At 38.9% G+C, this 72,089-nt stretch overlaps 2 protein-coding genes and 2 pseudogenes across 3 annotated transcripts in view; 2 read left to right on the top strand and 2 right to left on the bottom strand.

Moving 5' to 3' along the window:
* The first annotated feature begins 4,603 nt into the window (after positions 1-4,603).
* On the top strand, positions 4,604-13,796 carry LOC149840740 (uncharacterized protein At3g49055-like). Its single transcript, XM_090003296.1, has 5 exons — positions 4,604-6,211; positions 7,395-7,471; positions 7,755-7,866; positions 8,014-8,130; positions 13,169-13,796. The coding sequence occupies exons 1-5, from the start codon at positions 4,745-4,747 to the stop codon at positions 13,511-13,513; spliced, it is 2,118 nt and encodes a 705-aa protein (XP_089859422.1). The 5' UTR covers positions 4,604-4,744; the 3' UTR covers positions 13,514-13,796.
* A 2,572-nt stretch (positions 13,797-16,368) lies between these two features.
* On the bottom strand, positions 16,369-17,665 carry LOC149840739 (cytochrome P450 71B37-like). The gene is made up of 3 exons (XM_090005128.1): positions 17,570-17,665; positions 17,156-17,471; positions 16,369-16,547 (listed from the first exon to the last, which is right to left on the bottom strand). Exons 1-3 carry the CDS (start codon positions 17,663-17,665, stop codon positions 16,369-16,371), a joined length of 591 nt encoding a protein of 196 aa, XP_089861254.1.
* Positions 17,666-43,624: 25,959 nt separating this feature from the next.
* On the bottom strand, positions 43,625-46,478 carry LOC149840738 (cytochrome P450 71A1 pseudogene; annotated as a pseudogene).
* A 25,466-nt stretch (positions 46,479-71,944) lies between these two features.
* The window catches only part of LOC149840737 (leucine-rich repeat receptor-like serine/threonine/tyrosine-protein kinase SOBIR1 pseudogene), a 2,245-nt pseudogene continuing 2,100 nt past the window's right edge, over positions 71,945-72,089 (top strand). Inside the window, exon 1 of the transcript XR_016431596.1 lies at positions 71,945-72,089. This exon is cut by the window's right edge and continues 2,100 nt beyond it. The product of XR_016431596.1 is annotated as a leucine-rich repeat receptor-like serine/threonine/tyrosine-protein kinase SOBIR1 pseudogene (transcript).

The raw sequence follows: 72,089 nt of genomic DNA, 5'->3' as shown, positions 1-72,089 counted from the left end.
CTGAACATGAGCGATTTTTGCTCATGCGGACATCATGGCCATCCGATTTGCATTTTAAAAAGCTCAAAAGTCAACAAAACCATGTGGCATTCATCCAAAATGCAAACGGAGGGCCACGATGTCCGCATGAGCAAAAACGCTCATGTTCAGCATGACCTGATCTGTGCCCGCTAAAGACAAGTTCGCACAAAGCATACCATCGAAATTGAGTGCGAAAGCCAAGTTCGCACAAAGCATGAGAGACTCGAAGGCCACCTGGATCACACTCGCTTATTCTCAGGATAAATTTTGCCAAGATTTTTAATCAATGAATTTGTATTTTTATTTTTGAAATAATATAGTTTTTTTATTTATTTAGGATTAGTTCCGACGACCATCAGGGAGCTGGCCATGTGCTGCGGAGTTGTGGTCGAGATTTGGCCAGCGAAAGTGTTTGCGGGAGCTAAGAAACCCGACTTCTCATATATATTATTGCGTTCCATTCCTCTATTTTTTGATCTCTCTACAAGTTTCTGGTTATTCCTCTGTAAGATGCAAAATTGATTAATGAATGTTCATGAAAGTAAAGAACTCTGGGTTTTTTTTTTCTGTTGAGTTGGATTTTTTTCTTGCGTATTTGAAATCCAGTGAAGACGTCAATTCTGTTTGATTGATGTTCTTTTCTATAACTCACATCATGCAACTGAGTTATTTGTTGAGTTTTAAATCTGCTGAGGAATTGCGTGAATCTGATGTGAAAATCCACCTGTGATCAGTCCTCTTGTGATTTCCTGTTACCGATATCGTTTATCTGTTGTGGATCACGATTACCAAATTTTGTTCGTCTCTGCTACCTGCTGAATTCGTCAATTATTGAACTGATTTTATAAATTGTTTGGGTCTGAAATAACTATTGATAACTTTGGGAACAAACTTGTTTGAGTTAACTGTTCTGATTTGGAATCTTGATTATGCATTGCCGTTTTCTGTTAAAATTAATTCGACTGGCCATTGAAACTAAACCTAATTAAAATTAAAAGTAAAAGTAAAAATTACAATTTTCTTAAAAATAAATCTAACTTATTCAAAATTTCAAGTTCCGGGCTCTACGCTTGGCATGAGATGGGTTCGGTTGACCGGACTCGGGCTGTGTTCACATTGATAGCATATCTGCAAGAAGTAATCAGTGATGCACCAATTCTTCCAAAAGGCAAAGTTTGAGGCTTTGAGATTCACCTGATGGCCACCACCGCCGGGGTTGGCCGGGTGGCCTGTAAGGTGGTTGTGAGGGTGCTGAGATGACAGATCAAAGCTCACTGGTGCATGGGTGTGGTGTGTCTGTAGCATAAGGCAGGGTGGTCGTGGAGCCCCACTTAGGTTTTCCTGGCTTCCACGAGGGTTTCCCATCATAAAAAAAGAGATTCACCAGATACCCACCACCAAAAGCACAATCTTTCACGTTTGTAAAGCAATGTGTCATACATGATACCTCTAGGGCTATCAATGGATCGGGTTTGAACCAGAATACCCCTTTGGGGTATATATATATATATATATATATAGGTCAGGTTAGGGTTTCATTTAATTGAGTTGACATAATCTGGGTTGGACACTGAAACCTGATTGATTGAAATTTGGGTAAGCCCTGGTTCGACGCACACCTGACTGCGTGAAGCCCCTAATGACATCTGGTATCAGTAAGAAAGAACTCCCGATGAGCTCAATTAAATAGATTTAAATAATTCAGTCAATAAGAGGAAAGAAGTTACAAAACAAAGGTGCATAACTGCATATTATTCAAGCCATCCCTATGTTGGAACAAGTAAAAACGATCTTCACTAGATTGAGATTAATTTAGACCTGGTAAGCCGTACGCAACGCAAAGTGCCAAGCTTCTATTTTGCATCACCCCCTCTGTCCTAAAGTTTGCAGATGATCTTCCCAGTGAAAAAGTAGAAAAAATAGCAGCATTTACATGGAATGAATATACATTGGTTTTAAAATTTTCATGTTTTTCTTTATAAAATTAAAAAATCTCATGTTTTGCTTTTCATTTGGAAAATCTCATAACAATAAAACATTAAATATTGTAAAAGGTATAGAAAAAAGGAATAACAACAAAAACTAAAAAAAAAAAAATCGAGTGAACTATTATTTATAAAATCAAATATATCACAATAGATTTCTGATATATTCATTTAAACGATAAATCACAATATAATGAATTTATCATGATTTTCTTGGTGTTTCTAACTTATATAAAATCTCACATTTTTTCATGAAAACTTTATTGAAATCTAATACACTCAAAAGTATACAAAATCTAAAGACACATCTCAATGCACTAGTAGGTCCTGTTTTTGGCACGAAGTTTTCATCAATTTTGTCCAGTGCTTTATATAATAAAAAAAAGTACAATAAGATTAGGGCTGGTAAACCAGCTGAGCTTGGGATGTTTGGGATTGGCTCATTACTGGTACACCCTTGCTCGGGTTCAGCTTGTGAGCTGAGCTCAAGCTCATTATGAGCTGAGCCGATCATGCGTTCACTAATTCTTCCAAAAAATTGTTTTTTAAAAGCTTGATAATATATATAATACATGTATAAAACATATACAATATGCATATTGCGTACATAATATATCTATAATATAAAAAATGTGCCTATATGAGCTGAGTAGAGACGAGTTTACAATGTTCATGCTCAGCTCATTTACCTAAATGAGCTGGCTACTAGCTCGGCTTGCCGAGCTCAATTTCTGAGCCGAACCAAGACTAACGGTACTTGCTTGTCTCGTTTCCTAACCCTAAAAAAGATGGCATTTTTTGGCTAAGGAAGATAGGGGTGGCAATCGGGTCGGGTTGGCGGGTTGGTGTGTCAGCATACCTCAACCCGAACCCGACCCGTTTATTAAACGGGTCGGCTGTGGCAAACATGAACCCGACCCGTTTAATAAACGGGTAACCCGACACGACCCGCCAACCCATTTAATAAATGGGTTGGGTCGGGTAAACGGGTTTTTGGGTTGGCAGGTAGGCGGGTTGGCGGGTCGGGTTGACGGATCGGGTTGGCGGGTCGGGTTGACAGGTTGACGGGTCGGGCAGACGGGTTGGCGGGTCGGGTTGGCGGGTTGACGGGTTGACCCACCCGCCTAACCCGTTTATTAAACGGGTCAGCCGGGTTGGCGGGTTGGCATACCCCCAACCCAAACCCAACCTGTTTAATAAACGTGTTACACGGGTCGACCCGTTTATTAAACGGGTTGGCTTAAGCCCAACCCGAACCCGCCTAAGAGGCGGGTTGGCGGGTCGTGTCAGAAATTGCCACCCCTAAAGGAAGATATCTAAGTCAAGCCTGTAGGCGTCACAAAGCCCTGAAAAAATCAGGAAGACAAAGCTTGTGGGGTTTTGCAAAATGGTCCTCGTGTCACTACAAGCATATGGGGTTTTAGAATTTCTGGATATTTGAGTAACCACAAGTTCACCAACCCAATATCACTAAAGGCTTGAGTGATGGGATTGCATCCACAATAAGTCATTTCACAAGGTTGCAAGGGCCTCGAGCACACAGAGACACGTACTCGGACTCGGACTCGGACTCTTGGCTAATATATGATTCCCTTGGTCAAGTTTAGATCGGCCCAATCAACCGAGTGGCCGTTTGGTTGAGTCTTCCATGGAATCAACTGGGCTTGCCACGATAAGTCAGCCGACTCCAACCTTAGAAAGCAAGTTATCACATATACCATTAAAACATGGCCTATTTGAGAAAAAGGTCATTTACATATAGGCACTTAACTTATCACAAATTTACGCTTAGGTACTTCAGTTTTCCAAGAGAACCACATGTTTTTTGGAAATCATTCGAACGACTTCTAGAGTTATTTTTCCATATCGCTTAACTCTTCAAAATAACACTTAATCTCTTTTTATCTTTAAATAGTCTAATGTCACCTTACAGATGCTGCATTTTATAGCTATATTTATGAGCAAATAATCAATTTCAATGGGCACAAGTAGCTTGAACCGCTATTAGAGTTAATCCTTAAAAATAGTGGGAATATCTTAAATATTTAAAAATTGAGCCAGCTAAATACAAATTTCACATAAATTAGGCGCTTATATGATATTTGGAGAGAGAGAGAGAGAGAGGTCCCGTAGTTGGATTTACGGCGTTTACCCAAACACCACCACCGTCTCCTAATCTGGTGAAGCCCACCATCTCAATGGATCCCTAATAAAATATACAAAGTCTTAATTTCTAAACATTGATTGCTTTTATGTTGATATCGTTCTGTCGATCAAGATACCAATACATCACAGTTCACAATTTAGAATGTTTATTTTCGTCTTTTGAGGCACCCTCATCACAAAATTAAAGCTTTTCAACATACGTATATCATAGGCACCTCTCTCTCTCTCTCTCTGTCTGTTCTTTTTCCTTAGATACTGATTTTGATTAATTTCCCATCAGAGAATACTGGGTTCAATTGCGAAATTCCGATTCCAGTGGTGTCTTTATGAATCGATGCTGGTGTGTTTGAATTCTCTGATTTTTGGGTATTGCCGTCGAAGGGATTTTCCGAGCTGAAAACGGTAATCGTTTGTTGATCAAAGTGCGATTGGGGTTCTCCTTCTGGCTGATTCGGAATTCCTTGGTTTTGGAAGGAAAGGGTTCTTGGTATTCTGGTTTTCTTTGGGGGCGAATTTTGTTCGATTGGTTTGGTTTTCGCATGGGTGGTTAACCGGGAGTCGATTCGGTGGGAATGGAAACATCTGGCGATGACGACGCCGTCCTCAGCGACGTCGAGGGCGACGATCCGGCGCCGGCGGCGTTGTTGGGCGATCTGTCGCCGGAAGCGAGCGCCGAGAAGCTCCGGCAGACTCTGCTGGAGCTCGAGCGGGAGCGGCAGGTGAGGGAGGCTGTCGAGAAATCGAAGGCCGAGATCCAGCATTCGTTCCATCGGTTGAAAGCTCTCGCCCACGAGGCGATAAAGAGGCGGGACGAGATCGGGAAGCAGAGGGACGAGGCTCTGCGGGAGAAGGAAGAGGCGGTGAAGGCGAGAGAAGGGGCCACTCTCGAACTGGCCGAGGCGTTCAGGGCCAAGGAGGAGGCCCTGAAGCAGAGGGAGGAGATGGCGCGGATGGCGGAGGAGACAGCGAGGGCGGCGGAGGAGACGGCGAGGGCGAAAGACTCTTCGAGGGCCGAGATCGAGACGGCAGCGCAGTTGCTGGTGAGTGGGTCGGAAAGGATCGCCATCAAAGTCAGTAGCTTCAAGAATTTCTCCGGCGCTCTCCCCAGGTCTTCCAAATACACCGGCCTACCGGCCGTCGCCTATGATGTGATCAAGAGAGTGAATGAGATCGTGGAAGAGCTCCTTAGACAGGTCGATAGTGCTGCGAAGGGCCGCGATGGCATTCACGCACAGATGGAACAGAGGAATTATGAGATCGCCATTGAAGTCTCTCAGCTGGAATCGACAATCAGCGGATTGAAGGAAGAGCTTGCCAAGAAGACTTCTGAATTGGAAAGTTTGGAAAGGTCGGCCGCTGCGAAAGATGCCCGGATCTCCGAGATGGAGAAACAAGTGCTGGAAAAGCTGAGTTTGACAGACCAGGAATGTCATGATCTAAGGCAGAACCTTGAGGAGCAAACTCTGAAGTCGATGACTCTCGAATCGAAGATAGAAGCACAGAGGCCTTTGATATTCGAGCAGTTGAATTATATATCTAAAGCCCATGAACAACTCTATCACATAATCAGGATGGTTGATGTCAATGCAGGTGTTCAGGCTGAATCATGGGAAGCTTCGCTTCTACTTCAAGAATTGGACATGAATGAGAACTTACGAACTTCTTTAAGCGGGATGGTATCCGTGTTTGAGCTTGCAAAGGTTGCATCCGAAAAAGTGAGTTTGGCGGTGCAGGACAGAAGCTGTGAAAAGAAGGAATTGCAGGAAAAAATTTCTCACTTGGTCATGGAGAAGAAGCACATTGGTACATTATTAAGGAGCGCATTGTCAAAAAGGATTACTGATGAATTTGTAACAAGTGATGGCAGCTCCACAGAGATGCTGTCTAGAACCAATGCGGTTCTCAAAGTTGCTGAAAATGGGCTTCGGAATTCGGGTTTTGACATCCTACTTGATTCACTTCTTGAAGATGCTGAAAGCGTGCCTGCTGTTGATAAATCAAGCACTGGAAATAAAGAGGCCGATGAAGTCTTTGGTCTGGTGAGAATCTCTCATGTGCCAGTCGTTGCCATTTTCTTTTTCTTTGAAATAGATTTCTAAAAGATTACTTGCCTTTCATTTGTATATGCACATACTAATTTCATTCTTTCCCTTACTGATTAATTTTATGAAAGTTATTAACTTAATTGAAGAGAAACCTATGAATTACAGCAATTACAATTAAGTTATTAACAATTGGATTGTTTCAGATTCATCAAAATAAAAACGAATAGATGGCCAAAGAGAAGATATATAATGTGAAAATGAATTTATGTTTACTGAAATAACCAACTCCCATTTTAGTAAGGCTTGCATAAAAATATGCCACTGACATGGGTATAGCTAAAGCAAGAGTAATAATTATATCATTTGTAGGTGCAGCTATTTCCCTGTGAGGCAACTGTATGATTCTCCAAGGTAAAAAAACATTTGACCAGTTAGAAACAAAATTAAATAAGACTGAAGTTCCTATAAAAGGAAGCCAAGAACCATATTCTTCTTCTCCAATTTGAGTGTCTCACAACCAGAATTTCTCCTTATTAGGTCAGATTATTTTGGTGCAAGATCGTTTCTCATGAGGATGAGTTTTAATGGAGTGTCTTAGAGTTCTTGCAAATTGGAATTGTTCAGTACCAGACATGAGATAGATCTTCGAAAGTAGAAGGGGTCTTTTGAATAAGCCAATTCACTTGGGACCCTGCAGATCAATTCTTTTTCTTATTCAAAGTTCAACCCTTTCAGTTTTCATGGCGAGGATGTTTTGCAGATGAAGAGATGTTAAAGGGACTTATTGCTTCCCAAACATTTCCCCCTATATATATAAATGCTGGTTGACCAAGAATATGCAAGAAAAGCATTTCAAATTATCGGTTCATCGCAGGAGGTGGCTTAGTATAAATACTAATAGTTCATTGGTGGTGATGTTGATCTGGAAAATACTGAAAAGTTCAACAGATCAGCGATTTAAGAATATCTACCGAAAATACTAATCGAATCCATAATGAAATACCAGAAAATGGTCGATGAAACCTCCGAGAAAAAACTCATTTTGATGTTTCTCTCTCTTTTATTTTTTATACTGATGCATTGGATTTCTCATAAAAATTTCCAAGATTATAGAATCTTATGAACCTAACAATAATTTGTTATTATCTTTAAGAGGATTTCTCTGAATTTAATGCAGGCTGCTGCACTAGAGAACATTGTGAGGGCATCTCAGCTTGAGATCATGGAATTGCGGAGAACTGTGGAGGCACTCAGGTATCTTCCAGGACCATAGTTTTATTCCTAAAATCTAAACAGCAGTTTGTCTTATCCATTTTGTTGCTAATCCATTTTCATTTATTGAACTCATGAAGCTACTGATGTATTTATCTCTTTTATGGGATGACATTATTTTTCCTTTTCGTGGTCTTGAGAGTGAGTTTGTATTATGTTTTTTTGATCAAAGAATCAAAACTACATGCTGTAGCTCTGTTAACTTTTTTTTTTGTTTCTTCAATTTGTGCTGAGTAGTTTCTTTTATCTAATTTCCTCCATTAAGGGCAGAGTCCAGTCAACTTAAAGTATATTTGGACAGTCAGGCAAAGGAGATTGCCCAAAAAAAAGTTCAAATAAGTGACCTCGAAGAGAAGGAGCGAGCAGCCAATGAAAATGTGAGATTTTCTACATTTTTACCAAATAACCTCTATCAGCTTTTTGTGAAGTGATTCATACTTCTACGATCATGCACCTTATGGTATTTTTGTAACAAAATACTTTCACTATTGTTGTATATAACACTTCTAGAAAATTTTTTAAAGATTGAAGGGCTGATGATGGACATATCAGCGGCTGAAGAGGAAATCACAAGATGGAAGGTTGCAGCAGAGCAGGAAGCAGCTGCTGGAAAAGCTGTTGAAGAAGAGAATCGAGCAAAGGTATGATCAGTATTTAGCATTATATATTCAGGATTTTCCTTTAAGGTTTACATGTTCTTCAGCTCTCTCGAAAGGGAGACTGGGGGTGGATCTGGGCAGTAACCACAAAAGTTCATTTTATTAATTGGTTGAATTATCCAAGTGCCACTCAATTAATGTCGTTCTGTTGTTCAACAATGATTATTTTACTCTATACCGAATCATCTAAAAGTACTCATGTTTATGTCAAATAAGCAATTGTGTCAGAAATCATTATTGTTGAAGTTTTGTTACTCAAGTGGGGGATGGCCCCTGTGAGATTCAATATGAGGCCCTTAAATATGATGCAATGACTTCATTGTTCAATAATAATATTGAATTCTGTCAAATTTAATAGTTTATGGGGCATTTTTAAACAAAGGCACAGTCTGTGAGTGAGCAACTATAATAATTTGTGTTCTTGTCTGAAAACTTCCGCATTTATTTAGTGGTGAAATTATAAGCCACAATGCCCTCAGTACAAGAAACAACTTAAGATCATATCCTTTTTGAAGATTGCCTTCAGCCTCAAGCACCATGTGATAGGCCCTCACTAGGATCTTCCAAGACTTGCTCAATGTGACCCTCAATAGAGTGCACAACTCGATTAGACTCCAAGTAGGTAGCCCAGTGTTATTAAAAATGTGCCTCAAGGCTCAAAAAGCGCGCCTCGCCTCAAGGCGAGTGACTTTGTGCCTTGAGACACAGCATAAAAGCGCAAATGCCCTGAGGCGTACGCCTCATACGCTTTGAGGCATACGCCTCGAGGCGAGGCGCGCCTCAAGGTGAGGCGTACACACCTCAAATTTTTAGTCAAATGGGGGTCAAAGCCCCCATTTGACCAAAAATTATGATTAAATATTAGGGCCCCTGAACCTAATTAGGGTTGGGGGGGCTCATTATGTCAGCCTCGTCTCTCACTCACTCTCTCCCACCTCTCGCTCGTCTTGGTCTCTCACTCACTCTCTCCAACTTCTCGCTCGTCTCCCACATCTCTACTTATCTCTCACTTAGTCGTTTGTTTCTCACTCACTCGCTCATCTCTCACGCACTTGCTCGCCTAGGCCTCTCCCACCTCAGCCTAAAGAGGAGAAGAAAGGTAAATTTATACAAGGCAAGGGAGACAATCCTAAACCTAAACAAGTCGGGTCTGGTCCATGAGAAATCGGGTCTCAAACTTAAGCCCAGAAAAAAAAAATCTTTCGGGGGGCACTGCCCCCCTACGACCCTCCGCCAGGGGCGGCCCCCTATGGACCCCTGCTCCCAGAATGTGCAGCGGGACCCGCGCCGAGGGGAGCCCCCGGACCCCCCTTACTGCAAGGGCAAAAACTCTGAATCAGGCTCCACAACTCATCAGGTACTGGTACTTCAATGGGCATGGGTCAGACTAGTTTTGGATTTGACCAATCAAACTCAATCCATTACCTTTTTTTATCCATTTTAAGGTGCATAAAGGGTTGTTTTTATTCATTATTGTATAGTGCTTGATACACACAAACACACATGCATGTATACCTATTTTTTCTCAAACAAAAAAATACACACATGCGCACATACACACATAGTTGTGTCGTACCCCTATACCCCATACTTTTGTAAATTATGATGTTGTACCCTATGTGCCCACACCTGCATCCATACCCATAGTTGTACCTATGTGACAGTTTATAGATTCAACGAGATTTTATTTCTTGTTGGTTGTTGCTTCATCAATAAAGTATTATTTATTTATTTATAATTTTAGATATTTTTTATAGTTTTTTTTAAGTTTTAAAACAAAAATTGAGGCTTACGCTTTACGCCTCGCCTCAGATTTTGGTGAAGCGCCTTGCTACGCCTCAATGCTTTTCACAACACTGAGGTAGCCTCAAGACCGAATTATCTCACACGATTTTTCCTTGGAGTTTGGCCCTTGTAGTTCTTCAAAATCCTCAACTCAGCTCCACACAAACTCATACAAACTATTTACATCTCATTTGAGCTGCATCCAACTCATTACAACCTGAATTGGCCTAAAAATACAAAGATCAAACACTTGGCGCACTCTACAAATGTTTTGTCAACATATTACAAACTTTGTTTTTGGAGCTACAAAACTGCAAAATCTAAAGTACGAGTCTGGACCTCAAAATTTATAGATATAGATATAAGTCCATTTGGATCCATCTTAATTATTTATGTTTTTCTTTAATTATTGTAGCCGGATATTGGTTTGTGGATCTTATTCAGATTGTGGTCGAGTTTCGGATCAATGTTAGATTCGTAGTAGGATTAAGGTTTCTAGGGTTTTCCTCTTTTCTTTATAAATATTTATTATAGAGAGACAAAAAATAGAGATGAATGAATTATAATATATTTTTAATGATTTTCCTTCAATATTTTGTTAATTTTTTATTTTTCGTAGTTTTCTAGTTTCGTAGCTACGCTAGGGTGTCAATTCTTGCGGGGTTCAGGAGCGATCCTCCTGTTCACTTCATCAATTTGGTATTAGAGTTTCGGTTGTTCTTCTCGATCATCATTAATGTGAAGTTCGAGTGAAGATCCTGTTAGAAAAAGAACGATTCTCTTTGATTCGTTTGATCAAACGATTGAGAGAACAATCTTGCCATATTCAATATTCATCAAGGGCACGTTTGAAAGTGAGAAAGATGTAGGAAAAGTGATATAATTATATATAGTTAAATATATATGTATATAGGTTTTATTTTGTATTTTTTCTTTCCTTCTTTTTGGGGTTTGACCATGGGTTGACCAACCGTTAGACTAGCCCCAACGGCTGGCCAGCGCCCCTCTTAGTGTGTAAATAAGGGATGAATCCCCTTGTACATTTAAGCTTTTTTGCAAAGCTTTCTTCTTCAATGAAAACATTTTTTTATGCCTTTGTGCACTTGTGATTATTTGTGAGTGTTATTTTGTGCCTTTGTGCACATACTTTCCATTGTGATCATCGTGTATTTATTTTTTTGGACTTGATCTTTTCAAGATATTTTTACAATAATATAGTGTGGAACAAATGATTAAAGTATTTGATTTGCAAGTAATATGTTTAGAGAGAAAATCTTATTCCAGCTCTGAAAGGATGCATATTTTTTTCTGTAATCCTATCATTTCTAGCTCTTAAAAGACGTAGTTTTCTGTAAAGAAGCTAGCTCGAGCTCGGGTTATTCACAGTGTTGTGAAAAGCGTCGAGGCATAACGAGGCACTCCACCAAAATCTGAGGTGAGGCGTAAGCTTCGAGACGTAAAGCGTAAGCCTCAATTTTTTTTTAACTTAAAAAAACTATAAAAAAATATTTAAAATTATAAATAAATAAATAATTCTTTATTGATGAAGCAACAACCAACAAAAAATAAAAAATCTCAAATAAATACTGAAAAATATGAGATTAACATGTAAAAATAACATTAATGCAACAACTTGATCTATGTAAGTATCTAAGAAATAAAACATGAGCATTCATTAAATAAAAAATTAACATTAACAACAAAATGCATATTAGCATTAACAATATCATGTCATAATTAGAAAATGCATTTTAGCATTAACAACCAAATGTTAATATATATATATATATACATATATATATATATATATACATATATATATATTAGAAACTGCATGTAATTGCATAACTTGATTTTGCCACTAAAAGGGTTTAACGTTACATTCTCGAAGAGATTATTGCTCCTACGAAATTGAATACATTGAACAAGTTGACAGAGTGATATTAATTTTCTGTGAAACGAAGCAACTAATCTCAATGACTTCATTAACGTGGTTGCTTTGAGTGTCTATTAGACTACAAATTGGTGAACCTGCTACTAAGGGTGTCAATGGATTGGGTATGACCCAATCCTGACACATATTAGATCTTATAGGGCCAGGGTTTGGTTGCAAAGAAGGGATTTTGATTAATTATTCAGGTTGGACCCATGAGGTCCGATTATTATATGGGTTGGGTATGGTTTATAAAATTTTATACCAAACCAGGTCTGACCGGAGTTTCGGTTAAGATTCTCAAATTAAAAATATTATTTTGCTAGGTATGGGCTGGGTCTAGTTTATGTAATTTTTATCGGATCTGGGTATAGTTTTTCTTATAAAAATCCAGTTAAACCTGAATCTTGATCTGATACCTACATTACTTAGTCGGATTCAGGTTTGGACCTACTCATTTTAACATAGGTCCAACGGATGAGTTGTGGAGCCTGATTCAGAGTTAATAATTTTTTTTCCTCTAGGCGACCGTGGTTTTTTTATATTTACACATAGAAACCACCCCTAGGATCAGAGACCTAACCATGTTGGCTTTGCCGAACGTACTTACGGTCAACGGGCTTGAACAGGGTAATAAATGCCCTTTTTACTAGCAGCTTAGTTAAAACTGTGTAAAAAAAAAACTATTTTTTGGTCAAATGAGGGCTTTGACCCTCATTTGACTAAAAAATTCAAGGCGTGTGCCTCAAGGTGTATGAGGCGCACGCCTCGGGGCTGTTGCGCTTTGTACATGCACCTCAAGGCATAAAGCCCCTCGCCTTGAGGTGAGGCGTGCTTTTTGCGCCTTGAGGCACATTTTTAATAACACTGGTTATTTAGCTTGGGCTCATTATGAGCTTCAACTTCGCGTAGCTCGCCACAAGAATGAGCCAAGCTTGGCTCACTTGGCTTGTTTACCAGCTATACCTTTAGAGATTACAAGGTTATATTGATTTTTTTTTATGATGAGGAATCCTCACCGAAGCAAGGAAAACCCCGGGTGGGACCCCATGACCACCTTGCCTTACGTGGCCCACCTCTGAAAGCTACGATCACACCCGTGCGCCAGTGGGGTTTGATCTGATTATAAATTTTGAATTAGAGCAATCACCATTAGCTTATCCTTTCAGATTATTCAGATGAACACTACCAATTCATAACCTATGGAGTTTCATTGTTACTGTTAGGTTCATTTTTGTTGATAACGGTTGTAGTCATGCGTCTGATTCAGTTTTGCATCTACTGTTTTATTGTTACCTGCAGGTGGAAGCCCTGAAGCAGGAACTGGAGGAGGCCAAGCAAAGGATGAAGGAGTCAGAGAACAAGCTCAAATTCAAAGAGGAGACAGCAGCAGCAGCAATGGCTGCCCGCGATGCTGCTGAGCAGTCCTTGCGTTTGGCTGATGCAAGTGCATCAAGGCTAAGGGAGAGGTTGGAGGAGTTGACACGGCAACTTGAGGAATTGGACAGTCGGGGAGAATCAAATTCCAGACATAGGCCAAGATACATATGTTGGCCTTGGCAATGGCTGGGATTGCAGTCTGTTGGATACCATGGTGATGCTCTGCACAGTTCCAATGAGATGGAACTCTCGGAGCCGCTTTTGTAGTTTGGTGTTCTTGTAATTTCAAAGAGAAAAGGGAAAAAAAATGAAGAGCAGGTAATCAAGGTTGCATTTACATATTTTCTGATGCCAAGTCTTGAGCAAATGCCCACCTTTTTGTTTTCGATTTTTTCTTGCCCCCGACATAAACGGAGCATAATGCATCCCACTTTAAACATCATTTACCAGGAAAAGGGGCCATATTCTTCACAGATGTATTAGCAGTTCACTTGTTGCTGATATGCTATTTCCATATAGAAATTGATTTGAACGGACTTGCTTGAACTCATTTTCTATGTCCATTCCATTCTTTGAGTTGAACAAGTGATGAGGCATCATCAGACGTTTCTTAAAGCTATGAGACTGCCATATGATCTCCGAATCCCAATCACTTCAGAGAACAGTAATTCCAACGATGTGCGGTCTGAATTTTCAATTTCAACACTACCATCTAACATCCATGGAAGCATGACGATCACCATTAGCCTTCTGGATAACTGCTGTTTGGAATTGATTTCACACCCATAAGAAATGCCTAGTGTAGACCATTAGTGTGGCCACTGGTGTTGATTTCATAAATGCAGTGTAAGCTTATTGTGAAACCAATATTGTACGTGCGGCCTTTTGCTATGGGGATCCACTGAACAATGCCAACAAGCACGTGAAAATTGCTGCTCATAACCATTTTCAGGTGTTCCATGATGTTTTGGGGCTAAGATCTATGGTCACCAGCTTTCGTTACTGCTTAGGAACATGTGTGTCAATTTCATATTGTAAGGAAATAGTTATGATGCCACAAAACAAGATTGGTCATACAACATTATTGACATAGCTTTAGTCTCTTTGATCAGAATTTCGGTAATAAGAAAACAATGTGTACAGAGCATCCAGTTTCACTAAGACTGTTTGGAAGCCTTGAATTGCAGTCTCTTTGTAATTCCCCAATGCCCTCTACTGCTTGGGAGTAGTAGGTCGCAGTTTTCCCCAACACCCTGGTATTGACAATACACTTAGGGGTGGCAATCGGGTCGGGTTGGTGGGTCAGCATACCTCAACCCGAACCCGACCCGTTTATTAAACGGGTCGGCTGTGGCAAACACGAACCCGACCCGTTTAATAAACGGGTAACCCGACACGACCCGCCAACCCATTTAATAAATGGGTTGGGTTGGGTAAACGGGTTTTCAGGTTCGCGGGTCGGGTTGGCAGGTTGACGGATCGGGTTGGCAGGTAGTCAGGTTGGCGGGGCGGGTTGACCCACCCGCCTAACCCGTTTATTAAACGGGTCAGCCGGGTTGGCGGGTTGACCCACCCGCCTAACCCGTTTATTAAACGGGTCAGCCGGGTTGGCGGGTTGGCATACCCCCAACCCGAACCCGACCTGTTTAATAAATGGGTTACGCGGGTCGACCCGTTTATTAAACGGGTTGGCTTAAGCCCAACCCGAACCCGCCTAAGAGGCGGGTTGGCGGGGCGGGTTGGCGGGTCGTGTCAGAAATTGCCACCCCTAAATACACTGCTTCACTGATGGTGTTGGCAACTCCCAGTGCTACATCTCAACACCATTGACAACGCATTTCAGCAATTCCATGTTTTTACCAGATCACACTTTGGCGAATTTATATCTTGACAAGACATGGAAACAGTGTTCCTATCCCAAACATTGGGTCTATAACTTCTATTTCAACCCTCTACAAATAAAGGACAGCCATCCCCTTGGGAGATCTAGATACCATATCTTTAGTGTTATATACTGAAGGAAGGACGAGAATAGCCATAAAGACCATTCTACCTTATTTTGTCTCTCATCTGCTTTCTATTTTATATTGGAACCTTCCATGGGTAAAAGCTATTTTCTGAACCAACGGGGCTCCGCTTGTTTGGTAGGATCTGTTAGTGCACGTCACCATGTGTTGGGACGTTGCAAGTTCAAAACCCAGTGGTATGTTGTGTAACTGGCGGGGGTCTGCCTAACCCCAGCTTTCCTATAAAAAAAAACTATTTTCTGAACCCTTCGTGATTTTACAACATTCTTATGTTAGAACCCAATCTCGAGTTTGGATTTAACGAGAGAGAGAGAGAGAGAGAGAGAGAGAGATGGGGATGCTTTGATTCGAGAAGTGACCACCAACACCCAAGAGGGTGAATTTTCATTAACTTCTAAAGTGTCATTTTAAAAGAGGCTATTTATACCTAATCACTCTATGGTTAAGATCTTGCTACACCAAATCTGATTATTAACCAATTCTCAAAACCCTTTTACATCTGCATTATCCCATAAACTGCTCCATATTGCGAGGGTTCTAACAATGTAATCCCCTTAATGCCCACTTTGTCCTCAAGGTGTGATATCAATCTATTTCTTTCATAACTCTTGCCATATGGGTAATTGTGATCCGGATGATGTAGGTTGATGATTGAAAGTAAGTCGGCAGCCTTTTGGTGTCAGATGGTGGTGTTGCAGGCCTAGGCAATCGTCATCGACTGTCATGTTGTACGCAGTGCAATAGTAATACCATCAAAAGAAATTGGTGGGGTGCATAATACGCTAGCGAGCAGCATTTTGAAGTGCCAATGTGACGCAGGAGTGGAGCAGCAGCATTTTGAAGTGCCAATGAGATTTGGATATTTTTATCATGCAATGGATCCATCTAAGATCCAAATAAGATTAAGATTTCTCCTATTTCCTATAAATACTTATTATAGGGATTGTTAAAAGAGGCTTGATATTAAGATTCGAATTATTTATTTAGTTTTATGAATTATTTTATTATTGAATTTTCATTACTCTCGTCTTCCCGCAGTTTAATCTGCATTAAAGTAGGGTAACAGAGATTTTTTCTAAGTCCTAGGATTCGAGGTTACATCAATGCAACTTGTGGCTGTGGCAGGAACAGTTCATGCTGCTGCTGGAACAATGTGGTACAGGGAATCGATGCATTATTGATATCATCTGCATCAACTGCAGCTGGGGGTGCATGTGTTGCATCTGAACAGTTTTGTGCAGATGGAATTGAGTCCGATCCTTGAAGAATTGAGTCTATACAAATTTTTCTCATGGTGATGATTAAAGGGAAGAGGTGTGCTTCCCAGTTGCTTGAATGCCAAACTTTATTAGGCTCACTGGTGGTATGTTCGTCAGCCCGGTCATGCCGTATCGATGCCAAATAGTGTCTACTGGAATAAAAAGCACGTGTAGGATTAGGTCAGATTTTAAGCTAGCTGGGTCCAAAATCCAATTTTAACAGATCCAATATGACTCTAATCCAAATCCAAATCTGGTTAGGTCAGATGCGATTAGGTGGGACTTGGTAATGCTTCGATCCAACCCAGGTCAGACACCATTTACATTGTTAAAGGGTGGATATCATTTCACTTAGTCTGCAATTTCATAGGTTAGTTTGGATCCACTGTTCAATTGAGTCCTGTTTACATCTGTTTCTGTTTTCTCTATCTTTGCTCAACGGTGGCACCTCATCAATACCATACTCTTTTAATTTCCTGTCTTTATAATCCAACTTTATTTCATTCAAAAGAAATATTGCAATACATGGGAGCAGCATTAACTGATATGGCAACATGAATTGAAATTCAGTTGGGTGGCAAGTAAGGATGGGCAATGAGATTCAATTGTTTCTTCTTCTGTACAGTTAGTAGATTCACTCATGTCGATGTCGTCTATGCGGGCCCCACAAGTCAGCTCCCAATTGAAACAATAGAGCAGACTAGCAAGTGCGAGTTCAACACTGGTCATTCCAAAATGGATGCCCGGGCAGATCCTTCTACCTGATCCAAATGGTATGAACTCAAAGTCACGGCCATTGTAGTCGATAGGACTGTTGATGAATCTCTCTGGTTCGAACTCTTCTGGGTTTTCCCATGAATTGGGGTCCCTCATTATTGCCCACACATTGATAATGACTGTTGCTTTGGCCGGGATAGTGTAGCCACCAATGCTGCATTCCTGGGAAGATAATCGAAGAGTCAACAAGGGAACTGGTGGATGCAGCCTTAGGGTCTCCTTTATCATCAATTTAAGATATTCGAGTTGGTGAAGGTCACTCTCTTCCACCTATCTTTCATTGTGATTTTAAGCCTCAACTCATCTTGCGCTTTCTTCATCACTCTCACTCTAAGGTTTCTCATCAGCTCACTCATTGCCCACACCATAGTAGTTGCGTTGGGTCTTGGCATGGATTCAGCGTGGCCAAATGGGTTTAACTTGGAATCCAATGACCCACTTGAGTAATGAATCATTGAGATATGCACCACTAGAATAATGAATGAAGTCCATTAGAGATTGAATTCCCAACATGTTTGAGAATCCAATGAGATAGTTAAAGCTAGATAATGGTTTCTTAGGAGAGGTTAAATTCTTCAGTCTTTGTCTCTGCAGAAGACACCAAGAGGTCTCGATATTCAGATCGAGGAACCCTCCTGAAGCAAGCCGTTAATCACTTCTCACTCATCTTCTCCTCAAGCCTTCTCGGCTCACACTCAATCCTAAATCCATCAGCGGTATCTGAGCTATGATTTTGATGTGTACAAAAAATCATCATTGATCACCGTGAATACAGTCATCGCCGAAAAAACCCAAGAACGGTCGGTTGTGCTTGATGATGCTACCTACGGGAACCGATTGCAGTGTAGCAGTCGAAGAGAAACTACTTCTGAGGTGAGCCCAACGTTGTAAGGGCTTTCTGTCAGTTGATCATACTCGATGATTCAATAAAAAGAAAAGAGGGGCAAAATAGAACCCTCTTTCCATCATGGTCGCTGCCAACATCCAGAGTCGAGGTGACCCCTGCGACATCTTCACTATTGGAGTCAAATCACTGAAGGGCTCCATGAGCTTTTGGATGTCCTCGGCATTGTCGTTCTCCTCCTACTCCTCCCTTACATATCGCGGGGGGAGGGTGGTGTGTGTTCTCCCCGAAACACAAATTGCTTGTTCCTATGTGTATGGAGGAATATCTTGGGACATGCGATAATTCATATGCCAATGTTGCCCACGATGACTTTATAATAAAATAAAATATAAAAGAGGTAGATATGCTTTTGACAGAAATGTTCTCCGGTAAGATAGATATATGTTGGATGAAAATGTCCTCCCACTCCCCGTAAATAGATTTGCACATTTTACCTTTGTTTTTAGCTTGTGTTACAACACATGGCCGCCTTCTCGTTTCTGCCTGATGAGTTGTGGAGCTTGATTCATAGTTTTTTCTCTTATAGAAAGGGGGGTCTGAGGGCGCCCCCCGGAAGAAAATTTTTTTGGGCTTATGTTTGAGACTCGATTTCTTATGGATCAAACCAAACTTGTTTAGGTTTAGAGTTGTCGCCCTTGCCTTGTATAAATTCTTTTTTTTCTTTCTCTCTTATAACTATTGAAAAGAGCAATAAGATTTATCTCTTAGCAGCTATGGTTTTTTTTATTCTCTCTCTATTGAAAAGAATGATTTACAGTAGAAATCAGATAAGAAAATAGCAATTTACAGTAAAAATCAAATCAAAGAGTAGAGATTTACAGTAAAAATCAGATAAGAGAGTAGCGATTTATAGTAGAAATCAAATAAGAGAGTAACGATTTAAAGTAAAAATCAGATCAGAGAGTAGCGATTTAAAGTAGAAATTAGATCAGAGAGTAGCAATTTATAATAGAAATGAGATCAGAGAGTAGTGGTTTACAGTAGAAATCAGATTAGAGAATAGCGATTTACACTAGAAATCTGATTTGTACTGTAAATCGTTATTCTCTGATTTGATTTCTATTGTAAATCGCTACTCTCTTATTTGATTTTTATTGTAAATCGCTACTCTCTGATCTGATTTCTGTTATAAATCGCTACTCTCTTATCTGATTTCTATTATAAATCGCTACTCTTTGATTTGATTTCTACTATAAATCGTTACTCTCTAATTTGATTTCTACTGTAAATCGTTATTCTCTAATCTGATTTTTACTGTAAACCGCTACTCTCTGATCTCATTTCTATTATAAATCGCTACTCTCTGATCTGATTTTTACTTTAAATCGCTACTCTCTGATCTGATTTTTACTTTAAATCGCTACTCTCTTATCTGATTTGTATTGTAAATCGTTATTCTCTGATTTGATTTTTACTGTAAATCGCTACTCTCTTATCTGATTTCTACTATAAATCGTTATTCTCTGATTTGATTTCTACTGTAAATTGCTACTTTCTGATCTAATTTTTATTATAAATCGCTACTCTCTGATTTGATTTCCACTGTAAATCGCCACTCTTTGATATGATTTTTACTATAAATCTCTACTCTCTGATTTGATTTCTACTATAAATCGCTACTCTCATATTTGATTTCTACTGTAAATTGCTACTCTCTTATCAGATTTCTATTATAAATCCTTACTCTCCGATTTAATTTCTACTGTAAATCGCTTTATCTAATTTCTATTATAAATTATCACTCTACTCAGTTTGACGTTGCCATCATTATCTTTGATGTAAATTGTTATTCTTTGTCTACTCAGTTCGGCGTTTGCACCCCCATATCATGATAAATAATAGACAAAATGTTGATTTTTTTGGTACAACTATTTCTCACGAACAGACGACGACAAAGGGTGCTCCAACGATAATAGATGACAACAACGACAAAGGGTACTCTGGCAGCAGTAGATGATGACAAAGGGTTCTCCGACTACAGCAGACGACAACAAAGGGTGCTCTGACGACAGTATACGATGGCAAAGGGTGTGTCGTCAATCAGAGCTCCTGTTACAGTAGATGGTGCATCACCAAAGGGTGATCCAGAATGTTTAGGGTAACATATTGCGAGGAGCTTCTGTTAAAGCAGAGGAGTTTACTCCTTAGGGCGAAAACGATGATGATTTTAACCCTTTCTAGCGAGAGGACATTTATGTCATTTACTCGAAACATCAGTTTATGGTGCTAATGGCGGGAAAGGGTACTTAAGTCTTTGCAAACGCACCAAACTCTGATACTAAGTGATGCTGACACACACGGGGAAATAAGCCCCATGTGCTTACATGCATGGCACTGATTCAGACTCGAGAACACGCACCTGCGTGTTCTGGTGGGGGGGGGGGGGGGGGAGGGGGGGGGCAATATAACCTGCTTTGTCTGGCAGGGGTAGCTTGAGGTTGAGGTCCACACTAGGGCATCCCTCTCCAGATTTCGATGTCAGAGCTCGCTCTTCCACTAATCGGACAAACCTTATGGCCCATTGGATGGCAATTGCCAGAAACCTTGGCAGCCAGAGAGCGACGAGCTGTCAGAGGGTGGAAAGGATCCCCAGTGACAGAGGCCGACGATTATTGTTATCAATGGTGGCAAAGCTCTCCACCTCGAGGGGATACAACCGGAGGGAGGCGACAGAGAAAGGACCTCTGGTGGCTCCCGAGGTGGCTTGACAGGCATCGGCCCTATCACGTCTCTATAGAGGCATCCCAGATGGTGGATGAGGTTGCACTTGTCACACTCAATCTGGTCTCGGTCGCATAGGGGCTGGTGGCGCTTGTGGAGGAGGGCGGCATCCCGATGTTGGTTGAGGTGGAGGTCGGGACGCAGAGGCAAAAGGAGTTCATGGCAAGGATCCTTCTGGAGCTATGCAAGGACAATGCGCAGAATCGAGGCATGGTCGCGAGGGAAGCGGCGATCCCTCCCCTCATCGTGCTCACGTAGTTCAGGAGACTTGGGCCAAGCAGAAGTGTTTTTGTGGGGATGTCGTAAGAGGTGAGGGAGAGGGAGTTGCAGGGGATGTTTGAGACAGGTCGGCCTTTTTCGAAGGTTGAAAGAGATTGTGATGGCGGTGACCATCTTGAGCCTTCTGGAGATGATGGATGGGATTTGGTCCTGTTGCAAAGAGTAGAGGATCATGGTATTCACAATGGGCAATAGGGATGGGATTGATCCGGTGATCCTCTGGTCGGGAAGGCTCGAAGTTATCTAATGTTGTCGACGAGCAGTGAAACTCCAATCAGCTAACCGTCGGGAGGTATGGTGACACCCCCACTTCATCATCGGTGGTGACTGACAATCTCAACGGTGGTTGTGGAGGAACCTGCAAAGAAGATGACAAAGATTTAGGTTTTGTCGACACAGAAAAGGATCAAACAAAGCTTCCTCTGGCAAATGATTGACTGTAGGCATCATCTTGAGCGACGAGTGAAGGCGATGTCGGGAGGGAGGTATACTGATGCAGAGCATCCTGAAGATCCGAGCTTTGAAGACAAATTGGATCCAAATCCAATTCTAAAGATCCAATCCAGGATGCGATCTACGGCAGATCCAATCATGCAGGACTATCAGGTTCCAATTGAATCTCTGCCAACCCAGACCCATTTTGATTATCATGTTTCAATTTCTAAGATATTTTGCATCTTTCTCACAGATTGTATTTTTATTTTTTCGATTCCATTTTGGCATGTGAGAAATCGTATTAAACATGTTTTTTTTATTTTTATTTTTTTAGGAGCCGGATTCTACAGATTCAGATAGTTCTGATACCCTATATGATTTTTTTGTGATACTAGAGGGTGTATGAGGTCCAAGGGTAGTTTTTTATTTTTTGCATTTTCGCTTCTCTAATGTGTTGGTGCAGGATCCATTTAACTGCTCGATCCGGATCTGAATCATGATCCGCTTTCAAGGAGGGGTCCTAGTTGGCACCAAATGAGTGTGGTCTATCTTGGACCTCATTCAAATCTCTGTCTTGACTGGTCCAAGTCAAAAATAGTTGTTGGACCTTTTAATGCTTATGGCCAAAAATAGCACAAGTCAATATCGTTTTTGGAGCATGGCTTGGGAAGACCATTTGCCTCTTTAATATGGCTTTTCTTCATGCTTCAGACCTATTAATGAAGGGAGGTTGACCAAGGAAAGGGAGCTTTGGTTATAAAAAATTCAAAAATTTTCTTGGTGGAGAAGAAGTGTTTGAAGGGTGAAAATAGTCTCAGTATTATGATTGTATCTCCCTAGATACTGGTCCAAATTATGTGATCTTTAACTTGTTGGAAAGCTAAGATCATGCCCTACAAGTTTGATTTTTACCATTTTGCGTGATTCAACCCAGTTAAGCCTTTAAAATCCTTGACAAGTTTCTTGCATATGGCCTCAAGCCCTTTGGTTGGTGGAAAAGCTCAAGTTTGTAATCTATGAGAAGATCGATCTTGACATGGCTGTGTAAACAATCTTGGTTCATGTTGTCTGCTGGTTTGAGCTGTGGTTCAAGAGAATTCTTCCCGATGTTGGTTGTTTTTCAGCGACATCCATTATCGTTCTCAAACCGGATATCACCATTGGTTTTTCGTTCTAGTCCTTTGTTACTCTTATTCGCATTTGTGTTGTGATTGTTCTTGATTTATTGTTGATAATTGTATTAGATCATTAGAGAGTTGTGAATACATGCTTAGAAGAGTTTTATGTTAAAAGTTGTCTCAGTTGATCTTAAGTTATTTTGGGTTATTGATGTATGTGAATGAACTCAGATTCTTTTAAAAAGACCAAAACGTTGTTCCATGATAACAAAGATTTTTATGATAAAACATTCATGTCAGACTCATTTCTGAACAGATTTTCATGTTTTTTAGCTTCCCGAAAAGCTAAGACGATTGTCTCAAACTTTGTAGTTGTGACCTTTTTGAGATTAGTTCGTTTGAATTTCTTAAATTGACTGTCAATACGTCGGACTCATAGAAGCCCATTATCGCTTTTCTGCTATAGAACTTTTGAAATAGTGTTTGGTATTTTGCCGTTATCTGAAGATTCCCTACATGAAATTTAGAATTTTTCGACTCTGTGAAAAGCTAACATCAAAACCTACAACTTTAATGATTGAATATTTTATTGACTCGTTGTCGTTGTGCTCTGAAAATATCAATTTTTTTGTTATTCAATATTTGAATTTTTATTCCTGCAATAATATTTCTATATAATTCTGGATATTCAAAAATTTGTAGAGGATTGTTAAAATGTCAAAAAATTACGATCTTTAGTGTTCTGGAAATGTTTGGATCTGACCTTCGTTTCGTCAGTTATAAGTTTTCACAAACTCTAACGTTTGAAGGGTCAAAAAATTCCTACGAACAGTCTATCCCTGAAATATTATAATCTGTGTTGGACTTGTTAGCAGTCCCAGTGTTAAGTCCATGGAATGGACGTTCCTGCGCTGAATCTGATGTTTTTAGATTCGTTGGAAAGATGTGTGAATCGCGCACAACTTTCATTTGGACCTTCTCTATCGAAATAGAGCGTACAGATCCCGAAAATCTATTTTCCAGAGTTATGTTCAAACTCTGCATTGTATAAGATTCTGCGTGCATTGGATCCGTTTGGATCCTGGATCATGGATCGGTGTATATTGAGTCCACATCGTACCATTGCATCATTTTAGTATTAGAGCCAGGTTGCCGGATTTTTCAATCCGACATGATTCCTGGTGTTGTGGGAGGTCAAAAAAAAATTAGGATCCATGCGCCATGTTTAAGCAAACATGCTATAGGAGTTATAGCGAGTATAACCCTGAAAATGAAATATGTGACCTTAAGTATAGAACTCAAAATTTGCGGTATAAAATCGAAGATCTAAGTCATAGGATGAAAGATTTTACCAGAGAGCAAGAGAGAGCATCCGAGCGAAGTCAGTGCAGTTCACGAGGAATGCGTAAGACATTATTATGACTCTGATAAAGAATTTGAGTCAGAACGGGATAAGAAAGCTCAAAATCTATAAAGTCAACTTCGCGGTGAGCAAATGTGAATTGTACGGATAAAATCGAAGCTTTGTGAACTGGAATTAGGGGAAGAGCTTCATCACATATCGGATCTGCTTCAATCCTTGAGGGCGTATAGATGGTTTGACTCTGTTTGTAGGTCTGACCCATATCAGTACCCATATGCGGGTAGAAAGAATGATCTGCCTAGGAGATCCAGTCGGGAGTCTAGTGCTCTAAATATGAAGGTTCATTATGTAAATTTTTCGCAAAGAGAATCGAGGCAGAGATCTCGTACGCATGTCTCATCCTTTAGTCCCCGACCTAACCCCACCTCATTTAAATCTGATAATTCTAGGGTTAGGTTTGAGGAAATCTCGTGTGTGAGTTGCGAGGATGAAAAAAAATTGATTCTTCTGACTTAGGATCTCAACAATTCGAAGAAGTCATAATGGAAAACAAAGATTGGGATAGCAAAGAAGTGTACCAGTGCGAAGAAATTAATTCCACTCTTGTTATTTTCATAAAGGATCCTCTCGAGGAGTCTTTTCGTGAAATGGTTGGTGGACTGATATTTGATGAGGAAACCAAGAAGGAAACCTCACCTGAACTTGAGGATTTTCCTATGAGTGTGTTCATTTTTTATCCAGTCTTTGAAGAGATGAATGCAAAACCTACCCTCGTTAGTGAGACCGATGAGTTGACTGATTTTCCTTCACTTTCTGACATAGAAGATCATGAAGAGTTGTCTCACATCATTTGTGACAATCCTTTATTCATGGATAATAGTGAAGGTTGTCCAAGCGGGTTCGAGGACGACTTCATCTTTGATAATCCACTTTGTGGCAATGTTGATGAAGACATCAAAGATGAAGAAGCGTTTGTGTGTGAGGATGTCATCGATGACTTCACACTTGTCATTGATAATTTTGTTTGTGAGGCTAATGTCGAAATTGAAAAGCTCAATCCAAGCCTTAGTGAGTATGTGGACATACGTGTCAATAAACCCAGCATTTTTGAAAACTCTCATAGTGAACCCATGGATGTTACGGTTTACTCCTGCGTTAGGTCTGACATGATTGTCGACATCCAAAAGGTGGATGTTAGTAATGAGAATCAACCGAACATGTATGTTAATACGCGATTAGATGTCGTAGCTCCTTCTGTAGAGTTGAATTTAGAGTCTCGTCTCAGTCTTGAAACAGTAGGTCTTGTCGACGTTAAAACCCCAAATCTTTCTTATGACCACCAGAGTTTAGTAGATAATGTTGATTTTGTCTCTTTGACAAATCCCGATAGTAAATTTGGTCTCTTGTTATATTGTATTGCTTGTGACTTATCTTGTGATTATCAAAAGCTTAGTGCAAATTTTGACATTTTCAATTGCATAATAAATAGTCAATTGTTATCCATTGTTGACCCAAATTTTGTATTTATCTGCAGCGCGTTAATGCAAGGTAAGATTATTAAATATAATGTCTTAAATGCTTTTGAAATTCAATTTCATTGTTCTGCTTTAAATTTGTTTGAATTGCATTTTATAGAGCATATTGCATCAAATATTATTGTCATTCTTATATAAAATTTTCTGCTTTGTTTAGTTCTTTTTTATTGGCCATGAGCAGATTTTGCACTGATTACATTTTGAATGTGTGCAAGGATTATGGAGTTGTGCTTGAGCAGATACAAGCTCTGAGGATAAAGCCTTTCGACCGAGGGGGGAATGATGCAGAGTATCCTGAAGATCCGAGCTTTGAAGACGAATTGGATCCAAATTCAATTCCAAAGATTCAATCCAGAATGTGATCTAGGGCAGATCCAATCATGCAGAACTATCAGGGTCCAATTGAATCTCTGCCAACCCAGACTCATTTTGATTATCATGTTTCAATTTCTGAGATATTTTGCATCTTTCTCAGAGATTGTATTTTTATTTTTTTTATTCTATTTTGGCATGTGAGGAATCATATTAAACATGTTTTTTTTTAAAATTTTATTTTTTTAAGAGCCAGATTCTACGAATTCGGATAGTTCTGGTACCCTGTAGGATTTTTTGTGGTACTAGAGGGTGTATGGGGTCCTAGGATAGTTTTTTATTTTTCGCATTTTCGCTTCTCTAATATGTTGGTGCATGATCCATTTAATCGCTTGATCCGGATCTAAATCATGATCCGCTTTCAAGGAGGGGTCCTAGTTGGTGCCACATGAGTGTGGTCCATCTTGGACCTCATTCAAATCTCTGTCTTGACTGGTGCAAGTAAAAAATAGTTGTTGAACCTTTTAATGTCATGGCCAAAAATAACACAAGTCAATATCATTTTTGGAGCATGGCTTGGGAAGACCATTTGCCTCTTTAATGTGGCTCTTCTTCATGCTCCAGGCCTATTAATGAAAGGAGGTCGACCAAGGGAAGGGAGCTTTGGTTATAAAAATTTCAAAAAATTTCTTGGTGGAGAAGAAGTGTTTGAAGGGTGAAGATAGTCTCAGTATTTTGACCGTATCTCCCTAGATACTTATCCAAATTATGTGATCTTTAACTTGTTGGAAAGCTAAGATCATGCCCTACAAGTTTGTTTTTTATTATTTTGTGTGACTCATCACAGTTAAGCCTTTAAAATCCCTGACAAGTTTCTTGCAGATGGCATCAAGCCCTTTTGTTGGTGGAAAAGCTCAAGTTTGTAATATTTGAGAAGATCGATCTTGACATGGCTATGTAAGCAATCTTGGTTCGTGTTGTCTGCTGGTTTTAGCTGCGGTTCGAGAGAATTCTTCCCAATGTTGGATGTTTTCCAGCGACATCCATTATCATTCTCAAACCGGATATCACCACTGGTTTTTCGTTCTAGTCCTTTGCTACTCTTATTCGCATTTGTGTTGCGATTGTTCTTGATTTATCGTTGATAATTGTATTAGATCATTAGAGAGTTGTGAATACATGCTTAGAAGAGTTTTATGTTAAAAGTTGTGTCAGTTGATCTTAAGTTATTTGGGTTATTGATGTGTGTGAATGAACTCAGATTCTTTCCAAAAAACCAAAACGTTGTTCCATGATAAAAGAGATGTTTCTGATAAAACATCCATGTCAGACTCGTTTCTGAACAGATATTCATGTTCTTTAGCTTCCCGAAAAGCTAAGACGATTTTCTCAAACTTTGTAGTTGTAAACTTTTTGAGAATCATCCGTTTGAACCTCTGAAATTGATTGTTAATACGTCAGACTCACAAAAGCCCATTATCTTTTTTCTGCTATAGAACTTTTGAAAAAGTGTTTAGTATTTTGCCATTATCTGAAGATTCCCTTCATGAAATTTAGAATTTTTTGACTCTGGGAAAAGCTAACATCAAAACCTACAACTTTAATGTTTAAAGATTTTATTGAATCATTGTTGTTGTGCTCTGAAAATATCAATTTTTATTGTTATCCAATATTTAAATTTTTATTCCTGCAATAATATTTCTATATCATTCTGGATATTCAAAAATTCGTAGAGGGTTGTTAAAATATCAAAAAATTATGATCTTTAATGTTCTAAAAATGTCTGAATCTGACCTTCATTTCGTCAGTTATGAGTTTTCACAAACTCTAACATTTGAAGGGTCAAAAAATCCCTACAAACAGTCTATCCCTGAAATTTGATAATCTATGTTGGAGTTGTTTAGCAGTCTCGGTGTTGAGTTCGTGGAATGGGCGTTATAGCTTCGAATCTGGTAATTTCAGATTCGTTGGAAAGCTGTGTGAATCGCGCACAACTTTTATTTGGACCGCCTTTATCAAAACAGAGCGAATAGATCCCAAAAATTTGTTTTCTAGAGTTCTATTCAGACTCTGCAACGTATAAGCTATCGTGTGCATTGGATCCATTTGGATCCTGGATCATGGATCAGTGTGTACCGAGTCCACACCGTACCATTGCATCATATACCTTAGCGGTGATAGAGCTCGGCACGCCACCAAAGACAAGCAAGGTGACATTGGGAGAACCGTAGTAGGGCTCCGGTCGGCTGACCGCCGAGAAGTAGTGGTCTCGGATGGTTGTGCTAAAGGCAGCACAACTGCCACCCTCTTTCGTGCGAGTTCTGGTTTTCATAAGAGAGGAAACCCTAAGGACCTCTTCCTTTTTACAGGAGAGGGTGAAAAAAAAACATGTACAATTGTGCCTAGGCCCTTCCCTGCTTATTATGCATGTGTTCTGGTTTTCAAAACAGGGGCTCTACTTTCTGGGTATCTTCAAAAACAGGTTTGTCCTCTAGTTAATACCCGAGATAAAGATATGTTTTCTGAAATTGCAGAAGACCACCTGGAGTTTTTTGTTTAACTCAAAGATTTCTTAATATTATATTCTGGATTGTTGATTTTACCCAACATTGGTTTTGACTTTTTTGATTTTGCAAAAAAGTGGTTCTGGTTAGCAGAAATACCTTAAACAGGTTTGGATCTGGATTCGGCCAAGCTATTCAGGTAGCTTCTTATAAACTTGGTTGGATCCAATAAAACTTTCTGGACCTAGTTATGATTTGGTATATATCTCTACATTGATATTTTTTGATCTAGAAATATTGTGTCTGTATATGTTTTTATTATATGCATTAATATTTTGTTTATGTTAATATCTAGATCTAGTATGGTTTGATCCAAATTTTTTATATAGATCAAGTTTAATTATAAGATCTATTAAATATATTGTTTGGGTCTAGATTGGATTTGATCGATATTAGATCAGATGTTTGGATCTAGTATGGTGACATAGACCTAGTTGGATCCAATAAAGCAATATTGGGTCTGGTTAAATGTGCATAGATTTAGATAGTTCAAATTAATTGGGTATAGATCCAATTGAATTAGTTTTGGATCCAGACATTGTTATTGGATCTAGTTAAACTTGAACAGATCTAGTGTTGGGTTCAGATACTTGGATATGGGATATTGATCTAGTTTTGATCCAGATTTATGATTGGATCTAGTTGAGTGTTATGCTCAGATATGGGATATGGATATCGTTTGATCCAGTTTTGTGATGGATCTGAATAAGTATAAATGAGATATGGATCCATAATTAATCCAGAGACATATATATATATATATATATATATATATATATATATATATATATATATATTATATGAATCTAGATTTGATCCAAGTTTTATGTTGAAACTGGATAGTATTAGTACATATATTTGGACCTAATAAAACATATATTTTTGTCTGGATCCGGGTTTGACATGGTTAGATTCAGATAAGTAGAATGTTTGATGTGTAATATGGATCCATTTGCATTTGAAATATATGGTTTTGGATATAGATTTAGATTATGGTCAAATCTTGAGTGTTCCATGATTTTATTTAAGCCTGTATGGAGATCCATTTTAATATGGATCATGTTGGACTTGATAGATAACATCTCAAGTCGGATTTGGATATAGAATCCTACAAATCCAATAAAATTTGATATATATATACATATATATATATATATGTGTGTGTGTGTGTGTGTGTCCGGTAATGGATTTGAGCTTAAATGTTCAAACTTGTGGTTTAATTAAAGCCTTATAATTGACTTATCATATTTGACATATCCAAATGATATAAGGGATCTGGTGCATATCCAAATTGGATTTGGGTATGGAATTTATGACTTACTTCATGATGAAAAAATAACCTAGTTTGCGAATAACCTCATGATAAGGATATATCATGAAGGAGAAATCCAACTAGTGTATGTAAAATCACATGATGTTGTAGCTTAATGCAAATATTACTTGAATGCAATGCATTGTTAAGTGGGAGCTGAATTATAATTTTACACATGCATGTGAAGAAATTTATCTGTAATAATGATAAATAATCCTAATACTCTCTATAGTATACTGATATGAATAAATGAAAGGATATTTTTTCATATTTTAAAGTTTTGCATGAAATGCTAAATGGTGTTGGTCAGTCACATTTGTGACTATTTGGATCCAGATATACTGATATAAAATGATCAGCTAATGATCAACATGTGATAATGCACATGGAAAGTGGGAGTATAAGTTATGGTAAAAATTTGGAAAGTGGGAGTATTTGCTATGATTGACAAATCACATATTTATGAATTAATAAATTTCATATTACTCTACTAGTGTGCATGCCTATGATATAGTTATGGAAGAACCACAGAACCCCATGACTATGTGAAACCCACATTATGATGTATTCATTTTTTATCTATGGTCTGCATGACTTAGTGTACAGTAAATGTTGAATACTTGAAATAAACTGAAACACATGATAAAATCTATGACAAGATTGAAAAACAACCTAGTTTGTGAATAGCCTCACGTTAGGGATATATCATGAAAGAGGAATTCAACTTGCATATGTAAAATCTCATAATGTCATGAGTGCAATAAATAATACACTGGTTAAGAAAAAATGTGTGTGTTCGCCCCGTATGACCAAGTGAGAGATGTTGGATCCTAGTATGGATCCAGTGTGGCCAAATGGTCTCACTTGAAATTCAATGACCCACTTGAATAGTGGGTCATTGAGATATGCACCACCAGGATAATGGTGGGGCCTATTACACGTTGGATTCTCAACATGTTTGGGAATCCAATGAGATAGTTAGGTTGGATAACGGCTACCTAGGAGAGGTTAAATTCCCCAACCCCTGCCTCTGCAGAAGACGCCAAGAGGTCTCGATATTCAGATCGAAGAACCCCCTTGAAGCAGGTCGTTAATCACTTCTCACTTCTCTTTTCCTCAAGTCTTCCTGGCGCACATCCCGATCATAAATCCATCAAGTTGATGCAGTATTGGTTCTGGCAAAAATGAAGAGGAGCCTTCAAGTTATGGAAATTCGCTTAAAATATTTACAAATGCTAGAAATGCATGATTGAAATTTGTTTTTTTTTTAGGGAAATAAGAATTTATTCAGTAATAATATAATGAGTTATGAGTGGCTGTAACAAAAACAGAATCACAATGCAAATAGTACCAAAAATTGGTGTTATTGGATATGGAGATAACATGTTGGGAAGGAGACGATATTGTCATGAGAGCCAAGGAAAAAATGCGCCACACTGCCTCTCACTAGGTGGGTCTTGACGCAGAGTGTAGACAAGGAGGTTATTATAATCAATATATGCAATGAGTCCAAATGTAGAAAGGATTCCTAATGTAAATTCTACTTTCCAAAGTCTTGTACCAGGCTGATTGAAAACTTAACAAAGAGCTAAGCCTCTCTGTATAGTGTGTTGATAGAGAGGATTTCACCATGGAGGTAGGTTCTAGCGAAGCCTAACCACATAAAGCGTTGTGTTGTGTGTTCCTGAGAGAGAGAGAGAGAGAGAGAGAGAGAGAGATGGACTCTAATATTTTTCAACATGTACTTGTGCATCTTGTGACCGTGGATTTTATCCTCAAATTGTATCTCCATGCTAAAGTGAACTATTGTTTCCCAAGAAACTTGTTTTGAAAGTGTGAAACCACGTTTTCTTTTATAAATATTATGAGAAACTTGCTTCCTAAATATAAAAAGCATGTTTCCTATGTCAACATGCATTTCCTCAATATTGTAAATTTTTCATGTTAAAAGAAATGTACTTTTTTCTTACAATAAATGCTTATATAATAAATTATACATACATAATAAATAATTTTGGTAAAATACATAAACCCTCTTGATGGAAATCGACTGTATGGAGAGGTAAGAACCTAAACCCTCTCTCATGATTTCCCTGTATTTCACCTTGATCTGGGTAGCTCATGAAACCCCTTTTTTATAGACACAAAAATAGGAACGGTTGTGTAACCGTTCCCCCTTATTTTGTGCAGGTTTAATGGAAGGAGCATCTTCCAGAGAAGGAGCGTTACCCACATTGTGGGTAACCACCACCAACATAGTGGTAATTTATCCCAACATTCTAGTGTACCTGTATTTCTACTTTTGGGGACAAGTTATGAATAGCAAACACACATTGAGTTGTTCTCTGCAAAATCGAGAATCAGGATATTTATATCTGAGTTTTATATTGCTTGGCATCACTGGGCCATGCCTGCTAGTTGCTCTTGCATATGAAAAATCATACTTCGTGGTGCAAGCTGATCCATGACTTGATATGCTCTTGCATACGAATTTACTTGCATACATTTTAAATAAATTTTTGTCCTGCTAATGATGGTTGGGTTGCTTCCTTGCAGGCACACCCTTATTTCATTAAAGTTAGGGCAGCAGAAAATAGCAGAACTCTGACACAGTGATTGTGGAGTCAAAATTTTCCTGATTTTGCAAACTTTTGCATGCTTTGTGTACCTGATATCACATTATCTATTTTGCATTCTGTACACCAGAGCTGGTATGATTACGTGTGTGATTTCAATATGGGTGTTTGTGTACCAAAAAATGTTCCACAAGTGTATTAAATATTATTGGACATGCAGCAAATCAATTAAACATATATATCCAACTAGCTGCAGCTTTTTGTTTTTTCATTAAGTTTTGCAATGTACTTCTGAACTCTCTCTCTCTCTCTCTCTCTCTCTCTCTCTCTCTCTCTCTCTCTCTCTCTCTCTCTCTCTCTATATATATATATATATATATATATATATATATATATATATATATATATATATATATATATATATATATATATAAAGTGATGGGTTACCATTGTCCATGACATTGCTTGTTTGAGGCCAATCTGACACTGGCAACAAACACCTAGCATACAACTTGTTTAGCTGGGAGATTCATTTTCTTGTTGAAAAGGCATGAGGGAAAAAGCATATGAGATTGTGAGGTCACTTAACGGCAGATTATTGTGCCCATTATTTGAAATGAAGGAAGATCAACCCTGGTATATTGACACCTCAGGTTAGCACATGGTTCTGCCCAAAGCAATGGTTTCTCAGTCCTCTAGTGGACCTGCACAAACAAATTACATTCAGAAGATGGTAGAGGGCACTACTGCCTTTGCGTTAGGGTCCCAAGCAACACTGAAAAGCTGCTTAATAACAGGTGTGTCACTAGATAGTTGAATCCTGAAACAATAGGGAGCAACTGGATCAACACCGAGAGTGTCATTGCAGAGGATGGGCGTGGTAACAGCTTAATGATGGAATATGAATAAATAAATATCATTTCTCTTTTCTCTCAAAAAAACTACTAATCATGTAAGGTCGTATGGTCATAAGTGACTGCTATTCCAACAGTCACAATACAAGAGACATGTCTCTTTGGCGATGAAGGGATTTCTTCAAAGGTTGTGTCCCAAAACTTAAACCCTTTTATGTCTAAAAATACAATATGAAAACATACCAAACATACACAGAAAGAAAGTAACAGTTCTGGTTACTAAAGCATTGAGATAGAAGAAGGATTGAGAGTTCAGACTCCTTGAAGATTTTGAGTGTAACAACGAAATCTTCATCCCGCTGCAATTTCGGCCTCGTGCAAAATCGGTTCCCAACATTGGTATCAAAGCATGGGTTGCGCAGGTTTGATAAAAACCTCTGACGGTGCCGTCGAAAGTCCCCCTGTACGTGCAAGCGCATTGACGTAGAAATTAAACACCGGTAAATGGCAGAGACTCATCGCCAGAAAAAAAGAGCATAAACAAAAAAAAATAAAAAACAAAGCGAGAGGTCAGTTTTTGTTTTTCTAATTCAGACAAATCGACGAACCAAGCATGTTCCTGATTTGTGTAAAGAAAAAAAAAAAGAGGAAAAAACAAAACAAGAATAGGGTTCGGCCCTCTTCAAGTTTTTGTTTTTAGAAAAAAATCAAACATTGGACAGACTCTGGCTGACGCTGAAATCAAGCACGCCCAAATCAGTTTAGTGGGTTCCTCCACTCTATCGGGTGGTTGCCGGAAAACCCAAAACATCGTGGACTGCTGAAGAACACTGGGCTGATGCTGGGACAGACTGCTCCATCAGGTCATCGTCGTGCAGGTGACATTCACTCCAGTGAGTCATCGCTAAAATAAAAAAAAAGGAAAACAAAAATAGGCAGGAGTGGCTAGTCCCTCATTGGTGAAGGCATCGTTCGATGACTATCGGATTCTGTGCGGTGTCCTACAGTCGGCAGGTAGTCGAATGTCGTGAGCAGCCACCAGACCGGCCGCCTACAACGACTGGCAGAGGCCGGATTCTCTCCAACACTCTAAGAATCTGACCACGCCACTGGTTTGACACTTGTCCGACCACCGGTCAACCTCTCTCAAGCACGGTGGGTTGTTGCCTGATTGATGTCATCTACAACGATAGATAAAATTTTAAAAAAACAAACAAACAAAGAGGAAGAAACAAGGGGAAAGGGGTTCTTGCATACCTGGGAGTCGTCGGAGGGATCTTTGCTAAAAAATCTAGCGTCGCTCTGATGGGCAAGGATGACAACCTTCTCTCCTTTTTTCCTTGAACATTTTTTAACGAAAAGGAACCCTAATTGGGTTCCTCTTCATTTTAAAGTATAAGCTTAAAAAAAATTCAGATTAAACCTAAAATTTATTGTAAATTCGAAAAAGGAGTTATTTTTTCTTGAAAAATAGAAAACAATGTCTAACTTTTCTGAAATTACAGAAAAGTGGTTCCTTCCTTTTCTATTAAACTCAAGAAATTTCATAATTTTGAAAAGGCATTGATCTTTTATGAAATTATAGAAAGAGGGTTAAATCTTTCTGTTTAACTAAAAAAATATCTTTTTAAGGTTTCTGTTTCCATTTTTGCTTAAAAAGGCTTCTGCCTTTCTAAAAATTACAGAAAAGAGGTTCATCTTTTTTTATAAACTCAGAAAGTTGCAGAAACAAGTTTTTATTGTTAAATACTTTTTGAAATTGTAAAAAAGTGGTTCTGAGTTTCAGAAAACCACTTGTTACTTATCTTTTTCAAAAAGTGCTTAAATTTAGTAATTTTTATAAGTTTTTTTAATAATTAAAGATCTTATTGCATGATAAACTAGTTTAGAAGAATCAAAACTAGTTATATTTACAACTATTAGTTGGAATATATTTGATTAATTCTAATATTTATTTATAATTAGGTAAATAGCAAATCGAATAGTCGTGCCTGAGTTATCCAAAATTGAAAAACTCAATGGGATGAATTTTGGAATGTGGAGAAGAAAAATAGAATATCTATTGACACATGACAAGACCCTATATGTATTGAATAATACAAAATCTTCACTAACTGATAAATTGACTTAAGAAGAGAAGAAAACTCATAACAAGTTTATTAAAGATGATCAACTTGCTCGAGCAAGTCTTCTAACATTCATGCAAAATGATCTCATCTGAGTATTTAAAGATGTTGACATTGTGAAGAGAATGATGAAAAAAGTCAGAAAAAAATATAATATGACTTCAGAAACCTATATTTAACTTCTTCGAGAGCAGTACAACTCTTGCAGGATGAAGGAGTCATACAACATGGTTGATCATGTGAATCGAATGTTGATAATGGCTAAAGACTTAGCCATAACAGAAAATGATATTCCCGAGCACATGCAAATCTCCACCATATTAAATAGTCTTCCTGCAACATGGAAGATGGTGTCGATTGCCATGAGGTTAAACAAAAAAAGCCTTACTCTAATAGAGCTCCCTCTGCAATTAATTCTTGAGCAAGAGCATATGTCAAAAGAAAAAAAGGGAGAAGTTATGAATACTCAAGAATTCCTTCCGGCAACTTCTCACAAGTTCAAGCCTAAAGGCACATTCTTCAAGAAATTTAAGAAGAATAAATTCAACAAGAAGCATCCAGTGCAAACCAAGAACTCAAAGACTGCAATTAGGAGAGCATGTTTCTCTTATGGAAAAGTTGGACATTTAAAAAATAATTACCCAAATAGAACAAAGAAAGAGACTCCAGAAAAGCAAGTAAATGGAGAACGATAATTAGTATGCACTGTATCTGAATCATTGATCGCAGATAGTGATATTTCAGGGTAGTAGATTGATTAAAAGGCACTACGACATGTGTCTAAGACAAAGAAAGGACTTGTGAAAATGAAGAAGTTGAAGCTTGGAGATCATAAGGTGTATATGAAAAATAACACATATAGTGACGTGGTCGGCATAGGGACCTTTATAGACTTTAGGTAGAAGGGACCAGTCTCCTACTAACAAATATACTTTATGTACCTTCCATGAGAAATAATATTTTAGCAGTGAGAGATTTTGCTAAAAAGGGCTTCAAAATTCGCTTTCGGGGTAACAAGGTCACTATTGGAAAAAATGAAAAAGTGAAGCTTATAAATCGCTATGATGTTGACCATAGTCTTTTTTGTCTTAATGTAACTCCTTCTACAAGTAATACAATGAATATTTTTTGTTATATTGATTGTACATTTAATGTTGATGTATATTTATGACATTTATGGTTAGGACATGTAAATATCCATAAAATAAAAAGAATAATTAGCATGAGATTATTACCTTTTCTTAAAAATATAAAATTTAAAAAATATAAACCATTCATATCAGAAAAATGACAAGAAAACCTTTTCCTAAGGAAAGTAAGTTATTTGATTTGTTAGTTCTGGTAACACAGATATTTATAGACCTTTAACCATAGAAACATATGAAAGAAAATCATATTTCGTCACTTTTATAGATGATTATTCTAGGTATGGATACATATACCTATATTTTAAGAAATCAGAAGCTCTAGAAAAATTTAAGGCATATAAACATGCAGTTAAGGATTACTAGGAAGAAAAATCTAAGTTATTAAATCTAATAGAGGAGGTGAATATAACTCTGATGAGTTTAAGACCTTGTATATTGATAATAATATAACTCCTCATACAACGATACCTTATACACCACAACAAAATGGTGTAGCAGAATGAAGGAACAAAACCTTAATGGATATGACAAGATCCATGTTGGCACATGCAAATCTTTTCAAGAAATTTTAGGGAGAAGCAATTTTCACTGTCATGTATATCTTGAATAAGGTTCCTTCTAATGTTGTAGAACTTACTCTTTATAAATTATGGACTGGTAAGAAGCTAGACTTGAGTTATTTACGAAAGTGGGGGTCACCTGCTCATGTGTTGATTTCTACTCAAATGAGAGATAAGTTAAATAGTAAAACTATCAAATGCATCTTTATGGGATATCCAAAGCGATCAAAGAGATATCAACTATATAATCCTGAAAAAGGATTTATAGAGAGTAAAGAGGTAGAATTCTTGAAAACTCAAGAAAGCATTTTTTATCCTAAAGATAATGATGTCTTTTTGGATGTCATAAATGATCTTGTAATACACATTCAAGAGTTAGAGCATAACGATCTAGTTGTGAATAATGAACAAACTTTACAACCAGTAATTCGACAGAAAAAAATAAAAACTCCTTCATCATATTTTAATGATTATTATACATTCTTGAGTGAAAAATTATGTTATTCCATGAATTTGAATGAAACTCTTGATAAGTTGAGTTTTAAAGATGCAATTGCTTCTAATAAGTCTTAACTTTGGAAGGAAGCAATAAAAGATAAGTTGGACTTCATAAAAAATAAAGAAGTTTGAGAACTAGCTACCTTGCCTAATGGATATAGAGCAATTGGGTTTTCAAGAAAAAACTCAAGGTAGATGGATCTATTGATAAATTTAAGGCAAGATTAGTAGCAAAAGACTATACTCAACGAGAAGAGATTGATTATGAAGAAACTTACTCTCTTGTAGCCAAACTGGCATCTATTTGCATTATTTTGGCATTAGTAGCTTATTTTGATCTTGACCTATATCAAATGGATGTGAAAACAGCCTTCTTAAATGGTGAATTAAATGAAATTATTTTCATATGACAACCAGAAAGTTTTGAAATTAAAGGTCAAGAAGATAAAGTATACAAGTTAAATAAATTCTTGTATGGATTTAAGCAATCACCAAGACAGTGGTATTTGACTTTTTATATTGCTATACCCAAATTGGGTTATGAGACAAATAGTTTGGATCACTGTGTATATGCCAAGAAAAGTGAAAGTAAGTTTATTGTGTTATCCCTCTATGTTGATGATATATTAATTGTAGAAAATAAATAAATATGATAAATATGACTAAATCATGGTTAAGTTCTCGATTTGAAATCAAGGATATGAGTGAAGCTTTATATATCCTTAGAATTAAAATCCATAGAGATAGAAAATTGAGATTGCTATATCTGAGTCAAGGAAAATATCTTGACCACATTATAAAGAAATTTAGAATGAAAAGTACCAAGGCAAAAGATACTCTTATAGTAAAGGCCAAAAGCTAAGTAAAAATGACTATCGAAAGGATGGACAAGAAAAGTTGAATGTTCCTTATTCTCAGGAAATTGGAAGCCTGATGTATGCAATGCTTTGTACTAGACCTGACTTAAGCTTTGTTATAAGTTTAGTAAGTAGATATCAAAGTAATCTTGGGCTCTCTCACTGAGAAGCAGTGAAGAGAATTTTTTGATGTCTAAAGAGAACTAAGGAACTTAAGCTACATTATGAGTCAGATAGTTTAAAGTTTGTACAATACTCAGATGCTGTTGTTGATAGAGATAAAGCAAAGTCTACCTCTGGTTATGTATTTATGTTAGGAGGTGGGGCAATTTCATGGTCATGCAATAAACAAGGGTGTGTGGCACAACATACTCAGGAAGCTGAGTATATTGCCTGTAACATGGCAGTCACATTTGGTGTGTGGATAAATTATTTTTTAAATGAGTTAAAATTGGACATTCTAAAAGATCCAGTTTAACTATATTGTGACAATAAAGTTGTTATAAGACTGATACAAACAGGAGATAATAGCTATAAAAGTAAGCATATTGAAGTTAAATATCAATATATTCATGATATGCTTATAAAAAATGAAATAATAGTGAACTATGTTTCTTCAAGTGACATGGTAACATACCCTCTAACCAAGGTAGTCACTGAGGATGTTTTCACTAGACATGTAAGTCAGATGAAACTCAGATACGTCTAAGTGGTAAATGAGTAAAGATTACTCAGAAAGTGTGTATGCAAGGTTCCGGTTGAGAACAAACATATAAACACAATGAGAGTAAAGATTACTCAGAAAGTATGTATGCAAGGTTCCGGTTGAGAATAAGCATATAAACACAATGACAATAAATATTACTCTGAAACTGTGTATGAAAGGTTCCAATTGAGAACAAGCATATAAACACAGTGTAAGTAAAGATTAGTTCAAAAGTGTGTATGCAAGGTTCCTGCAGAGAACAATCATATAAACACAGGAAGTCCTTTATGGCCAAGTGAGAGATGTAAGGTCGTATGGCTATAAATGATTGTTAGAGGCCATTTCAATAGTCACAATACAAGAGAGATGTCTTTTATGGGATGAAGGGATTTATCCCAAGGTTGTATCACAAAACTTGAACCCTTTCATGTCTATAAATGCAGTATAAAAACATACACAAAAAGAAAGTAACAGTTCTGGTTACTAAAGTATTGAGATAGAAGAAGGGTTGAGAGTTGGAACTCCCTAGCCATTTCGAGCATAACAATGAAGTCTTCATTTCGTTGCAATTCTGGCCCCGTGCAAGGTCGGTTCCCAACCAATAAATATAAACATTTCAATATCTATGTGTGCTTGTTATGTATACGTGTACAATTTCATATATGTTGTTGATAACTTTATGTATGTACATTTTCATAATTGTTGTTACTGGTAGTTTTTTTATTTTTTTTTTACACAAAACTGAATGTTTCGCTATTCAATTCTTTTTATATGATCATGCATATATTTAGGGTTTATTTCATATTAAAATATGCATGATTTCATGAGAAAACGTATTAAAAAACCCAATTTTACGCTAGTTTTGAGTAAATATGTTAAAATGATAAAAAAATAGAAAATGCTTGAAAATTAGTTTTATTTTGCAATTTAGTGTATACATTAGTGATTGTCATTAATACAAGAGGTCTAATTCTTAAAATAATAAAAAAAATAGAGTTAGAGTAGGTTTTTATAAAATATAGTGAATTTGAGGTATTTTGCAAATAAGTTTTCTTTAGGAGAGGTTTCAAAATGAAATTTTCAGAAAAGAGAAGGACTTATGGAAAATATTCAAAATTTATAAATATGATACATAGGGTTTGAGAGGGGGGTCTTCTCCCTTGCAAAGCCCCTCTCTTCTTCCCCTTCCTCTCCACCTATTTCTTGCCTCTTCTTCTTCTCCCTCTTTTTCTCCTCTTTTCTCTTTTCGGTAGAGTGCAATCCGGCGGCGGTGTAAGAAGGAGGATTCCAACCTCTCTTCTCAACAAAACTGTAAGTCCTTCCTTCTTCTCTCCTTCTTTCCTCTTCTCTTCTTTGTCTCTCATTCTTTCTCTCTTTTGATCTCACGTAGTGTAATGTTTTGTTAATTTTACATTTAGATCATATTTTTTATGTATCACATCTTGTTTCCTATAGCCTACATTACAGTGCATTCATATGTTGTTTTTATCTTTCAATTCTTGTAGTTTAATTAGTTTTCATTACAGTAGCTGATATTAGTTTAGGATCTAGCATCGTTAATAGTTTACATCAGCTTGACATTGATAACTGCAAAGTAGTAGCATCAGCATCAGCATCAATTCGGTTTTTGCAAAAGCATCAGCATTAGCAGAGGAACTTGATCATCTGATTGAAATCCGGTTTGGGAAAAGAATAGTCGATCATTTGATCAACTATTAATTGATGTATGGCGATTGAATATCCAGATCTGATTGATTGACTATCTGAGTTTAATCAATCAGAGGTCTGGATCAATCGAACTTGCTTCACATTCTGATTGAAATATCTACTATTTTTCAGCGATTATTGTTTTCAAATTTAATTGGATTTGATTTCCGGAATCGATCGAAAGTCTGGATAGATTCCAGTCTGCTTGAATCCCCCTGCTATCTGGCCTGATTTTTAAATTGCAAGTGGAATCGGATGCCTTGGCCAGAAATTCTAATTCTGATCTTCGATCAGCAAATCTGCCATGAATCTCATTTTTAGAAAGCAGAGAGTCAGATTGTTTGCCTCTACTGGAATCAGATTTGCTGAAGTTCTCTGTCTACAGCTGGACTCATGTGCTTCTTCTGGTAGATCGGCCAGATTTCATCGCCAGAATTTCTTGTTGTTGCCAAAAAGTCCTCTTCAGTCGGCCGAATTGGTTTCATTTACTGGCAATCTTTGTGTTCTCTCACCGAAGTTTCCCTATCAGGAAGCCTCTAGCTGAGCCTTCATCATTTGGCGGTTCCTCTACTACTTTTCGACAGCACCCTCTCTTTGAGCCACCGTGAAAGGATCGGGCTTTCTTCTTTTTCACCTGTTTAGCCGTGAAAAGGAATTTTCACTGGCTGTGTTTTTTTTTTTAAGAAAGGGTTCTCACAGTTTATCTTTAAAATCAGTTTTACGGTTGTGTCATTTTTAAAAGTGATTTTCACGGGTGTTTAGTTTTTAAAACTGAATGTTTGATGAATGTTACTTATTTTTAAAAGTTATTCAATGAATGTTTGATGTGTGATCAAATGATGTTTAGTTACATAATTTGATTAGTTGTTAGTAAAATGATGTGTAATTGTTAGCAGATTTGTGCTTTCATTTACTTAGTTAAGTAATCACAGTTACTTAGTGCTTTATGATTAGTTAGTTAAAAAAATTGTTAGCAGTTAGCTTGATATTAGATGTAGTGTTTAGGTTTACTTAATGATTTGCCATTAGGTTTAAGATAGTTAGTCTATTTTCAATTAGTTGTGCATTTAGCAAATTAATGTAGGTTAAAATAGTTAGCATTTAGTTAGCATTACACTAGTGTTTAGCATCTGTGTGATTTAGCATTTTGTAATTAGATTACTTAATTGATTTGAAATAATTAGCATTTAATATAGTTTTAATTGTCATTAGATTTCTTTCTTATAATCTTTCAGTGTTTTTAACATTTAATTAGTATACTTTATTTAGTATAATTTCTATTTCTCTCTTGTGCTGCTCGTGTTCTTTTGATTTGTGCAGAATAGCACGGCATGGAGCGAAAGTGATCAAGTGACACAAAAGCACAAGAGTAGAAGACTTTTTACTTTTATTTTAGAATTTAGGAATTTAATTTTGGGTTTGTAAATAAAGTCTTTTAAGCCCTCTGCGTAGGGTATTCATTCATTGTAATAGCCAAGTAGTTTACTTCTCTTCGTACTTTTCATTTTCGGCAATAAAGGATAGTTTAGTTGTTTGTTTGAATACAAAATATTCTCGTTCCCTGAGTTCGACCCGGTCTCTACCACTAGTGAGAGCCAGTTTTTATTATTTGATGTCTGGTTTTCACATGTTCTTCATTTAAAAATCTTTTCAAAACTACAACAATTTCAAAAAAAGACATCACTATACATGTTCTGTGTATACATGTATTAGGTACATTTCAGTTCTTTCTATATATCTTATTTGATATATTTTAATTTATTTTGCAAAGAATTGAGTTTTCCTATTCTTTCCATAGGTTTCAATTGTGTCTATACAGGTAATAGAGTTTAGATATTTGTTGCACAGTGAGTTTCACTTTTTTTTCTATAGGAAAAACTCATATCTGCCTAAAAGTAGAGTTTTGCTAGTTTGTGATATTTCAGCAGCGGAAGGGTGTTATCATCATCATGACTCTGGATTCAGAGTTTTATTTTTGGTTTCCAAGGTGAATCTTAGTTACACTTTTAAATGTACTTTCGTTAGAAAGGAGTTTCACAAGAAAGGTTTAGGGGAAAACGTGCTTTTCTCATTTCTATCAGAAGGGTAAAATCTAGGGGTGGCAATTTCTGACACGACCCGCCAACCCGCCTCTTAGGCGGGTTCAGGTTGGGCTTAAGCCAACCCGTTTAATAAACGGGTCGACCCGCGTAACCCGTTTATTAAACAGGTCGGGTTCGGGTTGGGGGTATGCCAACCCGCCAACCCGGTTGACCCGTTTAATAAACGGGTTAGGCGGGTGGGTCAACCCGCCAACCCGTCTGTCTGACCCGTCAACCCGCCAACCCGACCCGCCAACCCGTCTGCCCGACCCGTCAACCCGCCAACCCGACCCGCGAACCTGAAAACCCGTTTACCCGACCCAACCCATTTATTAAATGGGTTGGCGGGTCGTGTCGGGTTACCCGTTTATTAAACGGGTCGGGTTCGTGTTTGCCACAGCCGACCCATTTAATAAACGGGTCGGGTTCGGGTTGAGGTATGCTGACACGCCAACCCGACCCGCCAACCCGACCCGATTGCCACCCCTAGTAAAATCACATAAATACTCTCGTATTTGGCGAAAATAGAGCAGGTGGGTATTTGAGAAATATTGTGATATCTTCTGCCTATTCTGGACAATAGCATTATTTTTACGGATAGTACGGTCATTTCCCATATCTTATTCTGCATGCAAGCAGTGAGATGGGAACATGAATCAATTCATTTTGGATGTGGTATATATGTTACGGTGGGCAGTGAGACCCAAAGGCTTATTTTGCACAGTTCTCCCAGGAAAGTCACTCATCTCAATGTCCTCTATGTGAGTGCCACTTTGCAGCTCCCAGTTGAAGCAGTAGAGCAGATTAGCAAGTGCGAGCTCAACAGTGATGAGCCCAAAATGGAGCCCCGGGCATATCCTTCTACCTGACCCAAATGGTATAAACTCAAAGTCCTGGCCCTTGTAGTCAATAGGACTGTCGATGAATCTCTCTGGTCGAAACTCTTCTGGGTTCTCCCATGAATTGGGGTCCCTCCCTATTGCCCATGCATTCACTAGGACTGTGGTTTTGGCTGGGATAACATAGCCACCGATGCTGCACTCGTGAGAAGAAATTCGGGCAAACGTGGGAGCTGCTGGATGCAGCCTTAGTGTCTCCTTTATCACTAACTTAAGATATTCGAGTTGGTGAAGGTCACTCTCTTCTACCTTGTCTTTCATTTTGATTTTAAGCCTCGACTCATCTTGCACTTTCTTCATCACTCTAGGGTTCTTCATTAGCTCGGTCATGGCCCACAACATGGAAGTTGTTGTTGTATCAGTTCCACCAATAAATAGATTCTACCAACATAAAAGAAGCACACAGTATAAAGCTCTTGAAGTTCTAAACAATGCACGGACACTAATAGTCAAAAGTGTCAATGATATCTAAAAAAATGTTGCGGTTTTGTTGTGATAAAAAAAAACATGATATTTTTCAAAATACATCCTATACATTTTGAAAGTATTATGTTTTCATTGTGATATTAACATGATAAAAACACTTTTGCATATTTTTTAATATTATTCATATTTTTATTTTATATTTGTATATGTTCCTCAAAGACACTAGTATTTCAAAATACATCAAGAATTTGTCTCGCCGATATTTTCTGGCATTCATAAGATTTAAAAAAGCAAGGTATGTTTACAAGGGATTGCACCCTGTATCATTTTTTATTGTTAAACATGGTTAAGTTTTTTAGACGGATAACTTTCGAACATGGTAGGATGTTGATTTTTCAGGAAGCTGAAATCTCATTTGCACATCATAATTACATGGTCCAAAACTTGTACCTAGTAAACAAAAATTTATAATGTCTGATATACAGAAAAATTGAAAAAAACATTTTCTACTAATTATGATGTAGTGGCAGCATGACCAAATATGTGTATGTATAAATATGCATAGGTTGATGAGATTTTTAGAAATATCATACAAACTGGCCATTTACAGCATCTTTTTTGCAAATCTGACCCTACAGATGTGTTCAACATGGTCGATTTACTAGTTGACACCTGAATCATGTTTTTTTTTATGAAAGACTATGTTTTTGGAAACAAAACACAATTTTATGATCAGTTAAAGTTTTGCACATTTTAGGCGGTCGATTTTTTAAGCCTTATAAAAACCTGTCTATGTATCGTAATCTGATGATTTACGATCTGATTTTCACTAAGAAAAACATGTAGATTGCATCTCTAAGGTTAATTTCATGAAAAAAAAAACAAAAACCAAAAACCAAAAATAGAAAATAAAAAAAAAAAGATGCATTTGTACCTACAAAAGTTTGTACCAATTATGACCCCCATTATTTTAGTTGTGAACTACTAGACAGTACCATGGTATATTCTCCTGTCTATGGATCTAGCCACCATATGTCCTTGGTTCTAACCATACAAAAGTGTTTAGCTTGGTTCGTTTACTATTTTAATAATCTTAATGATATTCAGTATAATATAAGATTCATTTTCTAAGATGATGAAAATAAATATGGTTTGGCCTCAAACATCATACTGGAGTCGAAATATTAAATTAAACATCCCAACATAACAAAAAAAAAGTAAGTTTTTTTTTGGGATAAAAAAATCTAAGAAGAAAGCGGGTCAACAAACCAACCATGAATAATCCCTTAATTTGATCTGTGGTGAGAGAAATATTTTGAGTTTCATCCTTTTGAGGGTCGAGCAACAAATCAGTGAAATCCTTGTGTTCCGGGCGCCTTTGTGGATCAATATGATCTTGGATCACTTCATCATAGAAAATATCCAATTCATGGAAATTCCTCAGTAGCCTGGTTCGTAGCCCAGTAAGCCAGTCTACCCACTTGATGGATGGGAAGAGATATCCCAAGCTATTCCTCCCAATCAGAGCTAGAGCTCTGTTTATAGCATCATGAAACATGCTCTTCCCATACTCTTCCTCATTATATTTCTTACCAAAGGCAACCCTGCAGATTATGTTATTAGTAAGAGAAAGCAGCAACTCACTCAGATTTACAGGACCAACAGAACGCGAGATGGACTCAACTAGATGGCCAACCTCCTCCTCTCTCACAGGCCTGAATGAGAGAACTTTCTTGGAGCTCAACAGTTCCATGATGGCTATCTTTTTCATATGACGCCATGGTTCACCATAGGGTTGAAAAGTAATGTCTGAGCATCCATATGATAGAACTGAGGAGCCGATGTTTCCTGGCCTATTTGCAAACTCAAGATTATGGGTTTTCAGGATTTCCTTTGCCAGATTTGCCGAAGAAATGACGATTGTCGGGATTTGCCCGAGCTTAAGAAACATGATGGGGCCATGTTTTTGAGAGAGGAGCTGAAGTGAGAGATGAGGAATGGAACCAAACTGGTGCAGGTTGCCAATTATTGGAACCCTCCTTGGCCCTGGTGGAAGCCTCTTTGCTGAGTTTTTTTCATGTTTATTTCTTGTTAAGAGGAGGTAACCAAGAAAGAGGGCAAGAAGTGCTAAAATGGGTTGCATAAATGAGAAGCCAAGCTGGTTTATGGGAATGGAGAGAGCCATGTTGTTGTTGGGAGTGCAATTGATCTATCATCTGAAGGAGCATATGAACTTATATATCTTCCGGGATCACTGATCTCTTAACTCATCTATTACTCCATCACAGACAATTACGTGGCAGCATTTTGAGTGGGACCTACATTCCATACTTGTCCAGGGATTAGGTGCAATGTGATTGCACAAAAAAACATGTGCCACGGCTTCACATACAATATCAATCCCATTCAACAAAGCCCACTGTCTGAATGGGACAGGTGTCATTCACCAAGATAGAGCATCACATTTTTTCATGCAACTTTAACATGTTTGTACATTACATATTTATCCTTTCACTTTAATTGTACCACGCTCACTCACTCTGTCATAAATTTACAGGTTCGGTTGCAATGAGGAACGTGAGAATACTAAGATAAGCAAGTAGGAAAGAAATACCTAGGGATGAAGCACATGAAACGGGAATGGAGGTTAAAATCAAAACCCATGCAGAGATGGAGGGCAGAATTTTGAGATGGTGTGTGTGTGGAGACCTTGTCCCCAGCCCCCGTCCCGGTCCACTGCCATCCTTAGAAATACCATAGTTAGCGAATCCACGTTTAAAACATATCATCTTCAGTAAAACTTTGGAAAAAAAGAAAGAAAGAAATGAAACTCCATTCTTTAGAGTGAAATGTTTCGAACACGAATATTTATAATTAAAAAGTTACTTTTCAAAAGAAAAACTCAGTTGTGGATCCAACTGGATTGGATCTTAGTTGGGATCACAATCCATGAATCTGAATCTCATAGTTCCTATACCCTGACTTTATTTTGAAGGGAAAATCTCATATATATCTGGTTTTTATCCTGTGCTTATAAAATTAAAACCAACTTAAACAGGTAGTTATTGTTTGCCGGCTTTTTTGAAACTCACTTTTTATATGTTTTTTTTTTTTTTTACATTCTTCGTGAATGTGAAACATTTTTTTTTAATGTTTCACGTATTTCTATGAGAAATACCATGCCAAAAAGGGAAGCTTGGTTTTCTCTTTTATTGTAACCCCACTAGCCTTACTAAGAAAAGGAACCAATAATTCAAGCACACGTTATAAAAGGATTCATTCACCTAAAAAGTTTCACGATTCAAGCCGAGAAAGGAAAAAAATCAACCCAGATCATATTATCTAGTTGTGGAAGAAAAATTCACCACAACTTGAAAACCTGGCCATTGTCCCTGTGTTAGAGAGTCCTCAAACGTATCTAATTTTCTTTCCCCATCTCTCCCATCCACATCATGTTATCTAGTTGTGGCAAGAAACATAATAGCAAACTTTTATCTTTGTTAAGGAAGATGCAGATCACGATCAGGATAGTGATCCACATAGCTCAAATGAGAAGAGTCCTATTGAAAATAGGATAGTCAATGAGAAGCAAATCCCAGCAGGGCATGACGTCACTAATGGAAGGACTCCAAATGAGACAACTCCTATTGAAATGTCAAATGTTATGCAACCCTAAAGATGGAGAAAACGTCACCTGTGTTAGGACTCATAATGTGGATGTGATAAAATCCAAGCTGAATTGTATTGGGACTGTGGGTTCCCCAAAAGCATGTAACTCAAAACAATTCTATATAAAGGAACCTCTCGTCTGTGAAAAATGTAGAGAGAGACAGAGAGAAAAAATCATTGGGCCGTGGACAGACTCTTCCTGATCAGTAGAACCACGCAAACTTGTCAAGGATAGTGGTTATCCATCACCGAAGATAGAGTCCCATGGTTTGGACTCTATCCATTCTAGAGAGAGACGAGCTGGACTCCAACCTTCCCAGCTCATCCCAAAGAAATGAAAAGGCAAATGACAACCTCTCGTCCTATCCTATCCGTTGTAACCTCCCTAATGTAGTATTTTCTGTTCTGTTGTGATTGTAAACACTCTGAAACATCCGTCTACGATTCCAGATCTGTAATAAACATTTTTATCATATATGCATATCCTCCCACTCACAGTGAACAAGTGAGTTGTGGTAAGGTTTACACAGTTCGTCTTCGTTTTTAATGGTGTCAGAGCTGCATGCACTTGCGAGCTCCTCAATGGCTTCAAACGTTTCAACAACTCATTAGAATGCTATTGGAAGCCTGGTTTCGATAAAAATTGAACTAAGAAAATTACTTGCTTTAGAGATCTCAACTTGAGTCGGTAATGCTTAGTCAAGACTTACTCAAAATTGTCGATGACTCCTTCCCTCATCCAGCAGAGTTTATCACTTCTACCGAAGCGGAGAAGCAAGATGTTAATCCTGATTTTCTCTTCTGGCGCAGATTTGATCAGCTCTCTTTGAGCAGGATCAAAGCGACAATTTTCAAACCGGTCCTTAGTCAAATTATGAGAACAAAGACAGATCAAGAAGCATGAAATATCTTAGAGAAGGCCTATGGCTCGCAATCCCCATTAAGACTAATGATATTGAAGAAAGATCTATCGTTTATCAAGAGAACATGTATATTCTTGCTTACTTGGACAAAACCAAATTTTTGTCTAACTCTCTTGTTGTTGTCATTCATCCTGTTGAAGATGGTGATCTCGTCTAAATAGCTTTCAATGGTCACCCTATCGAATATGAGAGCTTTGTTACGTTCATAACCACTGGGTCCTTGTGTTACTCCTTCGCAGATCTTTACAATCTCCTTTTCAATATGGAGAAACGAGTACTCATGTTACATCCCAAACACCCCAAAAATCAAGAATCCATGTAGATTGCCTCGAGAGGATGGGGCCATGGTCGTGGAACTTACAGGGGTTGATGGAATCAAGGCAGGAGCCAAGGCAATCAAAATCCATCAAATCAAACTTTAGGATCTCAAGGTTCTCAAAATCAATGGGTCCCGATCACCAGTCAATAATGCAAAAAAATGTGGACACATAGTAAAGAATTGTTGGGATATCCCCAAGGCCTTTCCCGCCATGTCTATGCAACAAAGCTTTGATGATTATTAGTATCCTGACACTGGTGCTATCAATCATTTGACTCTGGACGATCAGCAGTTTGCCAACAAATTTGCATATCAGAGCAACGAGTCTATCATGGTCGAAAATGTTAAGACTATCTATTTCTCACACAAGTGATTTGAATTTATCATCCAATCGTTCTAAATATGCCTTAAAGAATGTTCTTCATGTCCTTGAAATTGCTAAAAATCTATTGTTTGTGGGCCAATTTACTGAAGACAATGATTGTGTTTTTGAATTCACCCCATCTGAATTCCTTATTAAAGATTGGCAAACAGACAAGATTCATCTCAAAGGCCCAAAAACCAGTGCGGGTCTCTACCCAATTAAAGCTAGTGATTCCTAGTTGATGACAGTTTATGCAAGATGGAAAGTGACTTGATTTATGGCTTTAATGGCTCGATCATGCCAATAAGAAAATAGTTTCTTTTTTCAACTCTAGTAATGCTATTTCTTTCAGTAGAGCAAGCAAATAAAAATTTTTGAAAACTGTTTGGTTGAAAAAAGCCCACAAACTTCCTTTTGGGTGGTCTTTATCGTGCAATTCACATCCTTTAGAGCTATTACATGCTGATGTATGGGGTCCAACCCCTATGATTTCTTAAGAAGATTTTCACTTTTATCTTTTAATAGTGAATGATTTCTCCAGATTTTCCTACCTTTTCTCTATGAAAACCAAATTTCAAGTATTTAGCTGATTCAAAAATTTGAAGCATGTACTTGAAAATCAAGTCAGATTTACCATAAAAAAATTTGAATTGGATAATGGAAGTAAATTCATAAGTCTTGAGTTTGAAGACTATCTTCAACACCATGGCATTTTTCATTATACACTCGAGCAGAACAGTCTCTTTGAGCGTAGACATAGGCACATCATTGAGACGGGCTTAAGCATGATAAGTGGTGCCTTATTACACCATGATTTTGGGTGGATGCTTTTCATATAGCAATATATGTTATAAATTAGTTGCCCACTTTGGTGCTTGGTTACAAATCTCCCTATGAGATAATCTTCACACATCAGCCCGACTATCAACATCTGCATGTGTTTGGTTCCCTATGCTACCCGCTAGTCACACCTTATAACTTTTCAAAATTTCAACCCAAAACTAGACCTTGTCTCTTCCTTAGATATGTGTCCTGACATAAGGGATATATTTGTTTTGATCCTCGTACAAACCACACTTACATTTCTTGTCATATTTATTTTTATGAGTCCTTTTCTTCAAAATCTTGTTCACCCAAACCACCCTATTAGCCTGAGTTCTCTCAATTGGGGCTCTTGCCATTAGTCATCCAAGTTCCTCCCTCAGATGGTAGTGGTCCTCAATGCCACGCGACCTCTGATTTTACCATGAACCTGATTGCACCCAGTCTTCATGATGATGGGTCCCCTACCCCTCCTAAACCCGAGCCTGGTTCCCTCGTCAGTCTAACCCTTGCCACTTATGGGTCCTCTCTCCCTCCCAAACTTATGTCTGATTCCCCTGTTAGTCCAATCCTTACTAGTGATAGCCCATCCTCACTTATAGCTTCGCCATTACCTGATCCTGTTGCCCCTTGCTCTTGTCCAGCAGATCATGTTCATCACATGATCACACGGTCCACGAAAGGGTCCCTCAAACCCAAAGCTTATCATACTATCTTGTATTCCATTAGCATGATTTGTTTTAACACCACCCTCCTTGAATTTGAACCCACCTCGTTCAAACAAGCCTCCCAGAATCCTAGATGGAGATTAGCCATGGAAGATGAGTATAGGGTTCTCATGCATAATCACATGTGGCACCTTATACCACCTCAATCTAAGTTCAATATTGTTGGATCCAAATGGGTTTATTGGATCAAATATCACATTGACAACTCTATCGCCACCATCAAAGCCCGGCTTGTGGACAAGGTTTTCACCAGAAGGAAGGTCTTGATTTCTTTTAGACATACAACCCGATCATTAAACCCACAACTATTCGGGTGGTTCTCTCTCTTGTTGTATTGTTCCAGTGGTCTATTCACTAACTTGATTTTAATAATGTCATTTTGAATGGCTTTCTCGATGGAGATGTATACATGAGCCAACCACAAGGTTTTGAGGATGTTAATTTTTCTCATCATGTGTATAAGCTTGATTGTTCTATTTATGGAGTCAAGCAAGCACCTTGTGCCTGGTACCAATGTTTGAGCACCTATTTGGTTTCTCAGGACTTTATCATATCTTAATCTGATGCTTCGTTATTTATTTTTCAATATAGTAGGCTCATTGTCTATTTATTAGTTTATGTTGATGATCTCATCATTACTTGCAATTCCTCCTTGGCCATCCAACAACTCATCAATTGTCTTGACTTTGCATTCTGTATTAAGAATCTCAGATGACTCAGCTACTTTTTAGGGTGATCTACTATACGGTGGGCATTCATCTCTCTCAGTGTTTGTACATGCTCAACCTCCTTCAGGAGCATCCATCGTAGGCGTCAAGCCTATCTCCACCCCCATGGGTTCCAGTTTCAAACTCACTAAGAAAGGGTCTCCACTTATCCCAAATGGCAGGATTTATCGCAACATCATAGGCGGGTTGCAGTATCTCATTATCACTCGCTCTAATGTTGCCTTTGCTGTGAACAAGGTTTGCCAATACATACACCAACCAACCATCGCTCACTGGTCTACCATTAGATGCATTTTGCATTATCTTAAGGAGACGTTACATCATGGCCTCCTATTTAGGCAATTTGCCTCTATCCATCTTAGTGCCTACTCTGATGCTGACTGGGTAGGCTGTTCCGATGATCAAAAGTCCACCATTGGATTTGTGGTCTTTCTTGGGCCTAATGTCATTTCTTGGTCCTCTTTCAAACATAAATTTGTACCAAGGTCCAATACCTAACCGAAATATAAATCTCTTGTGTGTGCTACAACTGACCTTCTGTGGCTCAAATCGTTAATTGGTGAATTCAGATTCTTGCCTCATGAGCCGCCTGTCCTCTGGTGCAATAATATTGGTGCTCTCTACTTTTCTGCCAATCCGGTCTTCCACGTCTAGACCAAACAAGTCAAAATTGATTTTCATTCTATTTATGATCATGTGCGCAGAGGCTATATCCAAGTTCATTTTATCTCCTCCAAAGACCAATTTGCTGACAGACTCACTAAACCTCTTCCACGAGCACAATTTGCATATATTTATGACAAGCTCAACGTGCGGGCCTACACACTGATCCTGATGAGGCATGTCAAGGATAGTGGTGTTAGGAAAACCACGAGCAAGAGACAACCAAAAGGAAAAAAAGAACAAGAACGATCCAACAAAACACAAGAACACAAATTTAAGTGGAAAAACCTCTCCTCAAATCCGAGAGAGAGTAAAAAAGCCACGGCCGCCCAGAGAGAAATCTTATTACTCTTATACAACAGTTACAAGATGGGGAAAGAAAAGCGAGAATATAAACAAGGCAAGGGCGACAACCCTAACCCTAACCAAATCGGGTCTGATCCACTGGAAATCGGGTCCCAAACATAAATCCAAAAAAAAATCTTCTGTGGGGTGAGGGGGGCTGCCCCCCTATAACCCCCCGCCAGGGGCGGCCCCCCCTAGACCCCTGACCGCGCAGTGGGACCCGCGCCAGGGGGAGCCTCCGAACCCCCCTTCCTACAAGGGCAAAAACAATGAATCAGGCTCCATAACTCATCAATCTCCCACTTGGAGACTGATACAAAGAAAAAATTCTCCAATTGTCTTTCTTCCCAAACTCTTATCTAAATCTCTGGAACGACATCCCTCCCTCATGCTCAATGAAGGAGTCCAATTGAGGTAATGCACAGCCTCAGTTTCTCAGTGGTCACACCCTTTGTCAACATATCTGCTGGATTCTCGACACCAAGGATCTTCTCTAATGACAACGTCCCATCATCTATCTTCTCTCGAATGTAATGATACTTTAATTGAATGTGCTTTGTCTTTGAATGAAATATTGGATTCTTTGCAAGGCACAAAGCACTCTGACTGTCACTGAAGAGAACACTTTTGTCATGTTCCTTACCAATCGCCTTCAGAAAATTCTTCAACCACACCATCTCCTTTTCGGCCTCAGAAATAGCAATATATTCAGCTTCTGTGGTTGAGAGGGCAACACATTTCTGAAGTCTTGACATCCAACTGATCGCAGTGTTACCAAATATAAACACATATCCGGAAGTGTTCTTCTGTCCGTCCATGTCTCCACCAAGGTCTGCATCTACAAAACCTTGCAAGCTTGCACTTCTCCCACTGAAATAAAGTGTCATACCTGATGTCCCCTTTAGATATCTCAATATCCACTTCAGAGCTTCCCAATGCTCTGGTCCGGGATCCGCCATATAACGGCTCACAACTCCCACTGCATAAGCAATATCCGGTCTAGTGCACACCATGGCATACATGAGACTGCCAACGATTGAGGCATATGGGACCTTAGCCATTTTCTCTCGTTCCTCGTCTGTCTTTGGTGATTGCTCCTTTAAGAGTTTGAAGTGACCTTCCAGCGGGGTGCTCTTAGGCTTTGCATCTTGAACTCTAAACCTTTCCAACACTTTTCCAATATATTTTTCCTATGATAGGTTTAGAGTTCCCTTCTCTCTATCCCAAGTGATCCGCATACCAAGAATCTGGTTTGTTGGGCCCAAGTCCTTCATCCCAAACTCTTTTGACAATTTCCGCTTAAGTATGTTTATTTCTTGCATGCTAGAACCTGCAACAAGCATGTTATCTACATACAAAAGCAAAATAATGTAAGACTCACCAAAGTTCTTGTAGTAACAACAATGGTCCAACTCGTATCTTCTGAATCCACAGTTACACATAAAAGTGTCAAACCTTTTATACCATTGCCTTGGAGCTTGCTTTAGGCCATATAGGTTTTTTTGCAGTTTACACACCAAGTCTCCTTTACCCTGGCTTTTGAAGCCTTCAGGCTGCACCATATAAATCTCCTCCTCCAAATCTCCATGGAGAAAAGCAGTTTTTACATCCAACTGCTCTAGGTATAAGTTTTCTGCAACCACAATACCAAGAATTGTTCTTATGGTAGTCAACTTCACCACAGGAGAGAATATCTCAGTGTAGTCAATCCCCTCCTTTTGCCAAAATCCCTTGACTATCAATCTTGCCTTGTACCTCTTGTTGCTATCAGACTCATCTTTCACTTTGTACACCCATTTGTTCAGCAATGCTTTCTTCCCCTTCGGTAATTTGGTTAACACCCAAGTCTCATTATTTTGCAATGACTTGATTTCATCTTGCATTGCTAACTCTCACTTAACTGAATCTTTCACCAGAATTGCCTCAGAAAAATGTTTTGGCTCACTAGAGTCAGTCAATATTAAATAATGTAAAGATGGGAAATACCGAGTCAAAGGTTTAGGTACTCTAACATATCTCCTCAACTCAAGTGCAGGAGTGGCTGGCTCTGTATTAGAGTCTACCTCAACTGTCTCAGAATTCTCAACAGGGGTATTTGTTGAGATTTCCTTCAAGTCAATCTCTCTCATCATATCTCTCTGTTTCTCTGTCTCCTCTGATTCTACACTGGACCTGTCTTGATAAAATACATTCTCATTAAATGTTACATCATTAGTTCTTATTACTTTCCGATTTTCTTCATTCCAGAAACGATAATCAAAGTAATTAGAGCCATATCTAATAAAGTAACATTTTCGGGCCTTAACATCTAGCTTATCCCTATTCTCAGAATCAATGTGTACATAAGAAACACAACCAAAAATTCTTAAATGAGATAGATTTACCTTATTCCTCGTTCATTCTTCTTCTGGCAGTTTCATATCCAATGGGACTAAGGGACTCTGGTTGATCAGATAGGCTGCAGTATTGATAGCATCAGCCCAAAATGTCTTGGGCAAACCTGCGTGCAGTCTCATGCTCCTTGCACGCTCATTGAGAGTTTTATTCATCCTCTCAGCAACTCCATTCTGTTGTGGTCGGTTCAGAACAGTCTGACTCATTTTAATTCTGTTTCTCGCACAAAATGCTTTAAACTCTGCACTGTTATACTCCCCTCCATTGTCAGACTGTAGGCCCTTCACTTTCAGCCTGATCTCATTTTCTACCTCTATTTTCCACTTCTTAAAAGTGGCAAAAACATCAGATTTATTCTTCAAAAAGTAAACCCATACCTTTCTGATGGAATTATCAATGAAGGTCACATAATATCGTGAGCCTCCAAGGGAACAAACAAGGGCTGGTCCCCAAACATCAGTATGTACTAACTTTAATTTTTTTGCCCTCGGTTCTCTTTCAATCTTCGAGAAACTGACCCGTTTTTGTTTGCCTAACATGTAATCCTCATATAAACCAGTGTGTATAGACTTCAAGTCTAGCAATAGTCCCTTTGATGCTAACACCTTCATCCCTTTCTCGCTCATGTGCCCGAGTCTACAATGCCACAACTTAGCATCTGCTTTTGAACTCACCGAAGCAACAATATCTCGGTTGTTATCAGTCATGTACAGGGTCCCCAATTTTCTTCCTTGTGCAATAACCAAGATTTCTTTCATAATTTTCCAAAAACCATGTCCAAATACCGTTTTACACCCGGCACTATCCAGCTGACCTATTGAGATCAGATTTTTTTTTAAACCAAGTATATAACGAACATTATGCAATGTTCATTTGGACCCACAAGCAGTCCTAATATGCACATCACCCCTACCCATAATATATAACTGCTCATCATCAGCTAAATAAACCTTACCGAGCTTTTCAGCCACGAAGTTGTGCATAAGCTCTTTGCACAGAGTGGAGTGAAAAGAGGCATCTGAGTTTAGAATCCACGACTCGATCGGACTGTCCACGCTCGAGATTAAAATGTCCTCAACATGTAGTTTCTTCAACTGTTGCATTCACAGACTGAGCGTTGTCCTGGTTCTTCTTCTTCTTAGGGGCTTTGCAATCCTGCTTTAGATGACCCTTCTTATCACAGTTTCAACACATAAGGTCACCACGAGGTCTCGACTTACTCCTTCTCTTTGACCTTGACTTACCACGGTTTGAACTTTGGCCCCGTTGGAAGTTTTTCCCTCTGCCTTCGAAACTCAAGGCAACGCCTAAGGATTCTCCTGACTCCTTTCTCTGAATATCCTCACTGAGAATCATATATCGGATTTCTAAGAGTTTCAACTTCTTCTGTCTATACGAACTGCTCACCGTAGTTACCGTCGCACCCCAACTCTCGGGTAAAGAGGAGAGTAGAATAAGGGCTTTTACCTCATCATCGAAATTGATGCTCACCGAACTTAACTGGCTCGTAATGGTGTTGAACTCATTGATATGATCTGTCACAGAGGCACCCTCAACCATCTTCAGATTGAACAGCCGTCGCATCAAATACACTTTGTTAGAGGCGGATGGCTTCTCATACATGTTTGACAATGCCGCCATCAAATCTGTCGTCGTCTTCTCATTTGCAATGTTAAACGCAACATTGCGAGACAGGGTGAGACGAATCACACATAGGGCTTGTTGATCCAACAATAGCCATTCTTCTTCTCCCATTGTCTCCGGTTTCTTTCTCGATAGAGGCTGATACAGTTTCTTTTGATAAAGCAGATCCTCAATCTGCATCTTCCAGAAACCAAAATCATTGTCGTCGAACTGATTGATCTTTATCTTTCCCTCTTTCATTCTTGCTTCAATGGACCTTGTTTTGATACCAGTTGTTAGGAAAACCATGAGCAAGAAACAACCAAAAGGAAACAAAGAACAAGAACGATCAAACAAAGCACAAGAAAAACACAGATTTACGTGAAAAAACTTCTCCTCAAATCTGAGAGAGTAAAAAACCCACGGCCGCCCAGAGAGAAATCTTATTACTCTTATCCAACAGTTACAAGATGGAGAAAGAAAAGTGAGAATATAAACAAGGCAAGGGCGACAACCCTAACCCTAACCAAATCAGGTCTGATCCACTGGAAACCGGGTCCCAAACATAAGTCCAAAAAAAATTCTTCTGGGGGGTGTTGCCCCCCTATAACCCCCTGCCAGAGGAGCCCCCTCCCTGAACCCCTGCCTGCGCAGTGGGACCCGCACCAGGGGGAACCCCCGGACCCTCCTTCCTGCAAGGGCAAAAACAATGAATCAGGCTCCACAACTCATCAAGTGGTTATCCACCATTGAAGATAGAGTCCCATGGTTTGGACACTATCCATTCTAGAGAGGGACGAGCTGGACTCCAACCGTCCCAACTCATCCTATCCATTGTAACCTCCATAATGTAATCTTTTGTGTTCTGTTGTGATTGTAAACACTCTGAAATATCTGTCTTTGATTCTAGATCTGTAGCCAACGTTTTTATCATATATGCATATCCTCCCATTCACAGTGAACAAGTGAGTTATGGTGAGGTTTCCATTATTCGTCTTCTTCTTTTAAAACCATTGTGTCCTGTGTATTTATTAAACTCATTTAATCATTGTCTTTGAAATAGGTGATCTATGGATAAACAAAAGTAGATACAAGATACCTCGATTTGAATCAACATTGAATTGATGGTAAAATACATCAATCATGGAGAAGTTGTGATCTCATTCAAAAAATGGCAATAGCCAAACCATATCTTTTTTTTAGACAGGTGGAGGAAATCCTGCCTCAATGATTGAGTTCATTAGTGCTAACCCCAAGTTCCTTGCGCACCAAGAAGTACACCCAGCTTTGGCCTCATGGTCAAGGGATGTGCTCCCATGAGTTTTTAACTCGCATCCGATCAACTTGGTGATATTCTTGAGTCACTCTTACCAGATGAGCAAAGCCCTCATGGGGCAACTAATTCTTTCATTAATTTTCTTGCATGTGTTTTCTGGTCCCCTTTTATTATTTCTTTTATCCTTTTCTAAACCCTAATGCACCAACAAGGTTTTTTAGTGGACATTGAACTTCAGTGTATGTCACATTTTTCTGGCTCTTTTTGATAGTGTAGATCTATTTCGTCTAACTGCAATATTCAATGTTTTTGCCATATGAATTACTAGTGGGATTGGGCCTTGGCCATCTAACCTGCAATCCAGGTTCCATTCTTATCACCATCAATCGCTTGCAAAAGCTGACACCCAACATAGGCCCTAAGAGCGAGGGACCTAGCCTTGAAGTTTTATGCCTCTGTAACCATGACCATAAATTTGACTGGCTGAACCAGCACAACCTAGTCTTTGATCTCACATGTGGTATCTTTAAGTAATAAAAAAACAGAAGTAATATGGCCTCCTACCATGCACACACTATTGGATAATCTTGGTTTGACTTGTTTATTACCACCTGGGTCATGGGACCCACTTGGAGTCCCTTTTCTATGGCTCCAAGGAAACCCCAACGTATTGAGGTTACCCTCTTTGTTTTAGAAACTACTTGAGAATCTTTCAAAGTGGTGGTAATTGAAAACCCATATGAGAGTGTGGTTCCAACGTGGGATCCTTTATGAAAGGAAAACCAAAAGAAAAAGAAAGAAAATGAGGAAGAAAAAGAAAAAAATAGGCTTTAGGGTTCTTGTGTGGAAAAAAATCTTGCTAGGGCTTACAACAAGGGAGAAAAAGGAGGTGTATTCATGGGTATCACTTGGAAGGGTTTCAGTTTGTCGAGTAGGTATTAACAACATACTGGTATATTTCTTCTTGTTCTCAATAACGTGAAAGTCGATAAAAGCACTTTGTGATTCAGAGATAAGATGCCCAATGACCCTCTTAATTCTTGATGCCATGATTTTGAATAGAGTGCCCACCAAAGAAATAGATCTGAATCTACCAATATTCTCGGCTTAAGGGTCTTTAGAAATAAGAACTAGAGTTGACTTACGTGTGACCCTTCGGGATTTTCACATGATAGTAAAAATCCACCATCATTTGAAGGAGGTCTTTTTTGACATATTCTCAAGCATGTTTAAAGAACTCAATAAGGAGCCCATCATTAGGAAGAGACCAAATGGTTTTCTTGATCCGATCAAGGGTGAAGACACTAGTGATGCCCCTCATATCTGCCTCATTAAGGGATATAAATGCCATATGAGAAATGTCATACTCCACACCTACCACATAAGAGAATCTTACCTCGAAAAAGTTGGTGGTGCTAGACAAGATATTGAAGCCCTCCTTTCTTATCCTATCAATGAGAAAGGATGTGATGATGTTAACCTTGCGTCTAGTGGATGCACGAACATGAAAGAAGTGAGAGTTTGAATCTTTTGATTTGAGCCAATGAGCCTTCGCCCTTTGCTTCCATCGTATGCATTCACTAGTTCTCCATACCCCAATAAGTTTCCCCAAATTTTGACGTTCCAATTTCATATTAAATGCCTCCACTATATCTGTTACTTCTTCACATTGTTGTAAGGATTTTAACCGAGCTTCCCATTAATCTAATTAAATTTTTGAACTTTGCAATGCATTTTGACTGGCCTCATTCAATAAGCTTGCCTCTCCCATGTCTTAGGTTAGCATTGATTCTTTGGGTAGCCCACCCACCTACCTTAGGAGCCGAATTCCACCACTCACATAAGAGATCTCAGAAACTTGTAAACACCCCAAATTTCCAACTCTCTAAACCACCGAAGCTCAAAGCAGAATCCTTAAGTGACACGTCTCCCCCCTTCGCCCCATGACAACCAAATCGAGGAGTGATCTGATGTAGAGATCAGATCTACCACGACCGTCATGTCATGGAATCTTTGCAGCATGTTTGTAGAGATCAAGAATCTATCAAGCTTTTTCAACAGCATATGCTTGTTAGAGCACGTAAATCACAACCCTTACATTGGAAGGTCCAATAATTGGGTGGCATCCAAAAAAGTAACAAAATGACACATGTTCTTGGTAGACTGTTGTGCCTGGTTGGAGTTCTCCAGACGGGGATGGAATTGAAATCACCACCAATACATCAATCCTTCATCAAGAATGGTGCCCAATTGTCTCTATATTTTTTTGCAATTCAGCCCAAAAAGCCTTTTTTAATGCACTCATGCATGACTCATAGACTTTAGTGAGAAGGAATGGTTCACCACCTCCCCACTTAGAGAAAAGCATAGGAATGAAAAAAAAAACCAAGATGGACCACGGAGCCATCCAAACCTTCTTTCCAAGCCATCAAGATACTCCTGGACAGCCTTATTGCTGGGCGAGCTGCATAGGAACAGCCACTCCATAGCTAATCCATGAATGGCCGGTCTGGACCCGCATTTTTGTTTCTTGAATGCCATCAAGATCCGGTGCCTTCATCTCAACACCCTTACAACCACCCCCATTGGCATCATGGGCTAATCCAATGGCTTTCTAAATCATCATCCTAATCTAATCGTGTCCTTATCTCTTTCCTATCCTAGTTAACAATTTCCACATGTAACAAGATATATGCATGTAAAAAAAGAAAAAGGAGGAAACTGTGCCAACCTACATGTGAACTAGGTCTACTTCTGGAATCAAAGCGGATCTGCCTTATCCAAGTCCACCGTATCGGTTTGTTTTCTGATTGTCAAGGAAAACTTGTCTTTCAAAGTTGTCATTTTCTGTTTAACTATTTTCACAATCTTCCCTACCTTATCTGATTTTCAAAATCGTCCTTAAATTTCAAAATGCTGGGACAAATGCACTCTTACCTCATGTGACATTTAGTCACCTTAGGTTGCGTTTGATACGCGGGACAAATGCCACTCAAGAACAACACATTCCTCACACGGAGTTGTCCCACATTTGATACGCATGGACAACGCATCATGCAGGATGCAGCGTGCCCCACACAGTGTGTTTTCAACACTGCCAGGCGAGACACATGTCCAGGACAAAACTGTGTATACTTTCCTGCATTGAGCGTGTTCTGGACAGCCATTCTTGTGCGCTTAAAAGGTCTGCTTTCAGTGTTTGTGAATACACGAAGCTAAGTCGTGGGGGCCTTGGCTTCTAAGCCTGTGACACAGCGTTTGCCTTGAGATGGAAATGCCCTTTCAAGGATGGTTTTACCATGGTTGGCAAAAAGTGAGATGATTTTGGAAAATGGTGCAAGGGAAAGATGGTTCTGGGTTTGCCTGGACAATTATGAAAAAAAAAAACTCTTTTTTTCTTATCGTTTCCAAAATGTTGATCATTGATCATTACAGAAAACCTTTCTTACACAACAGAACAGACACATGTTTTTTATTTCTTATCCTTTCCAAAATGTTGATCATTTGATTATTACAGCTCTTGAAAACCTTGCTTGCACAACACAATGGACAATAAAACACGTCTTTACTGTCCAAATATTGTACATATATCTATCAGGCTTCATCCACACAACAGAAACACGTTTCCATCAGAGAACATGGCACGCCAAATTTAGTAAATAATTTCCCGATGTTTACCCAAATACATCAAATCAAAAGTGTATTAGCCATTTGTTTCAACAATGGATGCAAGAAAGCCGTTTTTTGGAGAAGGTACTTACCTTGAAAGATGGCCATGTATGCCTTTTCCTGCATGAAAGGGTCTTCCTTAGCCTTGTTCAGTTCCACTCATCCCCTATGTCAACTCCATCGTTTTACCATTCTCTCTCAAAAAAAAAAAGACTCCATCGTTTTACCCATATAAGATCTTACTGATGCAAGTTGTTTCGATCAAATCTGACCCTGTAGATGGATTCAGCATGGACAATTTGATAGGAAGCAACCTTGCTTATGTTTTTTAACAAAAAAAAAAATTATGATTTGTAAATCCAAAATTTTTGGCATTTTTACAGCTGTTGATTTTTTACTCACAAGAAAATCATGCATGCACGTCAAACGATTCAAAATTTGATATTCACTAATTAAACCATATAAACCATATGATGTAATCAACCATAAGTATGAGGTTGTGATATCTCTACCAACTACTTGTATGCAAGAAATAACTAAAAATTGCAGAAACAGAAAACAAAAAATTGAATAAATTAATGAAAAATAACAGAAATAAAGGAAATATGTATTCTCAATCCAACTCAACTATGATTTGACCGTCACCCTTCTCATCTTTGAATGACAGTTTGTCAGTTGTAGGGCACAAAAGCAGACGGAGGGCAGCCAGGTTATGAGGCACACTCAAAGTGTGACATGTGATGTCACCTAATCCTTGCTTTAAAACCAAGGGACAAAAAGTCTGAGGTCCGCCAGGTTCAGAGGCACACTCAAAGTGTGCCATGTGATGGCACCTGACCCTTGCTCTAAAAACAAGCGAAAAAAGCCGTGAGATCTCCCGGCAACTTTTTTTCCCTGGGGTCTCCCTGGCATCAAACGCACTCTAAAATTTCTTCAAAGTGATGCCGAAAAGCAGATGGTCATCACCATGTTCAAGTGCTCCATCTCTGTCAAAGTCCGACCTTGCTTCAACCATAAACTGGCCATAGTATGCCGATTTAGTTGGATAAACCCTGTTCTTTAATATTTTAATATATTTATATATTCTTTGCATTTTTACATAAATATTCTTATACAATTTTATTATTTTAGAAACTGATTTTCTCAAAAACAACTAATTTATCACAAGATTTTCAGCCCAGAGATTTTCTCTAAAACAAGATTTGTGACAATATATATTGATTCCCCCAACTGGGTTTGTTTTTTATGGTTTAGTTATATGGAGAAACTCAAAGCCTAGTAGCAAGAAGATCATAGAACGACTCCCCAGGGGAGAAAAGTCCATGGCTAGGACCCTAACCCCCAGGGCCTATGCTGGGTGTCGCCTTGTGCACGGAAGTGACACCCGCAGGAATCGAACCTTGGCCACACGTCTGATAACCAAGGCCCAACCACACTATGCCAACACCCCCTTGGTGCAACTCCCAACCTAGTTGGGCTTAGGAGGTTAAGTAATGAATCAATGTAGTGAATGGATGATCACCAATGTTGTCCAATTATTCCAAAGTTCTGCCCTAGGTGCACCTTTCAAGTAGAGATGGCAGTGTAGCAGATCAAGTCATGCTGAACATGAGCGTTTTTGCTCATGCTAACACCGTGGTCGTCTGTTTGCATTTTGGATGAATGCCACGTAGTTTTGTTGACTTTTTAGCTTTTCAAAATACAAATAGGACGGCCACGATGTTGGCATGAACAAAAAACGCTCTTGTTCAGCATGACCTGATCTGCTTCCGGATAGCAGTGGACTGGGAGAAAATAGGGCCTGCCCCTCCTCGCCCTGTTTGGACAGGGGATGGAGGTTAAAATCAAAACTTGTGCGGGGATGGAGGCAGGGATGGACTTACGCTTTCCCCCGCCCCACCCCATCCCGTCCCGATCCCCGTCTTTCCCCTCCCAACCCCGTCCCCAATGCTTCTTTAGGGATGGCAATGGACCGAGGGGAAATGGGGCACCGCCCTGCCTTGCCGTGTTTGGATCGAGGATGGAGGACATGAAACGGGGATGAAGATTAAAATCAAAACTCATGCGGGGATAGAGGATAGGATTTTGAGACGGGGCGGGGGTGGAGACCTTGTCCCCCGCCCCGGCCCACTGCCATCCCTACTTTCAAGTGTATGTGAAGGCAATAATCCCCAAAAAATAATGAAGACGGCTACTTTAAATGGTACAACACCCATTTGCACATGAAAGGAGAGGATGGTCTCATATTTTTTCAAATTTCAGAGTCATAAAGTCCTAATTAATTGACATTTGGATCAACTTGGTAGACGTCTGCTTTTAAGGCGTCATCCCTTACAAAGACGTGATGATACTCAAACAAAGCAGATGGACTGAACCCAAGTAAGATGGGACCAAGTACTGACTGTACTGGGCCAACCTCATTGGGATTTCATTGATACTAGTTGTTTTGATCAAATCTTAGTCCATAAATGTGATCTATATCATTCATTTAGTGAAGATAGATATTTAAATTGTGGAAATCTGACTTGTGTGCAGGAATTTTTAGCAATTTAAAAATCAATGGTTGACAAAACACAAAACTTTGTGATTTAAAAAACCATACTTTTTTTGTGGAAAAAACACAATCCAAGAGTCTGTTCTTATTAAATCAGCCATTCTGAATCCATAAGGTCAGATTTGATCAAAACAACTCGCATGGTAAGATTTAAGAAGAGTATAAACGTGGGGGTGACATAGAGGATGAGTGAAACGGAACTGTTACCCAACCGGTTGCTAAGACCAATCTTGTCAAAATTGGTTTCTGAACGGAGTCGTCTTTTTAAAAGATTCAGAGAATCAGCCGATTCAGGCTCTATCTGCCTGAATTGGCCGATGTAATTTTTCAAAATTATAAAATCATTGAAAATCAAAAAGTAACAAATTACAAAAGAAGGGTAGCTGATTCAGCTTGAATCATGCAATTAATTCATCCCAATTCCATCGATTTAGGGTAAAATAGTCCAATTCTTAAGCAAATTGATTTGAGAATGATTTGATTCGAATAGGCCGATTTAGTCTGATTCGATTCCATCTGACAACATTGGCTAAGATTAATTACAGTGAGAAGAGATGTCTGCTACTTCAGGGAGCTATATAACAAAATGAATTATGTAAAGGTCATATTGTTACAGAAACAGTTGATTAACAAAACAAATTCAGGCCCATCGCTCATCCGGTAGGGCCGACTTGGTCCTCTAATCCAGCCTGCACCACCACCATCACTACCTCCCAGCCTGCACCACCACAGTTGCCACCTCCCAACCTGACCATAGTCATCTCCCGAGCCTGCTCCACCACCATCGCCACCGCCCAGCTTGCACCCACCACTGTCATGAGCCTACACCACCATCATCGCCACCTCCCAGCCTGCACCACCACCATCGCTACCTCTCACCGAGCACCACCACAGTCACATTGTAACTGCCCTTACCCACCTCCCAAGCTTGCACTACCATCACCATGTGGGGTTCTTAGTGGGGGCGACTCAGGGCTCGGAGGACCGGTGCACCCTAGGTGAGGGCTTTATTGCCGGCGCTGCACCTTCTCAAATGAGTGGGGCAGCCTCGGCGCTGCAGCTCTGCAGATCGTGATGAGGGAGAGACGACACTTGGCTGCTCCATTGGGCCCTGCCGGTGAGTCGTTGAACGGTTTCACGGCTCTTACAAAAACATTGCTTTCTCTTGTGTCGGTTCTGGGCTCTGAGGCATGGGAGGCGCCTGTACCGCCTGCCCCACCCCTACGAGAGGGTGGTGTATGTTCCCCCGGAACACGGGGCCGCGTGTTCAGGGGTCCGAATGAGTGACACGTGGCACTCATTCGGCTGGTTATGTACGAAGGAAGATCTTGGGTTTTGCAATATTCCTTCCTCCGTACACAACCAGCCGAATGAGTGCCACGTGGCACTCATTCGGACCCCTGAACACGCGGCCCCGTGTTCAGGGGGTAACATACAACCTGCTCGGCACCCCTACCGCATGCAATGCCTTTCTCGTGCCTAGATCTTCCTCCCTACACCTCTGCTCTGCTTCTGTCAGGCGGTGACAACCATGTATCTGTCAGGGAGCCTGACCTAGGCGCTTGGGTCTCTGAGGTATGCCTTGCAGCAGCTCGTCGTTCTCTCGATTGCTCTAGTTCTGGGGTAGCGAGCCTGGTAGGGGAGGAGCCAGTCCCTCAACATCTTGCCTTCCGGTCTCGCGAGTCGGGTCTCCCTCTTACTCGGGTCACTCCCTCAGGCCCGATTCCTACTGAGGGTATCCCTTCAATTCTCACCCAGAGTGGCGCTGAGCCACGAGTGTTGGACGAGGACCCGGTGGGCAGAGCATCCACAATGGTTGTGCATGGCCCCTGCAGTCCAGGCACCACTCCGTTGGGTTCGGGAACAAACCCGATTTTCATTGGGGTCTTTTTCAACAACCCCCGCATGACGAGATGAACGTGGTTGTGTTTGCACGCTCACTGGAGTTGTTGGAGGGCCGTGTAGTGGGGGACCCAAACAGATGATTCAATGTCTTTTCTCATGAGGTTGTTTATGTGGTGACTAGTGGTTTTTCTAGTAGCAGTCTGGCTGCTTCTCGCTGCGCAGGTGGTAGATTGAATTTCGGCTGATCTAAACCTTCCCAAGAAAGATAAAAAACACACTATTTTTCTTCCTCAACCATTTTGTTATAAAAGACAAAGATCTTTTAATAGTTGCCGGGTTTGTAAGTGAGATACCTGGGCAATGAAATAAGAATTTTATGTTTGTGAGCTCTGTAAGCGATGGAAGCTCCATGTTAACTCGATCTTCTCTGCATTTTTTAACGAGTTCATAGTGTAATTTTTGTGCAAGTTGATCTGACATCGATTATGAGAAAAGGACCATAGATGGTTGTTGGTCGCACTCTACTTATGAAAACTTGAGACAGATGTGACATGTCCAAATTTTAGGGTTTATGATCTATTCTGGTATGGATTAGAGTGCATGGTCTTCCACTTGCTTATTGGTGCAATGATGTCTTTTGCTTGATAGAGGATTCGTTGAAGGAAAAGTTGGTTGTTGTTGATGAAAGGACCGTTGGCCAAGCTTGCTTACACTTTGCTAGGATCCTCGTAGAAGTTCAATCTCATTCAGAGATCTCTAATTTGATTCTCATTGTCTTGGGCAGGTTCTATAAGGAAGATCTTCATATTGTAATTGAATCAGGCATACATATATTTGTGAGGTATGTAAGGTAAGATTGCATGCAACTATAAATTGTTCATGCAAGAATCCAACATCCAATGTGCCTGGTCTTGGTAAAGGATGATAACAGCAGAAGTGCAGAGCTAAAAGGTATGGGTCCCAAAAATCTTATCTGAATATCAAATTCTTTTAAAACTCTTTCGGAGAATCAGGAGGAAGATGTTGTTTCTCTCCTAAAGAAGTCAAATGAGGATGTTATCACTTCTCACCCTAAGAAATAATGTCCCTTCTACTGCTCAGATTGTTGGTTGCCTTGTCTTAGAGAAAGAAGTTGATGCTTGTCTCTCTACCAAATAAATCGATAGCCCAACTTATCTTTCCTCTATGCTTGTCCATCACACCAAAGAAGATACCATTGATGAGAAAAAAAATTGGCACCTTTTTTCACTCTGGCACTGTTTCAACTCCAGGCTATCCTAATAAGCAAGAGGTTCAGATAGTGGCTAAGGTATGCAATAATGATCCTTTGCGTGTTCTTGCTCTATTACCTTTGAACATGGTCTTCAGACCATCGATTACGGGGGATCATTGTACCTTTGCACAAAGATTGTGTGATGCCCAAGCTAGGTGCAAGGTTGTTTCTCCCATGCCCCCATCAAGTTATTGTCACATGCCTAAAAGGACTGAAATTGAGATGCTAAATATGAACTCCAAGTAATCTACTTGGGGGGTTCGAGGAGTTGGACTGCAAGATGTGCTTAATCTACAATTGTAATCTCCATCTTGTTGGCACTTTACCTATGGAATGAGTGAGAAACATCAAATGTAATCACCATCTCATCCTGAGTGATATCTCATCACTTAGTATCTTCGATGTAATTCATTTATAAAATGAGAATGAGAATGTTTGCCTTTCTTCTCAAAAGGGATGTCACAAGTTTGAAACCCACGGGTGGCCTCCCTTCCCACAATGTTGAAGTTGAGTATACTCCCAGGTTGGCAAGGTGGACCTTGAGGGTTTTACAAACTGGAGGTCAGCCAATGTGTGGTTAGTGATGGAGGGGGGAGGGGGGGTTGGGGCTTCCCTTGGATTATCCAAAAAAAAAAACAATTTCAGATAAAGTCACATTGCTTTCAAGGTGTACTTCACTGGTTTTATTGGTTAGTCCCTAAACAAATGGAAGTCAGACTATTCAGGGTTTACTTCGTAGGGAGATGAATCCATTATGTGACATGTGTCTATATGAAAGTTTCTCAACAAAAAAACAAGTTGAATTTAATAATTGGCAGTTCTTTGCTTGTTTCAAAACTTACACTTGACTTAAACAAGGTTGTTGGGTGAAAACCCGACTTTTGTGTATAAAATGTGGACCGGTAAACTAGCCAACAGAGTCCAGCTTTCTTGTGCTTGTGGCAAGCCAAGCTAAGTTTGAGCTTGAGCTAAATGAGTTGAGCTTAAGTTGGTTGTTTTATTATAAAAGAAATACATTTTTTAAAATATGAAAGTAATATGATTTGAATTCTATACTTATTGTGTTGAACTCGAGTAGATTGTCTAATTTATAGAATTAATACAGTGTTTCAAAGCTGAAGGTAATCAAATTTATACTTGAAGCCTATAGTTTGCAAGCCAAACACTTCCATCATTTATTTTTTTGTTATACTTTATAACAAAAAGTACATTTAATATATATGTATTACTAATTTTAAGTTTATATAAATCGAGTTGCGCAAAACTAAACACCCATCATTCCTCTTTGGATTGCAAAAGCTATTTTACGAGCTCAAATGAGTTCTTTACAAGTAGAAACCCTATGCATTTTTGGACCAAGAAAACCTTCTAACACTGAAGCCAACCTTTAAGGCATAATCATTATAAAATTTATATGCAGCTTCCTCATTATTAAACTGCATTCCTTCTACTGGAACATAGTCAAGTGTACTTTCATGTACATTCCCAGTGCCTACACTTTTATTAAGTATATTGTCGTGATCGTCTACCTCATTATTGAATTGCATTTCTTCTACTGAAACATTCAAGTCAAGAGTGAATTTAATGTCTGCACCCTTCTTATCATGTGCATCATTAGTGCACATGTTCAATTCTCCATATCTTTCAAATGATTGAGATAGATCATCTTCATTACAACCAGATGATAAGCTCACCATTGTTATAAGCAAGATATCAATTTGTGTTAGCAAGCGCATACGTTTACTATGATTTAATCAGGATGCAAATAACAGCAGATACCGATAAGGTTAAGCAAGTCAAAGAAATGATTTAATGAATGACCGTATAAAAGTAACTGCGATTTAATATTTGCTTATACTGAGCATCGAGTTGTCACTTACCATGCCAATAAAAGAAACGACATGTCGTCCATGTGTGTTGACGATAACGCTTCCATTATATCCACGAGGCTGTAAAGCGAGTTTAATAGAAATCGCTAACTGAACAGCGATTTGAATACGAAAATCGCCACTGCATGTGTGTAGCAATGTGTTTCTGCACGCACACGTTTTCAAAGTCTGTCTATAAATATCTTACAAATACATATTACAAAACATATAATATCTTACAAATCGATATACATATCGAATAATATATTGAAAATCGATACGACAATTATGCATAATAACTTACAAATCGACTATACAAAACCATAATATATTAAAAGTCAATAAATATATCATAAAATATATTACAAATTGATACGAAAGAAATTGAGCATAATAGCAAACAAATCGATATTAACTAACAAAACAATACCTCACAAATCGGTAGTATGTTACTAATACAACGGTTTGAGATATAATGCATATACTGAGTGAATGGAGGATACCTAATGGGGTAGAGGCCCTTCCTAGCATTTGTAAACAAGCATTCTTGTCAACAGGTCCCAGCGTCTTACAAATATCGATAAGTTTTCAATCATCGTAAGGACAAGATCTACCTGCAATAACAAAACAACGCCTTAATGGCACACAAGACGACATGTGTTCTTCATCGATAGCATAATGAGATGGAAAGCTACTCACGATGCCTTAATGGCACTGGTTGAAATGTTTGTGCATCATTGCTTTCTTTCATAATGCCTAACGACAACGAAAAAGAAGAGAAGACACAGAAATATTTTGTAAGCAATATATCAATTTGCGTTAGCAAGCGCATACGTTTACTACGATTTAATCAGAATGCAAATAACAGCGGATACCGATAAGGTTAAGCAAGTCAAAGAAACGATTTAATGAATGACAGTATAAAAGCAATTGCGGTTTGATATTTGCTTATAATGAGCATCGAGTTGTTACTTACCATGCCAATAAAAGCAACGACATGTCATCCATGTGTGTTGACGATGACGCTTTTATTATATCCACGAGGCTCTGAAGCGAGTTCAATAGAAATCGCTCACTGAGCAGCGATTTGAATAAGAGAATGGTCACCACATGCGTGTAACAATGTGTTTCTGCACACACGTTTTCAAAGTCTGTCTACAAATATCTTATAAATACATACTACAAAACATATAATATCTTACAAATCGATATACATATTGAATAATATATTGAAAATCGATACGACAATTCAACATAATAACTTACAAATCGACTATACAAAACCATAATATCTTAAAAGTCGATAAATATATCGCAAAATATATTACAAATCGATACGGAAGAAATTGGAAATAATAGCAAACAAATCAATATTAACTAACACAACAATACCTCATAAATCGGTAGTATGTTACTAATACAGCGGTTAGAGATACAATGCACATACTGAGTGAATGGAGGATACCTGATGGGTAGAGGCCCTTCCTAGCATTTGTAAATAAGCATTCTTGTCAACAGGTCCCAGCGTCTTACAAATATCGATAAGTTTTCAACCATCGTAAGGACAAGATCTACCTGCAATAACAAAACAACACCTTAATGGCACACAAGATGACATGTGTTCTTCATCGATAGCATGATGAGATAGAAAGCTACTCACGATGCCTTAATAGCACTGATTGGAATGTTTGTGCGTCATTGCTTTCTTCCATAATGTCTAACGACAATGAAAAAGAAGAGAAGACACTGGAATGTTTTGTAACACAAGGCAGGAATGAGAAGGAGACAATGTGGTGTCAAACAGGATAAAAAACAAGGCGAAAACCTCGACTAGAGACGACAGCAAAGTTTGTTGCGTTGTCAATAGAAGTTACTGTTACAGCAAATGGCGCAAGAGTTTAATAAATAGTTAACAACAAACTTTCTAGATGGAGGACTTTTTTATCAACCGTTATTTACCAACTTTTGAATGAAAGACTTTTTTGTCATTTTCTCGAATCGTGGTTTCTCAATTTTTGAATAAAAGATATTTTTGTTATTTTATCGAACCGTCATCTTATGACAAAGAATAGCAAGAAAAGGTACTTAAGTCTTTGCAACCCCAACAGACTCAGATGCTGCATGACGGGATGAGCCCCCATGTGCTTACATAGGTGGAGTTCATTCGAACCCCCGAACACGATATGTATGTGGAATTGAATGAGAGACAATACACCACCCTTCCCACCCAACCCACACGTCACGCCTTGACCGTCCTGCGCATGAGACAAACCAGCTCTCACGTCGATGCGCCCTTTGCCTTTCATCGAAGGGCCCTGATCCTGCCACGTCCCCAACCATTAATTATTTCGTCATCATTGCCGAGTCAACCACGGATCAACGTTGATTTGACGTACCAAGCACCCTCGAACTTGCCAAAACCCAACGTCGACTTTTCTCTCCTGCCCTTGAGTAAAAGATCTCCACCGTCGATGAGACTTTTCTGGCACTAAGTAAATCAATCTTGACGGTTGTCCACACAAGCCCAAATTTTTTCACACGGTTGAAATTTCAAATAAAACCACTGCCGAAGATAGAATTCACACTGGACGTCACAACATTGCTCGCCGAAAATTTTGTTGTCTGTGGCAGTGCTCGCTGGATTCCGACGGACAGATGGGTCTTCACCGTCTGCCCGGCGCCTTCTTCGGTGTCCTGTTTGTCTCTCTGGCCGGTCACGTGCTCGCCTCGGGC

Source organism: Nuphar pumila, chromosome 4, assembly GCF_984573655.1.
Source record: "Nuphar pumila chromosome 4, dmNupPumi1.hap1.1, whole genome shotgun sequence".
In the NCBI taxonomy this organism is placed as follows: domain Eukaryota; kingdom Viridiplantae; phylum Streptophyta; class Magnoliopsida; order Nymphaeales; family Nymphaeaceae; genus Nuphar; species Nuphar pumila.
This window is presented reverse-complemented; position numbering and strand designations above follow the sequence as displayed.

Bases quoted from the DNA above. Each gene is read 5' to 3' on its own strand.
- LOC149840740 (XM_090003296.1), top strand. From the start codon at position 4,745: ATGGAAACATCTGGCGATGACGACGCCGTCCTCAGCGACGTCGAGGGC. The intron at 6,212-7,394 runs GTGAGAATCTCT...AATTTAATGCAG, and splicing joins CCGATGAAGTCTTTGGTCTG to GCTGCTGCACTAGAGAACAT. The intron at 7,472-7,754 runs GTATCTTCCAGG...TCCTCCATTAAG, and splicing joins AGAACTGTGGAGGCACTCAG to GGCAGAGTCCAGTCAACTTA.
- LOC149840739 (XM_090005128.1), bottom strand. From the start codon at position 17,665: ATGAGTGAGCTGATGAGAAACCTTAGAGTGAGAGTGATGAAGAAAGCG. The intron at 17,472-17,569 runs GTGACCTTCACC...TTATCTTCCCAG, and splicing joins TGAAAGATAGGTGGAAGAGA to GAATGCAGCATTGGTGGCTA. The intron at 16,548-17,155 runs GTACAGAAGAAG...AAATTTGTATAG, and splicing joins CATGAGTGAATCTACTAACT to ACTCAATTCTTCAAGGATCG.